At 51.1% G+C, this 71,170-nt stretch overlaps 1 protein-coding gene across 1 annotated transcript; it reads right to left on the reverse strand.

Moving 5' to 3' along the window:
• Positions 1–24,515: 24,515 nt before the first annotated feature.
• FAM83F (family with sequence similarity 83 member F) lies at positions 24,516–56,263 on the reverse strand (the record flags this gene model as incomplete). The annotated part of the gene is made up of 5 exons (XM_080705058.1): positions 24,516–24,565; positions 31,430–32,118; positions 33,329–33,450; positions 33,946–34,113; positions 55,781–56,263. The coding sequence occupies 5 exons, from the start codon at positions 56,261–56,263 to the stop codon at positions 24,516–24,518; spliced, it is 1,512 nt and encodes a 503-aa protein (XP_080561184.1).
• Positions 56,264–71,170: the final 14,907 nt, after the last annotated feature.

Consider the following 71,170-nt stretch of genomic DNA (forward strand, 5'->3'; position numbering starts at 1 on the left):
CAAAGATTTCACATGAAAAAAGAATGAAAGTATCTCAGTAATAATTTTAATGGTTACATATTCAAATAAAATATTTTAGATAAACTGAAGTAAATAAAATGCTATAAAAATTAGTTTTACCCCTTTCCTTTTACTTTTGTAATGTGGCTACTAGAAACTTTAAGTTACATATGTAGTTTACCTTTATGGCTTGCTTAGTACTTTTTTTGGACAAGGCAGTCCAAAGAGCTTTAAATAACGGGCCAAAGAGTTTAAACCCTGCAGGCAATGGAACACTACCGAAGATTTCAAACTTAAGTGTTTGTGGTACATTTGAGGGGGAGCAGGAAATACAAATAAAGCACTGTTTCAGGAAAAGTGGCGTGGGGGCAATCTGTAGGGGTGACACATTAAAGGCAGTTGTCAATGTCAAATGGCTGCAAATATCAAAGGGCAAGCAGGGTGCTCAGCTGGAAAGTATACAGGGTCTCTAGAAGCACCATGCTGGGTGAGGAGAGGAGAAAGAGACCGGGCACAGGTGAGACAGGAAGAATAACAGGTGTAAGTGCTGCCCCCAGCCTGCTTAACCAAGATGTAGTGATCACATGATTTAGCAAGCTCAGTACAGTTTTGGTTAAATCTGGTTTGGCTTAATGGTAAGAATTCCCAGGCAGAGATACAAGTCAGAGGAGAATAGGATTAGCCTCATCTTCAGCAATTACAGACCATTCCCTGTGTGGCACGACCTCCAACAGTGTGATCAAGTCCCAGAGAAGACCAGGGAGGTTGGGAAGGCTACTAATGATAACAATAAATAATAAAAGCAAAACTCCAATTCACTAATATCTGCTGGGGGGGTGCTGTATATGGCAAACAATACAGGGTCCTGAACCACAAGTTGCACTGAGAACTATGAAAAATGATCGATCAGGAACCCTGAGAGCTCTGAGAGGGTGGATGAGGGAAATAGGATGAGGTCATAAAGAAAAGTTTTTTTGAGGAAGGGACTTTTTTTTTTTCCAGCACTAGTCCAAGGGCATATACGACTGAGGTACATTCCAGCCTTTTTATCTTTTAATATCGTCTCCCTAAATTGCCTAGGCTGGCCTTGAATTTGAAATCCTCCTGCCTCAGCCTTCCAAATTGCTGAGATTACAGGTGTGTGCCACTGTGCCTCAAGTTAGGTGAGTGATGACTTAAACTCCTTTTTAAAATGTGGGGTTTTTTTTATCTCTGTAAAATATCAAATGAAGGAAATAAAAATAGAGCATAGATGTACTTTGGTAAAAATGTTCTTTCTAGAAATCATAAATGGACTTGGTTTAACATTACATTCTTAAGTTAGGTATGGACAACCTAGTCACCAGTGGCATTCTCTTTCTACTCCACTACTTTTCAGTGCCCTTTCTGCCCTTCCTCTGGATAATTTAGGAAGGAAAAATGAAACCAGCAGGCTCTGAAACCAGACTTGAGACTAAAACTACACCTTTGACCTTCCTATCTCTGTGGTTCTTGGAGGCCCTTTTTCTCATCCCTAGAACAGTAATGATACCTACTCTACAGGCCTGAGATAGGGATTAGGGAAAATAAAAAAGGAAAAGAAGACATGGTAACCATGAAAGAAATGTTAGCTAATATTATTACTACCATTGAGCAAATGATATTGTTCTGATTTTAAAACATTTTTAGGTGCTTCTATCTACTTTTTGTTGTTGTTGTTCCTGTTTTTGTGACATGCAGAGTGAACCCAGGGGCATTCTACCTCTGAGCTATACCCTCAGCCCTATTTTATTATTTTTGAAACAGAGCCTCACTAAATTGCTGAGGCTGGCCACAAACCTGTGATCCTCTGGTCCCAGCCTCGCAAGTACTGGGATTACAGGCATGTACCACCACTCCCAGCTAAGTGCTTCTATTTAAATGAAGAAAAACATTTTTTTAAAGGCATGACATTGCCGGGCGTGGTGGCGCACGCTTGTAATCCCCGCGCTTGGGAGGCAGAGACAGGAGGATCGCGCAGGTTCGAAGCCAGCCTCGCGCCCTGGCTAAGGAGACCCTGTTTCCAAATAAAAATGTAAAAATAGGTCTGGGAGTGTAGCCCGGAGGTAGAAGGGCTTCCAGGAACCCCAGTACCACCAAAAAAAAAAACCAAAAAACAAAAAAAAAAAATGAATAAAGGCATGACATTTACATTCACCAAGACACACAACACAGAAAGTCCTTCAAGTCCTATCAGAAATAACACTGCTCAAATAATGATGTTTGGCCGAAGAACACTTAAAAACTATCAAGAACAGCCAGGGGTGTTGGTGCACACTCATTACCCCACTTGCTCAAGAGATTAAAGTAGGAAGATAACGAATTCAAGGCCAAACTGAGCGACTGAGAGAGACTCTATGTCACGAGTCTCAGTGGTAGAGCTCCCTTTGGTTCAATCCCCAGTACCATAAATAAAATAATAAAATAAAAAAGCTATCCCGAACTAAGAAAATATACAGGCATCCTTAGTATCACGACAGCATCTCAGGTGAGACGAGCCAGTCTGTCTGTGTTCTGAATACTGGTGAATGCCCCAAAGTATAGGGACATGCAATATTCATATCGCTCCCATTACCTACCCAGAGCAACACTGCACACCTCAGAGGTGCAAGTGCTACGAGCGCTGCTCTTTAGGAGCCATTTATACGGCACTACCAAAGCTCCATGTAGTTTTAAAGCCAAGATCACCAATGCTTCTCCAAATCAATAGAAAACGTGTACTACTGAAATTAATCTCCCCCACGATGAAGAAATAACCTCTTATTAAACTTACACAAACTACTAAGATGTCAGCCGGGCGTGGTGGCGCACGCTTGTAATCCCACCATTTGGGAGGCTGAGACCGGAGGATCGCGGTTCGCGGACAGCCTCAGCTACTTAGTGAGGCCCTCTGCAACTCAGTGAGACCCGGTTTCCAAATAAAGAATAAAAAATAGGGCAGGGGGCGTAGCTCGGAGGTCAAATGCCCCTGGGTTCCATCCCCAGACCCGCAAAAAACAAAACAAAACAAAAAAGATACTAAGATGTCTGATATCTATATAACTTTCTCCTGTTTGCTTTACTCTTAAGAGATCTCTAATGCTTTATTTAACATGAGTCAATAGTAACAGGTCAAAAGATACATCAGAAAGCAAAGCGCTAAAAGTCCCAAAACCGTAATCTGCGCCCAGAGAATGAAGTGCGAGTTGGTCCTCGAGGTTCCTGACAATGGGCTGCTGAATCGGAAATGTGGCCACTTTGGGCTAACAAACTCGTCAGTTTCAATCTAAAAGAAAACGAGACGAAGGAAAGGTGACCGACAGCCGCCCGGGCTGTGACGAGCGCTGTCATCCTCCGGCCCCTCATTTCCTGGTCCAAAGTCAGCCTCGCGCCATGCCACCCACGCGGAGCTCTGCGAGGGATGCGGAGCCGGCCGGGTCCGCCGGGGGCCGGCTCCCCACCCCACCGCGCCGGCCGCTCTCGAGGCGGGACCGCGCGGCCTGCCGCCCCGCGCCGTCCAGGCAGAGGCGCGCCGCTCCGCGCGCCCGGCCGAGCGGGACCCGGGGCCTCCCGGCCGAGGCCCCCAGCGGCGGGGAGCGGCGCGCCGGCAGCCCACCCGGAAGCCCTCCCCCGCTCACACCTGCCGGCGCGTGACGCGGGGCCGCGCGCCCGCCGCCTCAGCGGGCCGCTCGGGGCGCCCGGCCCGCGCGCCGCACGTCGCCGCGCCCCCCGCCCCCGCCGCCGCCGCCCCCGCCGCGCGCACGCCCCCCGCCCGGCGCGCTCCCGCCGCGCGCGCTCCCTCGCGAGGACACGCACACGCCGCGCCTCGGCGGGCCGGCCCGGGCCGCGCGCCCTCGCGGGGACCCTCGCCCACCCAGGCGCCCCGCTCGCAGCGGGCGGTGCGCGGCGCGGGCGGGACCGCGCGACCCGGGGTCCTCACTCACCGCCGAGCAGCGCCGGCTCCGAGTGCGCGGCGTTCCGCCGTGAGGAGAGGCGATGCGCGCGGTCCCGCTTCCCCGCGGGCTGTCGAGACGACGTCGCAGGGGGTCCGGGGGGCGCGGGGGTCACTCCCTCCGCTTCACCTTCTAGAAGCACGGGGACCCCAGAAACTAAAAACAAAATAAACAAACTTTCCCCTCCGCCTCCCTCCCCCAAAACCACAACACAAACACTCGGGGGCCCGCCCAGAGCCCCACTCCATTGGCCTCAGGGAAGATGTTTCCGGCTCTCACTGGCTGGCTTTTGTGCCCGTCAAACTCCGGTTCCGCCCCTTCGATTCCTCGCCGCTGCCGTTGCCCCTCATTGGCTAAGTACTTCCCGTTTGACGAGCTAGGATTGGCTGGGCCGCCTGCGCCAATCATGCGGGGACACACCCCCTCAGCATCCCAGAGGCCGCTTCCTCGGTCGCAGACCCACAGAGGCGAAGGGAAAACTAGAGCATGATGGCGGCCGAGCTCGCTTGGCGCAACCATCGTCTTTTTCCTTTTTCTAGCTCATTAGTGCCTCTCCCTGGCGCTGTTTCTCCTAAACACCTCTCTCCATCCAGCACAGCCTAATAACGGAATCTATACGTGCCGGCTCCTGGATTTATCCCCACCGAAGTGCTTAGTGTGGGCTGGTTGTGCGTCATTGGACTGTCTGGATGTCGCTCCCGAGTCAAATCCTCAAACTATTGGTAGGACAGCAAGAAAGCCCGGCTATCAACAAGGGCTAGTGCCATTGGTTTGACGCCACTGAGTTATTTCCTGGTACCTTATTGGGCACCTAGGTGCGTCCGTCAGATCCGGATTTGCTACGCTGCAGTTAATTGTTCAGCAGGGAATCGAGGCTGGTAGTTGACGATAATGATAACTACTATTTATTGCGCGTCAATTTTGACCAAGTACCATACGGAGTGCTTTACAGAGATTATCTGATTAAACCCGCGAGTTATACACTAATTTCTGCAGATAGAAAACTAAGGCGAGAGAGGTTCGGAAACTGGCCCAAGGTCATCCAGATATAAAGACGTTGGTGGGCTCAGTGCTGTGTCCTAGATCTGACTCCAGAGCCTTCGCGTTCTGCACTATGCTTTAGTGCCTCTGCTTTACCTCCTAGTAACTGTCAACAACCCAACGTCTTAAAAACGGTTCATTCGGATCCCAGTTTCCTCAGTGTCTCTGACAGTGACATCGTTGTAAACTACCCACGGTACGGATGGCATCGCCTCTGCTGCAGTTTGCTCCCAGCACCCATTTTTCTGCACCCTAAATTAAACAGTCATGATATTTTCTGTCGAGAAATGTGTCTACATTCATGTTCATTTTCTCAGCTTTATAAATGGACATTTTTACCACCCTTGTGTGCCAAGCACCCCCATACACACACACACACACACACACACACACACACACACACACACACACACCCTGACCACCCATCGTCAGCTTATTTCTTGGAGAGAATTCTCAAGAGCTGAAAATAAGAAAGTTGAGAGAGAAAAAGAAATAAATTGCCTTAAGAATAAATAATTGATTGCATGCAAATGGAGCAGCCCTTCAGCTCCTGGAAAACTTCCAGGGTAGCCGGATGCCGAGCAAGCAGTGTGCTCCTGGCTCGCAGCCACTGGGTTCTTTCTCTGTGGCAGCTTTCATCGAAGTGAACCCACATTTCAACCATGGGAGGGCAGGATGCTTAGGACCCATTGCCAGAGGGCCAGCTCCAAGCCTCTAGGACCGAAATGATCTCCAGGAGCACAGGGCTGGACTCTAGCCCACATTCCGTCTCGGGTAATTAACATTTTACCATCCCAAATCCCTATCCCCTGTAGCTTCAGTGGGATCATGGCCCTTGTTTCGCTTCCTGATTCAAGCTGTTGTGTAATCTTCTTGGCTCTGCTTAAATAATAAAACAACCACTGCAACACAATAATAAAGCTCAACACTTACAAACTTTCAGAAGAGGAAGGCAAGGTATTTCACAAATACCAATTAAGAGTAAATGGCTAGCCGGGCGTGGTGGCCCGCGCTTGTAATCCCAGCATTTGGGAGGCTGAGACGGGAGGATTGCAAGGATCATGGTTTGCAGCCAGTCTCAGCTACTTAGTGAGGCTATTTGCAACTCAGTGAGACCCTGCTTCAAAATAAGGAATAATAATTTTTAAAAAATGGGACGGGGGGGTGGAGCTTGGAGGTAGAAAGTCCCTGGTTTCAATCCCCAGTACTGGGGTGGGGGGGAGAGTAAATGGCAGGCATTCCTGGGCAACTACAAGGACAGACGAAGAACATGTGTCTTTTTTTTTTTTTTTTTTTTTTTTTTTTTTTTTTTTTTTTGCGGGTATGGGGATGGAACCCAGGGGCATTCGACCTCCAAGCTACACCTCCTGCCCTAGTTTTTATTTTTTATTTTGAAACAGGGTCTCACTGAGTTGCGGAGGGCCTCACTAAGTAGCTGAGGCTCTCTGGGAACCACGATCCTCCGGTCTCAGCCTCCCAAATGCTGGGATTACAAGCCTGCGCCACCACGCCTGCTGCATGTGTCAAATTTTAACAAAGGTCCTAAGGACCTGAATCCTTGCAATGCCACGCACATAGCCTGTGCTGGCCTTTCAATATGGAAATTCTGAACAACAAAAAACACAATGGCTGAGAAATGTTCAGAGTCCAGAGTCTTCCTAAACTTCAAAGTTGACTCTCAGTAATCCTAATTTATTTATTTATTTATTTATTTATTTATTTATTTAATTTTGCGGATGTGGGGATGGGACCCAGGAGCATTTGACCTCTGAGCTACACCCCGGCCCTATTTTATATTCTTTATTTTGAAACAGAGTCTCACTGAGTTGCATAGGGCCTCACTAAGTAGCTGAGGCTGGCTGCGAACTGGGATCCTCCTGTCTCAGTCTCCCGAATGCTGGGATTACAAGTGTGTGCCACCATGCCCGGTTTAGTAATCCTATTTTAATGCTCAAGATAGTGCTTGGTTTTTGTATATAATTGTTGGATACATCACACTTGTATCTGTTCTTGAAGTAGTTTCTTTCTTTCTTTCTTTCTTTCTTTCTTTCTTTCTTTCTTTGTAGTACTAGTGATTGAACAAACCCATGGGTACTCTGTCTTTGGGCTGTACCCCCCCAACCCTACTGAACCCAGGGAGCCACTCTACCTCTGAGTTACACCCCCAGCTCTATTTTATGTTATTTTAAATTTTTATTTTGTGGTGCTGGGATGGAATTCAGAGCCATTCTACCTCCTAACTATACCCCCAGCCCTATTTTTTATTCTGTATTTTGAAACAGGGTCTCACTAAGTTGTGGAGTGCCTAAGTAGCTGAGGCTGGCTGCGAACCCCAATCCTCCTGTCTCAGCCTCCCAAATGCTGGGGTTACAAGCATGAGCCACCATGCCTGGCTTGATATTTTTAAAAGTTGAAGCAAGATCTCCCTAAATTGCTGAGGGCCTTGCTAAATTGCTGAGGCTAGCTTCAGACTTGTGATTTGGGAGGCCTGTCTCAGCCTCCCAAGTACTGGGGTTATGAGTTTGTGCCCCAAGCCTGGGTGCAAGTTCCTTTTTCATCTTGTGTCTCTTACATTGACTTTATCATAAAAGATCCCCAAATAAAGAGCTACTCAGTGAATATTTAGTGAGCATGCAAAGCACTTTTCTTAGGTACAAGGATTACACAGATGAACAAAATGCCTTCTGTGTCTTCAAGGACCTTCTTGGGGGCAGGTAAACAGATAATCACAGTGTAGTGCTGTGGTGAGGTGCCCCGGAAGCTCAAGGGAGGCACAGGGGACTCAGTCTTTGTAGGACAGCGATGGTGTCTCCAGAGAAGTGACATCTATAAGGAGAACTAAAGGACAACAGTGATGAGCCAGGCAAGAGTCTAGGGATTGGTGATGACTTGCAGGGTCTGCTCTCTGGGGTGGGGAAAGGGAAAGGAATATCCAGGAGTGCTGGAGTCTGTTCTTCCAAGAATTGGTGTCGTACTCTACTTTGGCGTGATCCTGGGGATTGAACCCAAAGGCATTCTACCTCTGAGATATACCCCTAACCTATTTTATTTCTTATTTTGAAACAGGGTCTTACTATGTTGCTGAAAGCCTTGCTAAATTACTGAGGCTGACAATCCTCCTGTCTCAGCCTCCCAAGTACTAGGATTATAGGAGTGCGCCACCATACCCAGCTTTCATCTTTGTCTTTGAAGGCCTTCAGCTATTTGTCCATTTCATCATGCTTTCCCTCCTTGGGAGAAAGCAGGAAGCCTGAAACCCTACAGAGCTCTCCAACTTGAGAAGAGAAAAATAATTCCCAAATATGACTGCAATTTTTCTGATCATAGAAATAACATTGAAGCCAGGCATGGTAGCTCACCCTTGTAATCCCAGCATTTGGGAGGCTAAAACAGGAGGATTGCAGTTGGCAGACAGCCTCAGCTACTTAGTGAGGCACTTTGCAATTCTGAGATCCTGTTTCAAAATAAAGAATAAAAAAAAAAATAGGGCTGGGGGTGTAGCTCGAAGGTAAAATGCCCCTGGGTTCCATCCCCAGTACTACACACACAAAAAAAGAAATAATATTGAAAAAATATATATAAAACATTTACTCAACTCAAATAACATTGTATTTCAAACATTATAACATTATATTTCAAACATTATAACATTGTATTTCGCACATTATAACATATTTCAAATGACGTAGAAAAGTAAAAGTTTTCCATAACCCCATACCTACAGCTACCCACCCATTAAAGGAGATGTTTCCCAGATGCTTTCAGAATAGATCCACACACAAATTCTTCCAAATGCAGGGGTTTAATGTGTGTGTATGTTGGGGAGCACTGGAGATTGAATCTAGGGACATTATACCTCCAAAATACACCCCCAGTCTTTATTTTTGTATTGTTTAGGTTTTTTTTTTTTTTTTTTTTTTTTTTTTGCAGGTCTGGAACCCAGGGGCATTCAACCTCTGAGCTACACCTCCTGTCCTATTTTTTATTCTTTATTTTGAAACCGGGTCTCACTGAGTTACAGAGGGCCGCACTAAGTAGCTGAGGCTGTCCGCGAACCGTGATCCTCTGGTCTCAGCCTCCCAAATGCTGGGATTACAAGCGTGCGCCACCATGCCCGGCGTATTTTTGTTTTGAAACAAGATCTCACTAAATTTCTGAGTCTGCCCTCCACCTGCAATCCTCTCGTCTCAGCTTCCCAAGTACTGGGATTACAGGTATGCACCACCACGCCCAGGGGGTGCCGGGTCATCTCTGGGCCCCGAGAGCTCCCATTGCTCCACCCTGCAGCATTGGGTGGAACATGACCTCACTTTCTATGTGGATAAGAAGGAAGCCAATCAATCAATCAAATATTTATCTCAGAGGATGAGGGTTTCACATTTCTGCACCGTGAGTGCCAGGCCTTTGGGCTTGCTCAGCCTGCCATGAATGTGGAGTTAAAGAATAGGGCAGAGTGCTGGCTCAGCTCACCCTCGCCGCCCTGGGGCTTTCAGGCATGCCTTGGTGGCTAGGGACTGACTCTATGTCCCGAAAGCAGCCCAGATCAGAGAGTGGCATGCTAGAGTATTCTCCTATGCTCTAGTTCTCATTTTCTCTCCCCACGTCCCTTGGGAAAAACATTCTTTGTTTGTTCCAACCCACCCATATTGGAGTGCAAAAAGATTCCGTAAGCCCTGCAAGCTTGTATGCAGGCCACACGCACTATGTTCTTGGAGCGCTTTACTATTCTTAGATTGCTATACGTGGCGTTCTATTCGCTTGGCTTTTTGCTGGAGGGGAATGCAGATTTAATGAGCGATGGCTGCCTTGGATGGCTACCAAAAGTGCTCCAGGCCATCCCCAGCAACAGTCTCCCTTTTTGTCCCTTGAGAGATGGTGTTGTGATCTCTGCCCTTGGCCTGGACAAGATCCAAGGCAATGGGAGTTTTTGCAAAGAATTCTGCAATGACCCAAGCTTGGGGCGACACAGCCAGCTGGATCTGTGCCAGGTCTGATTTTTGTGGCACAGGAGAATGGCCTCCACAGTGTGCACTGGTCTCTCACTGTCAGTGTTCATAAAGCATTCTGCAGTTCTCAAAGCCTGACAACAGGAGGATCCTTGTAAAGAAACTTAATCCAAAAGACAAGGGGGACAGCTGACACCTGATACTGCTTGCTTGATCATGAGTGTGGCTGTAGCCAAGGACCAGAATCGCCGGGGATGGGTAACACGTAGGGTGCCGATTACAGAGGACGTGTTCATTTATTACATGTTTGGTAGCATTTACTGTGCAACAAAGCCTCTGAGACAGATGCTATGTCACTTCCAAGTCACCTCCCATTTTTTATGACCACACGTACCAAAAAGCTACTCAGTCAAGCAGCAAACACTGGACCCATCTGGTGTGCTGGCCAATGCTAGACACGGGGAGGGGAGGGGGAGCAAGAGATGTGGTTGTTAATAACTATCCTGTCCTGCACATGTGTGGCGTGCCAGACACTGGACTCAGGGCTTTGTGTGGACCATGCCAGTTAGTCTTCACAACAACCACGGCGATCTCCATTTTCCCGATAGGAAAAAGGAGAACCTGAAGAGCTAATAACTTGCTCCAAGTTATCATAGGTCAGCCCCCTTATTAGCTCAGCTCCACCCTCTTCTTATAGACTCAGAGAAAGGGATACCCCTCTTTCTGGCTTTTATGTTCCTTCTTCTGCATTACAATTGGGTCCAGTTTTCCTCCTGTCATCTTCAGAAGAGCCTCTTTCCTTCTTTCCTCTTTTTCTCTATTTACTTATCTAAGTCTCCTTCTCCTCCTCTTTTTTTTTTATTTTCAGCACTGGGGATGGAACCCAGGAACATTCTACCTCCGAGCTATACCCCCAGCTCTAAGTTTTATTCTTTATTTGAAACAGGGTCTCCGTTGCAGAGGGCCTCATTAAGTAGCTGAGGCTGGTTTCAAATCTGTGATCCATCCACAAGCATGTGCCACCATGCCTGGCAGTGAACATCTTAATTTTAAAACAAGGAGCCAAGTGTGGTGGTGCACGCTTGTAATCCCAGTACTTGGGAGGTTAATACAGGAGGATCACGGTTCGCAGACAGCCTCAGCTTCTTAGTGAGGCCCGCTGCAACTTAGAGAGACCCTGTTTTAAAATGAAGAAAAAAAATAGGGCTGGGGGTATAGCTCAGAGGTTGAATGCCCCTGGGTTCCATCTGCAGTAACACACACACACACACACACACACAAAATGTTAGTTTGAGACAGGTATGGTGGTTCATACTAGTAATCCCAGTACTTGGGAAGCTGAGGCAGGAAGATCACAGGTTTGAGGCTAACATCAGCAATTTAGCAAGACCCTCAGCAACTTGGTAAGACTCTGTTTCAAAATAAAAAATAAAGAAAGGGCTGGGGGCGTAGCTCAGAGGTAGAAAGCCCCTGGGTTCAATACTCTGGGCGCAATACTCAAAACAAACAGAATCCAACAAAGTTAGATTGTATTATTATCTTAGAGTCGAGAATGCCAAATCTGATTCAATGTATTCATTTTGGAAACTAGGCAACTGAAGCTGGATAGTTTAGGCAACTTGCACAAAGTCGCTCAGAGTGTGAGCTGCTAAGTGAAGGCTGGAGATCACAATCTTAGAGGTGAATGCAGGACAATGTCCAGCTTCTCCCAGCCTGTGCCCTCAGAGGACCACAGAAGGCAGGAAGGGCAGGCAGGTCCTTTGAAGGAGCCTGGAGAAAGAGATGCCACGGGAAAGAGCGGGGCAGTTGTGGAGCGGGGAGGAGAGCTGGTTATTTGGGGAAGCAAAGGAAAGATACTCAGAGTACAAAGCAGTTGCAAAGCCATGAGACAAGGGCTGGGAAAGAAAAGGTACAAATGCGCTTAGGGGACTGAGTCAGAGCACTGTTAGGACTAGGGCGCGCCCATGGCAGGGACAGGGCCGTGGCTCATTATTTAAGAAGCTTGGAAGTTGGGTGCGCTGGCACATGCCTGTGATCCCAGGTACACAGGAAGCGGAGGCAAGAGGATCACAAGTTTTGAGATCAGCCTGGGCAACTTAGTGAGTCCCTGTTTCAAATAAAAAGGGCTGCCGGGCGTGGTGGCGCACGGTTGTAATCCCAGCATTTGGGAGGCTGAGACGGGAGGATCACGATTCGCAGACAGCCTTAGCTACTTAGTGAGGCCCTCTGCAACTCAGCGAGACCCTGTTTCAAAATAAAGAATAAAAATAGGACTGAGGGTGTAGCTTGAAGGTAGAATGCCCCTGGGTTTCACCCCCAGTACCACAAATAAATAAATAAATAAGGGCTGAGGGTATAACTAGGTAGAGCATCTCTGGGTTCAGTGCTTAGTACACAGAAGAAAAGGAGGAGGAGTGGTGGTGCATGCTTATAATCCCAGTACTTGGGAGGCTGAGACAGGAGGATCATTTCTCATTTCTTGCCACTGGTTCAATTCCCAGCACCGCAAAAAAGTTTATATATATATATATATATATATATATATATATATATATATACACACACACACACATACATACATATACATACACATACATATATATGTATGTATATATTATATATATATAAATATATATAATTAGGATTTTCAACATGGCAACAGCAGAGCATTAAACCAAATGTGAGCCCCTTATGTACTGGTGTGCAATCTGGTGCAAATGTGCAGATCCTAGTGCCAGGCACAATTCTAATCCTTTTATATGTAGTAATTTATTGAATACTCATAGCAACCTTATGAGGGAGACAGAGATAAGGAAAGTAAGGCAGAGAGAGAGAGAGACTGGTCATACTTTTTCAAATTGGTGGAGCTAAAAACAGAAACACAACACCTGCCTTTGTTGGTTGTTGTAAGAGTCACAGGAGCGCGTGCCTGGGAAGGATGGCTCCCTCCTGGGCCCCTCAGCCCATCTCTCCACCGCTGAGTCTGTACCGTTTCTGGTGTCTATTGTGCCCCTTCCTCCTTTTCCTGTAGTTTACAGTTTCTCCAAGACCCCCCTCCCCTTCTAAGGGCTTCTGGGCGGAGGATCCAGACCTACCTCCTCCCCTGCAGATTCTCTAGTTGTCCATTTGTGGGGAAGCCCACCCAGCCTGGCCATGATGTCAGGACTGCTTAAGCCAGTGCCTGCTTTCCGGAGGCTCAGTAACCACCACTCCCACAAGGCTAGAAAGGAAAGTATTTTTTTTTTGGGGGGGGGGGGTTTACTGAGAATTGAATCCAGGGGATTTCTTTCTTCCTCTGAGGTACACTCTGACCTTTTTTATTTTTATTTTAGCCAGGGGTCTCAGGCCAGAGGTCAGCAGGGAAGTGTTCATGACCTCACTTCAGGGTCTAAGTAAGTAGCTGAGGTCCTCACTAAATTGCTGAGGCTAGCCAGGAGTGGTGGTGCACACTTGTAATCCCAGTGCATGGGAGGGAGGCTGAGACAGGAGGATCACAGGTTCATGGCCAGCCTCAGCCACTTAGTGAGGCCCTCTGCACCTTAGTGAGACACTATTTCAAAATAAAAAATAAAAAAATAGGACTGGTGTGTAGCTCAGAGGTGAATGCCCCTGGGTTCAATCCCCAGTACTGCAAAATATAAATAAGTAAATAAATTGCTGAGGCTGACCTTGAACCTGTGATCCTCCTGTCTCAGCCTCCCAAGCACTGGGATTACAGGTTTATGAAGACATTTCCTTAAATCTCCCTCTGTAGTGGTGGCAGCATGTGCCTGTAATCCCAGTACTTGGTGGGAGGGGGGCTGAGTCAGGAGGATCACAGGTTTGAGGCTAGATATGGCAATTTAGCAAGGCCCTCAGCAACTTAGCAAGACACTGTTTCAAAATGAATAAAAAGGGCTGGGGGTGTAGCTCAGAGGTAGAACTCTCCTAGGTTTAGTCCCCAATACCACATACACACAAACAAGTAAATAAATAAAAATATAAAAAGAGCTGTGAGTGTAGTACAGAGGTAGAACACTCCTGGTTTCAATCCCCAATATCTCTCTCTCTCTCTCTCTCTCTCTCTCTCTCTCTCTCTCTCTCTCTCTCTCACACACACACACACACACACACACACACACACACACCAGAAACACAGAAACAACAATAACAACAGCAACAACACCTCCCTCTGCAAATGTAAGGTGCTGGCCTGTCCCCCAGTCCTCCCTCTGAGCTGCTCTGTGTGTTTGATCTCTTGGTTCTGGATGCCCATAGTCCTAAGAGCTGTGTGCAGGCTCTGCGCCGCCCCGGGGTTGCCTCACCTCCTTCCCCCTTTGCACGCAGCACTCCTCAGGGGCTGCTCAGGGATCCCTTCATCGCCCTCCTCCTCTGGGAGCCTGCCCTGCCCTCCACCCCCAGGTTAAGTGCCTCCCTGGGCTCTCCTCCCCTCGTGCGTGGCCATCTCCATGCCGTTCCTCTCCCCAGTCAGGCGATGGACATCTTGGGGACAGACGCCAGTTCTGTTTTATCACAATGCCGGGGACACAGCGAGTTCTCAATGAGTTTATTTGAACAAATGAAGGAGTGAATGGTTAAAAGAACATATTAAGTAAATGCGAGTTAAAACTCTGGGTTCGCATGTGCACAGAGCTGGGCACCTAACAGGCACTTCTATAAAATGGGTGAAAACGTGTGAAACGTGTGGAAAACAGTGAAAGCTCCCAAACTTCTGTTGGGGGAGGGGCACTTGTAGCTTCCTGTTGACAGAACATGGACAAAGATGCCTGGCGTGATGGCCAACCGTGTTGGGAACAGAGGCATGGACGACAGGTGTCCCAGGACAGAGGACAGCAAGGACGCACGCGTTCATGATCTCACTCCACGCCGCCATCTGTTTTGGCACAGCTTTTTAATAAGAATTTTTTGGAGGACAGAGTTTTGCTATGTTGGCCAGGCTGTTTTTGAACTTGTGGTTCAAGGGGTCCTCCCACCTCAGCCTTCCCAGTAGCTGGGACCACAGGCATGCAGTACACTACCATGCCAGACCTTAAGAATGTTTTTATTTTAATGGAACCTAGGGGCATCTACCTCTGAGCTACACCCTCAGCCCAATTGCTGGGATTACAAGCATGCATCACCACACCTGACTAAGAATGGGTTTTACATTTTTATTTGTTTATTTTTTAATGCCAGACATGGGACCCAGGGCCTTGCTCATGCTAGGCAAGTGTTCTACTACTGAGCTACACCCCCAGCCCTTGTTTTTAATTTTTTTTTCCAGTACTGTGTGTGGCTGGAACCCAGGGTCATTCTATCTGTGAGCTACACCCCCAGCCCTATTTTTTGTTCTTTCCTTTGAAATAGGGTCTGGCTGAGTTGCCAAGGGCCTCACTAAGTGGCTGAGACTGTCCGCGAACCGCGATCCTCCTGTCTCAGCCTCCGAAGTAATGGGATTGCAAGGGTGTACCACCATGCATGGCTGGTCTTTAAATTTTTAAGTGATTAGAAAAATTAAAAGAATAACACTTTATGATATGTGAACATTATATGAGACTTAAATTTCAGTGTCCATGAAGTCTCGCGGACATCTGCTGCACCTGCTTGTCTGCAGGTGTGGCTGCCTTAGCTGCTGCGGTAGTTAGTTGTAAGGAAGTCTCATGTCTGCAAAGCCTGGAGAAAGTACTCTGTGGCCCTTGACAGAGTGTGCCCACGCCTGGCCCTGCCAGCTCACCCAGAGAGAAAGGGCATCTGCTGCCACTGGCCACAAGGTGTCAGCCTTTCCCCACAGGCCAGCCGCCTGGGCTTCTCTGAGGAGCTGCCAGACCAGAAGCTATTCAGGGCCATCAGTGTGGCACTGGGCTCCTCCCAGCTCAGCCAGGGAGGTCAGGCAGGCGGGATGACTTGTGGAAGAGGCTACAGGAAAATGGGGTACTGGGACTGGCTCCGGAAGCCTAGTGGCTTGGTACAGGATTGTCCAGAGGTAGGTGACCTGTAAATAACTTCTCTGGAAAAACTGTTTCTTTGATTTAGGAGTTATTTATTTATTTATTGTGATGCTGGGGTCATACTAGGCAAAGCCTCTATCACTGAGCTACATCCCTCAGGCCTGATTTAAGTTTTATTTGTATTTTATATTTACAGGATTCTCAAACTAAAATTGTGTATTTCACCCAAAACCATCAATCAAGAAAAGCTGTGGAGCTATTGTGCAATCAGCTAATGCTGCAGCTCGCCCCCCCCCCTCACTTATTTATTTGGTATAGAGGGTTGAACCTAGTACCTAGGGACATTCTATTTTGGACCTATACCCCTAACTCTTTTTATTTTTACTTTTAGTACTGACATTCTGCTTCCAAGCTATACCTCTAGCCTTTTTTTTCCCCTTGCAGTACTGGGATGGAATCCAAGGGCATTCTACCTCCAAGCTACACCCCCTGCCCTATTTTTTTATTCTTTATTTTGAAACAGGGTCTCACTAAGTTGCAAAGGGCTTTAGTAAGTAGCTAAAGCTGTTCGCAAACTGCAATCCTCCTGTCTCAGACTCCCAAATGCTGGGATTACAAGCATGTGCCTCCACACCCGATTTTATTTTTTATTCTGAAACAGGGCCTCTCTCACTAAGTTGTTGAGGCTGGCCTTGAACCTGCCATCCTCCTGTCTCAGCCTCCCAAGTCCTGGGATTAAAAGTAGGAGCCATTACCCCTGGTGCGGGAGGGCAGTGCGGGTCCCCGCTGAACAGAGAAGCTCACAAATGACAGCCCTGGCCGGTTTTCTCCACCTTTCAAAACCTGGGCCTTGAAACTTCCTCCAGCTAAACAGGTGATTAGCTCTGTGTGCTAACTGTAGGAGGAGCAAGCAAGGGAGAGAGTCCAGGAGAGAATGGCCCAGGAGCCGGGTGCCATGAAGCGGGGCCTGCGTCCTCCTGTGAGCTGGTACATGCATGGGCACTTCACACGAGCAATCCCCCAGCTCAGTGGAAGAGACTGCAGACTGTCCCTGTCTGACAGGAGGAAACCCAAGTTTGGGACTGCCAGGTCATTAGCCATTCAGTGACTGGGGCAGCATTTCAACACCCCTGCTGTTCAGTCACATGAGCCACACCACCTGAAAACTGGTGCCCTCCACACTCACATGTACCCCAGGCCTCGAACCAATAAATACCCACTGAATGAGCCAAGTGTGGTGGGGCACACCTGTAATCCCAGTCCTTGGGAGGCTGAGACTGGAGGATCACAGGTTTGAGGCCAGCCTCAGCAACTTAGCAGCCCCTCAGCAACTTAGCGAGACCCTGCTTCAAAATAAAAAAGAAAGCCGGGCGTGGTGGTGCACGCTTGTAATCCCCGCGCTTGGGTGGTGGAGACAGGAGGATCGCGCAGGTTTGAAGTCAGCCATGCTGGCTTAAGAGACCCTGTTTCCAGATAAAAATATAAAATAGGTCTGGGAGTATAGCCCGGAAGTAGAAGGGCTTCCAGGAACCCCAGTACCACCAAATAATAATAATAATAATAATAATAATAATAATAATAATAATAAAAGAAAATAAAAAAGAAAAAGGGCTGAGGTGTGCCTCAGACATAGGACACCCCTGGACATCTACCGAGTGGACAAGTTAACACAGCCTTACCACCACTGCTGACACCTGCCTTTCCCCATCTGGTCACCTCGTCTCCAAGACACTTTCGGGCAGGGGCAAGCCAGGAAGTCAAAGATGTAGGTAGGATTGAGAATCGGGAGGCGCCGCCGGCACGCGGTGGGCTGTCTCCCCTCAGGGCTGCGGGCTCTGCGGGCACCAGCCGCTCGTGCCTTCCGCCCCTTTCTTCTTCCAGGTCCCCGCGCACTTGCAAGCTCCCGCAGCAGGTCCTAGTCGGTGTCTTTCTATGGCATGGACATCTGTCCCTGAAGCTGCTTGGGTGGCTGCAGATACTACCCTAACTTCTAACAGCTTTTCCGGATGAAAGCTTGTTTCCAGCTGGGCACTTGGAGAGAGGCCGCTGGTGCAGGGAAAGTGCTTTAGGATGTCCAACTGGCTGATTCCCAACCCTGCCCATGACTTGCTGGGTGGCTCTGGATATGCCCCTTCTCCTGGAGGCTCCTGTCCTCCTGTTTCTGTAAGGACACACACAGAAAGGGCCATCCCTGAGCTGAATCCCTCCAGCTCCGCTCAATCTGGAGGGTGTGGAAGATGAAGACTGTCTCCTGAGGATGCGCAGTGAAAGGAGAAAGCTTCCTAGAGGGAAGGAGTGGCATGGAGGGACGCTGGCTGAGTCCAGTCCTTAAGAAACCATCACAGACCACAGAGACCCACTCGGCTCCAGGTACAGTGCTAGGAACCAGGAACAAGCCAGGCATGGTGGCGCACGCTTTTAATCTCAGTGTTTAGGAGGCTGAGACAGGAAGATCACAGGGTTGAGACCAGCCGGACAACTTAGAGGCTCTCAGTAACTTAGGCCCTGTTTCAAAATTAAAATAAAATAAGGCTGGGGGTGTAGCTTGGAGGTAAAATGCTCCTGAATTTTGAAACAGGTTCTTACTAAGTTGCTAAGACTTGCTGCAAACCCCCCCAAATACTGGAATTACAGGCATGTGCTACCATGTCTGGCTCCTTTTATAAATTTTTTTTTTTTTTGGTGTGTGTGTGTGTGTGTGTGTGTGTGTGTGTGTGTGTGGTACTGAGGATGAAACCCAGGGGCATTCTATTTCCAAGTTACACCCCCCAGCCCTATTTTTTATTCTTTATTTTGAAACAGGGTCTGAGTTGCAAAAGGCCCACTAAATAGTTGAGGCTTTCTGCAAACCCGGATCCTCCTGTCTCAGACTCCCAAATGCTGGAATTACAAGCGTGCGCCACCACACCCGGCTTTTTTAAAATTTGAGACAGGGTCTTGCTAAGTTGCCCAGGCTGGCCTTGAACTTTTGATCCTCCTGCCTCAGCCTCCTAAGTAGCTGGGATTAGAGGCATGTGACACTGTGTGGTGACACCTCCTCAGTTTATTTGGCTGGTGTAGTTTTTTGCATTGAGTGACCACCAAGTCTTCAGTCTTTTAATAGGTATTAAGCAAATCCTGTGGCCACAATAGTGAGCCACACAGATGAGGTCCTGAGCTCACAGAGCTTGGCCTCCCAGCTCAGGAAGGGCGGGTGCCTATCATGCCAGGCTATGGCACATGGTATCTTCCTTGCCCACAGTTGGGAGGGAGAAGCCCAGAATGGAAGGGGTGAAAGGTCCAGGTCTAACCATACGAGGCCTTTGAGCTGAACTTGAACTTCCTCAGCCTCAGAACAGTGTCGCCCGTCAGCCTGCACCTTCCTGCTGCCTTCCCAAGGTATGCATCCCCCACCTTGGCCAGGCTCAGCTCACCGAGTCCAGGGGTCTGTCCTGAAAACAAACTTCCCGCACCCGGAACAGCAGAGCCAACAGCCACTGGGTCTTTGGGGCAGGAAGGCACAAGTGCGGCATCGTGGAGTGGCGCCAGATGATAAGCCACGTTCACAGCACATGGCAGGGCTAATTAGCTGCTGGGGCTTCGGTGGTGTTTACCCAGAGTGCAGTTGTGACTGTCAGGTAGCAGTGCACACGGGGCCCCACTTGAGCTCCGAGGCTCCCTCGCTGTCAGCCCTGGCTGTTTTTGGAAGGGGCTGCTGCTGGGCACACACAGGTACCTCTCACGGTACTCTCCATGTGGGAGGTAGGCGAGACTGAAGGAAGAAGACCAGACTGGGAGGAAACCTGATGGAGCTAAGCGCAGGGAGGCAGATGTGTGCACATAAACACACCCGCGCTAGGGAATGAGGTGAAGGCTAAGCCAGGTGACTAGGATGAGGCAGAAGATGCCATCTCATGGGGCTTTTAATTTAATTTTTGTTACTGGGGATCAAACCTAGGGGCATTCTATCTTGGAGCCACACACCCCAGCCCTATTTTAAGTTCCCGATGGTAGTTGCTGAGGCTGGCCTCAAACCTGTGATCTTCCGCCGGGCGTGGTGGTGCACGCTTGTAATCCCCGCGCCTGGGAGGCTGAGACAGGAGGATCGCACAGGTTCGAAGCCAGCCTCAGCTACTTAGTAAGGCTCTCAGCAACTTAGTGAGACCCTGTTTCCAAATAAAATATTAAAAAGGTCTAGAAGTATAGCCCGGAGGTAGAAAGCCTCTGGGTTCCAACCCCAGTACCACCAAACAACAACAACAACAACAACAACAACAACAACAACAACAACAACAAACCCTGTGATCTTCCAGTCTCTGGGAAACTATCACAGTTCTCTTAAGTGCTTCCATGTACTGGGAGCACAGGCGTGTGCCACCACGCTGGGCTGTGGCATCTTGTTTTAAGTCCCTGAGGACGTACTTCTACATGGGTTTCTTTCTTTCTTCCCTCCTTCCTTCCTTTCTTTTCTTTTTCTTTCTTCTTTCTTTCTTCCTTCCTTTCTTTCTCTCTTTCTTTCTTTCTTCTATTTTGCTATACCGGGGATGGAATTCACGAGCATTCTACCTCTGAGTGACACCCCCAGCCCTATTTTCTCTCTCTCTCTCTTTCTTTCTTTCATTTTTTCTTTTCTTTTCTTTCTTTCTTTTTTGTGATACTGGGGATGGAACTCAGGGGCTTTCTATCTCCAGGCTACACTCCTAGACCTATTTTTTTTTAATATTTTATTTGGAAACAGGGTCTCACTAAGTTGCTGAGAGCCTCACTAAGTAGCTGAGGCTGGCTTCGAATCCATGTGATCCTCCTGTCTCAGCCTCCCAAGTGCTGGGATTACAAGCGTGCGCCACCACACCGGGCCTTATTATTTTGAAATAGGGTCTCACCGAGTTGCAAGAATATAAAAGTGAAAGAGAATATTTCACTAGGCAGCTGAGGCTGACCATGAACCCCAACCCTCCTTAGTCTTCCAGATGCTGGGGTTACAAGCGCATGCCACCACTCCCGGCTTCCTTGTTTCTTTATTGTATCTGTTATTTTTCTCATGAAGGAGGGACTCTGCCTTGTTTTTGCTGTATCTCACACTGAGAATAGGGCTCAGCATATAGCAGCACAGTGAATATTTGTTGAATGAACAACTGAATGCTGGTTAGGACTTTCCCTCCCTTCCTTCCTTCTTCCCTCCTTTTTTCCTTCCTGTACTGGGGAGTGAACCCAGGGGCATTCTACCTCTAAGCTAAACCCCCAGCCCTTTTTAAAATTTTTACTTTGACACAGGGTTTCACTGAGTTGCTGGGAGCCTCCCTAAGTTGCTGAAGCTGGCCTGGAACCTATGATTCTCCTGCGATTACAGTTACACCACTGTGCCTGGCTGCCGTTACATGGGTCTTTTCCAGAAGTGAAAACCCCAGGTGTGTCAGGCAAGCTCTGGGAAAAGGCTTTCTGCCCAAGATGGGCAGGGCAGACAGCCCTTGGAAAGCCTACTGGAAGCCACCTGTGGGGCTGAAAGCGGGGAAGTGGGGCCCTAAGCTGGGGCGCTTTACACCCCCACCCCAGAATACTCAGAAGTGTCTGGAGACACTGGAGGGAGCTTCTGGCACTTAGCAGCTGGCCCTCAGGGAGGCAGCTGACACCCACAAGGCCTAGCACAGCCCCTCCCCCAACCGGAGGTTTTGCAGCTCCGAGGGTGTGGCGGGTGCTGAAAGCTTGGGGTGTGGGCTCCCAGCTGCATGTTATGTGATGTGGGATTTGGGGGGAGTTGTGTGGTCCCTCTGGAAATGGGCCTAGCTCACCACACAACCTTATGAGGTTCATGCCCCAAATACACAGGAAACCCAGCAACTCATCAAATGGCACTTTCCTGAGCTAATCTTAGTTTGAAACCTACATGTCACTAAAGTATCTAACACTGTGGTATATAGTATGTGCTTAATAAAGGAGAGAAAAGCAGCAGGGTAAGAGGGAAGAAAGGAGCCCACTCCCCGTTTCTTGCCAGCATCCTTCCTTTCTCTCTCTCTCTCTCTCTCTCTCTCTCTCTCTCTCTCTCTCTCTCTCTCTTTATAAAATTCTATAGCCATTCTATAAAATCCTGCATAGGCATAGGCTGTCGGTGTTAGCAGACACTACCTTGGAGACTATCTTAGTCCCATTAGGGTCCAGGGGCTCATACTAACCGTAAGAGCTGACACCGGTGCCTGGGAAGTTTTGCCAACTCTCAGGGCACAGCCTCCCAGTCCTGTCAGCAACACCAGTGGCCTCAGCTCACAGGGAGGCCTGCCTAACCCCAGCTGCACCCGATGTTAATGCTGAACCCGCAGAAGCTGGGCGGGGAAGGGGAGGCAACAGCCCGGTGGGGTGGGGGCTGTGAATCCAGAGCCAGACCAAGCCCCCCTTTATCTTGCCCTCCGCACCCTTCAGTGCTGCCAGCTTGCTGATGCTGCGGCGCAGGGACCAAGGGCATCATCATCCCTGAACCTGCCCCCAGCTGGGAGGGCCAGATGTCCCTTGAGATGTGATGAGCGAGAGGATATTTCACAAAGTATGTGCAAGTGCTGGAACAGAGGGCAGGCGTGCTACAAACCGAGAAGCCAAGAGGCAGAACAGAGTGGGCCGGAGCTCAGGCACACAAGCAAACACTAAGAGCTGCATTTTAGGACTTCAAGATCCCTGGCGAGGATGACTACGCTGTGGTGTCCTTCCCAAGCGTTTCAGAGCTGAAGGGGCTCAGGCTGACTTACCCACCCATGTGTGAAGAGGAACCAAGAGGGACCAGCTGCAGGGTGGGTGCGGCCCAGGGAGCCCTGCCTTGGGCTGGCTCTCCGCTCTGAGGGGCTTCCCTTTCAAGTTTTCTCCTTCATTCCTATAGAAAGCACACGGAGAAAGCGAGGCAGGAGAGGGCCTGGCTGCGGGCTGCAGTGACTGGGGACCTGCACGGGGCCCTCCTGGATGTCTGGGCAGGGGAGAGCCGGGGCCTGCGGGGGTCAGGGACAAGGGGCAAAGCGGGCCTGCTTTCCTCCCCAGGAGGCCCAGGGAGGCCCTGGAGGAATCGCTCCCTGGGCCCAGGTGTCACTCGCATACCAGGGCGCCGCCTTCCCCTCAGTGCAGCTGAGGTGCCTCTTGTCCCAGGCCTCACGGTAACCACCTCTCAAGACGTGTCCCAGGCCTCGCGGTGACCACCTCTGAAGATGCCGGCCTCCTGCCCTTCCCCCCAGAACAAGCACATGGCGCCGACAGGCCTGGGTGCATGAGAGGCACTTTCCGGAGAGTTTATTCCTCACAGAGGTTCAGGGAAGTGGGCGGGGGTCCCTTCCCCACACACCCAGAAGCTAACCTCAGGACTGACAGAGAAGACCCCGTAAGGGGTCAGGCTCGTTGTTCCCTCCCCCTCCCCACTGCCGGAGAGGCCAGATACACAGGCCTCCACCTGTGGCCTCCAACTCCCTGCAGGCCAGTGAGCCCCTCTGGGCCTCTTAAGAGCTCCCTGGTATACATCTGTTGTCCTCCTTAAGCACTGATGGTGTCTGGAGCTTTTCAGAAGGAGAGAAAAGGGACAAGGGCGTGGTTCAGAGGTCAGAGGCTGAGAACGGCTGCCCTATGGCCTCTTCACGGGTGCTCGGGCCTTTGACCTTAGCAAGCTGCCCCCCAGGCAGGGCCAGCTCAGTCAGCAGTTGGGCAGTTTCTCCCGTGTCCATTCATGCTTTCAGCCCACCAGTTGCCCAGGTGGGGAGGGGACAGTGGGGTTTGCTGGTTGCCCTGGCCCAGCACCATGGCAACGAGGCCCCCTGCGTTGGGCAGCACGAGGCTCCTGTGTGTGGCCTGACTTTCCACGGGAGGCTGAGGCTAGTCTGGTTGAAATGTAACTGGGGTCATCCTGGAGGGCAGAGGGCACCAAGGGCCATCTGGGGGGAAAGGGGAAAATGCTCTTCTCCTCTGGGTCTAACTTCTCCATCTCCTGGGACCCCCTAGTGGGTTACAAAGCAAGGCAAATTGGGGGGATGCCCAGGTAAGACCCTCTGAGACCCACAGAGGGTTGCAGCAGGCACCAGCCAGGGAGGCCCGGAGCACTGAGGCCCAGCCTGCCAGGAGGGCGGGGAGGTCGAAGTGTCTTTCCATTCCATTTAGTCTAGTGCAGGACCCGTAGGCACCGGGCCAGGACGGCCACCTGCCAGTGCCCAGCTGTCCCAGCCGCACCTTCCACCCTGAGTTCCAAGACTGGAACTTGGCACCCCTGCATTAGAGACCTTCTTTCAGCCAATCTCTCAGGATCAGAAAGCACCCGGAAGTCCAGGGAAGAAGAAGCAGATGGCTGGGGCTGCCCTGGAGACCCATCCACTAAGGCATAAAGACCTGGCCCTCGGACCCTGGGGACATGCAGGGGGCTAGCCCAGTGGAGACAGGAGTTGCCAACAAGGAGAATGGGCGCTAGCAGAGCTCCTACTTCATGTAAACAAGGTGGCATGGCCCTGCTGACCCCGCTGTCTGGTAGAGGCACATGATGGCCTTGAGTCTTTAGATCCTCCCGTCTAGGATTCAGCCCTCGAGGCCAGGACGGAGGCTGCAAGGCCAGAGGCCACGCGGGTCCATGTGCAAACTTGTGCGGGTTGTGGCTTGTGTCTCCACAGCACAGGAGAAGACAGGTGGACATCCACAGATCCTGCCCAGCCCTGTCCTGTGGCTCAGGAAATCACACAGTTGCTGGTTTTGGCAGGGCTGGGACTTGTTTTACCTGTGGAGACAAGGGACACAGGGCAGGGGAGGGTGTAAGTGAGACACTCAGAGCATTAGCTTCCAGCCCCCATCCTGTGCACTGTTCACACCTCAAATTTGGGCCAAGGGTTACCATCTCCCTTCCCAGCTGCCAACATGGAAACCAGGTCAACAATGTTCCCAAGAAAGCAAAAGCAAAGATTATTTCTGCCCGTGGTGGAATCCCCATGGGTTGAGACATCAAGGAGTCTGGCAGCTCCTGACCAAAGTGGGGAGGGGTGAGCAAGGGACTCAATGACTGCACCCAAAGGCTAGATAGAAGTCTTACTGAATGCTTCACCGGTAGCTAACATCAGAGGCAGTCTCAAGCTCTGCTCTCAAAGAGCTATCACAGGCGGCTGTCCCCTTGGGCAATCCTAGGCAGGGCCTCAGTCGCCCAGTGCTGCAGCCAGCAGAGAGCCTGCTCCCAGAGCCCCTCTGCTGCAGAGCGGTGCCTGTCCAGGCACCCTGGCCTCAGCTCCTTCTGTCACCCAGGCCACTGGGTCAGAAGAGAGAGAGCTGTGCCTTGCGGCAGGGTCGGCAGGGTGGCCCACACTGCAGATCGGAGGGTAGATGGGGAGGGGCAGCCCTCCTCCAGGCCCCACAGCCCAGCGCAGCCCAGCACAGCCCGTTTCTCCTCTTCCCCAGGTCTCTGTCTCCACCTCCATTCCCTTCACATCCTGAGACTGTGTGTGGCCAATCCCTGCTCCCTGACCTGCGGAGGCAAGGAAGGAGGGAGGCAGCGAAGTGGACCTGACACCTCTGGCCCTGGAGGCAGCGGGCTGTTGGAGCCAGAGCCCACATCTTCCTGCAGTTCCTGCAGATTCCTCTACACACAAGGCTGGTGGTCTCCCTGGTACTCACACCACTCCCCGTACCACTTCATCTGTAAATGTGACAAAGGGGGCGTCTGCCTCCTCCCCTAGACTGTTAGCCACACAGATACTGAACAGAGCCAGACTCAGAGCCTGGGGGCCACAGTCCTCCTCTCTGTCCCCCAGGCCCCTGCCAGGCCCTGCTCGGGCCCAGGGTCTGCGCTCAGGCTGTCACTCTCCTGTCTGGGGCCGACCGAACTTGCTCTCGTGACCCACTGAAAATCCAGCGGAGCCTCTCCTTGGTGTCACCCAGTCACCTCCTGAGTAGTGCTGAGGGCTCTGACACGGCTCTGATAGTCATTCATTCTGCCGCCCAAGCCCCTCACGGCTGGGACAGACATGTCGCCGCTGCTTCTCCTCAGTGGCTTGTTTTGTTTGTTCGGTCTATTAAGCAGAAGCCTGATTCCTCCTCAGGGAATAAGTGTTTTGGGGGCAGGTATGCAAAATCAGTCTCCAGATCCAGCAGGGGCTGGATGCAGCTCAGGCTGGGGGGACCCTGGGGCTGCAGCTGGGCTCCCCCAGCTCCTCCTGAAGGAGGCTGCTGTCAGCAGCACCCCCTGATCTGCAAGGCCGGAGAAGTCCCCAATCCTCAGCATCCATTCCCATGCCTCTGACAGGGGAACCGGTTCCAGGGAAATTCTTTGTGTTCTGTCTCCCCATCATTTATTGAAAGCCTACCTCGGACCCGCTCCGATTAATGGGGAAGAATGCATGAACCACCGCAAAACATTCCTTACCAAGTATGTGCGGCATGGGTATGGGTGGCCCAAAGAAAGCTCATGAGACATAGTCAGGCTTCACAGAGGAGGTGGCACTGAAATGCACCTGAAAATAGGGGTGCAGAGGGGGAGGAACCAGCTACTGAATGCAGAGGAGTGGTGTGCTGGGAGGGCCAGGGCGGCACAGGCCGGGCATTTGTAATTAGAGCTGGCAGCAAGGTGGGGCAGGATTCGGGGAGCAGGGATGTGGACGGCCACAGCAAGGGCAACGCATCACATCTTCCTGTAGTTTTCAGGGCTCAGCCACCCTTTATCTGGAATGTTCTTTCCCTGAGTCCATATGGCTCTCCCTCCATTCTCTAGGCTACACCCTCAGCCCTATTTTATTTTTTACTTTGAAATAAATTTGCTGAGAGCCTTGCTAAGTTGCTGAGGCTGGCCGTGAACCTGCAATCCTCCTGTCTCCGCCTCCCAAGTCCTGGATTACAGGTGTGCAGTACCATACCCAGCGTCCTGACCACCCTTTATAAAAGGGCCCTTCTCTCCCCTTCCCTCAACTCTACCCAGCATGGCGTGCCTCATGAGAGAAGGACCTGGTTCATCCTGTGGCTGCAGGGGAAGGCGGAGCAGTGCTTGGCCCCAGAGCAGACATGGCACAGGCACGTGTTTACTGAACAAAATGAGCGGAGCAGCAACGGCACAGCGCCGGGGTCTACACAGAGCTGACACCCGCAGGGGCGAGGAGAGCTGCGCTGGGTGGCGGCTGCCTCCCCCTGGACCTCAGCTCCCACACACCAGCTGGGCCTGGCCGGCTCCTCAGGGGCAACACTGAGTTGGGGGCCCCCTCCCTGACGAGCAGCAGTTGGGTAGACGTACCCTGGTACTGGGTCCTCAGGTCCTTGTGAAGCTGAGCCCAGGAAGCATTGCCCTGGCAGCCCATTCCTGAGAGGGACCTGGATTTCCAGGAGCGAGATCCGAAACCTCCAGCCTCCCCTCTGCCCGAGACACAGAGAACCTGAAGATCCCAAACCGGGAGCCCAGAGGTCACAGCGCTACGGAGCCAGACCGTGCTGCCTACAGGGTGGCCGCCCACACACGAGTGGGAGGACCCAGGAGACTTCTGGAAAGGTGTGGCCACTGCGATCTCAGAGTCTTTGAGGAGAAAAGTTCCCCTTCCTCTCAGCTGGTCAGACACCAGCAGGAAGGGTCCAGCCTACACTCAGGCTTCTGCTCTTCCGGAATGGTCTTGGGGATTGAACCCAGGAGCATTTTGCGTCCAAGCTATATCCCCAGATATTTTTATTTTTATTTATTGTTGTTTTTTCAGGTCTGGGGGTGGAACCCAGGGCATTTGACCTCCGCGCTACACCCCTGCCCTATTTTTTATTCTTTATTTGGAAACAGGGTCTCACTGAGTTGCAGAGGGCCTCACTAAGTAGCTAAGGCTGTTCGTGAACCTCGATCCTCTGGTCTCAGCCCCCCGAATGCTGGGATTACAACTGTGTGCCACCACGCTCAGCATTTTTTTTTTTTTTTTTTTTTTGGTGGTACTAGAACCCAGGGGCTTTCCACTTCCGGGCTATACTCCCAGACCTATTTTATATTTTATTTGGAAACAGGGTTTCACTAAGTTGCTGAGAGCCTCACTGATGAGCTGAGGCTGGCTTCGAACCTGTGCGATCCTCCTGTCTCAGCCTCTCAAGCAAGTGCTGGTATTACAAGCATGTGCCACCATGCCCGGCTCTTTATTTTTATTTTGAAACAGAGTCTTGCTAAGTTTTTGAGGGTCTTGCTAAGTTGCTGAGGCTGGCTTTGAATCTGTGACCCTCCTGTCTCACCCTGCCAAGTACTGGGATTATAGGTGTGCACCACCATGCTAAGCATAAGTTTAAGAAGTTGGCTATTTCCCTGCCAACCTGGCAGGGCTGGTTTCAGGTGTAGCAGCAGGGCCTCCTCTTCCAACCTGGCAGTTCCCACAGGGAAGAACATCACCTGAGTCTCTTATCCTCTGTAAAACTAAGTTGTGTGCTGGTCTGAGAACTCTAGATTGGAGAACTACCTGGAAAAAGCAGCACGATTGATTAAAATGTAGGTTCCTGAGCCCAGCCTAGCAGGACAGATTCTATTCACGGCATTTACTTACTCGTTTTGAGGCTCTCCCTTGGCTGCTGTTCCCTGAAGCTGGGGAATCTCTGCCCCTGACAGCCTGTCCTGAGCTCCTGGGTGGGCTCAGGCGCCGGCTGGAGGGAGGCCACCAGCTCACCTGAGCTCAGGAGTGGAGGTCTGGCTGGGCGAAAAGGTGAAAAGGAAAATATTCCAGGCTTCCACCACTAGAGGGAGCTGTGAGCCTTCAAACCACTAGGCTGCCCTTCTCTCCCCAGCCCCAGAGGAAGCAATTTCCCTGAGGTTCTCCCAAGGGCCACACCTGGGTTTGCAAAAATTTGCATGCTGTTTGACAACTATATACTTCTTATCAAGCAATTTCACAGGCTGTCAGCTCTTTGCTTTTTCTATCTTTCTCTCTTTCACCCACCCTGTCACCAACCCGCATTCTCCCTTGACAAGAGGCTGCAGAGACAGGACAGAGTCAAGATCAACACAAATGGAACTCAGGACCCCTCCCCGCTTCCCCCTGCTCTTCTAGAAGAGGACTCAGCCTCAGGGAGGGAGGCTCCCTGAGGAGTCCAGGACTTGGTGTGTGTGTGGTGGGGGGTTAGTGTGTCGTGAGCTGAGAGCCATGCTGTGGTGGTTCTGATATGGCTTCCAGTATTCCCTTGCGGGAAGGGGACTCCTTTTGGATAGGGCCCTAGGAAGAAGCTACAGTGATTTCCTCTCCAACCATAGCTCTAGGGTCCTGGGGCTACCAGTTCCCACCTTGGACCATGCTGCTGGGATCTGCTCCCTAACACGGGTGCTGCAGGCTGCCACATGGCAGCTGCCTAAGGAGGGGCACTGACAGACCAGCGTTTGGGAGGCAGAGGCTGCTGGGGAGGCCCAGCAGGAGGAGCCCCTGCTTCTCACCTCTGCCTTTGAGGAAGAAAGACCCAGGTGGGAGGTCGGAATCGGCAGCAACTGTGCTGGATGCAGCCTCTGCGTATCTTCCCAAGGATGGGGGAGAAAGTCTCAGGGCATTCCTGGACCTTCCTCACTTCTCCTGTCCTCTCTGCTCTCCCTGCCTGGGTGTCAGGCAGGAGAGATGTTGGGAGAGGGGCCTCCCAAGGGTGCAGTCACGGACCGGGGTCTGCTGGACCGGCATTCTGTGCTAATGCTCAGAGACAGCAGCCATGGCAGAGTCCGCCCAAGTCACCCAAGCAGGGGAACCCAGGCTGAGCATCACTGGAGGTGGTGGGGAAGGGACAAGACAATGGGCCTTGTGTTTCTATGGAAACAGCATCTCAGGGTGAGGGGCCAGGGGAAGAGAAAGCTTCCACCGCACTTCCAGTCAGAACTTGGGAAACAGTCCCTTTGTGGCTGTGCGTGTCCCCTCCCCTTTCCTGCCAGGTGTTCACCATGGCAACCCGCCTTCCAACAAGAGGTGCAGAGCTGCGGTAGCATCTGGTGTTGGGGAGTCAGGGAGCCCAGGGGGAACGGGCTGCCTCTCTCCTGACAGGATGTGGGGCTGAGTCCCGGGCTGAGGCCACTTCCTGTGCCCAGGGAACACTTACTGCGCCTCTCCCAGCCTCCACCTGCCTCCTCCAGGTTTGGGACACTGTCTTAGGGGTGAAGTGAGAGAGTACCTCCGCTGGGCCTGCTATGGCCTGGATCTAGAATGTTTCCCCCGGAAAATCTTGCATATCAGCAATGCAAAAATGTTCAGAGGAGAAATAATCGAATCAGGGCTCTAATGTCATCAGTGGATAAGTCCACTGCTGGATTAATACTCTGAATGGACTTCCTGGGTGCTGACTGTAGGCAGGCAGTGTGTGGCTAGGGGAGGTGGGTCACTGTGGTTGTGGCCTCGGGGGCTCTATCTGTCCCTGGTTCCTTTCTCTGGCTCCCTCTGCTTCCTGGACACCATGAGGCGAGAGTGGTTTTTCCCCTGCCAAGCCCCGCTGCCAATCTATTTCTGTCTTGAAGCCAGCCAGTCGTGGACTGACCTATGAAACCACAAACCCCAAATAAACCTTTTTTTTTTTAAATCTAAGATGTTAGGTATTTTATTCACACTGATGAAAAAGCTGACTACTAGGGGCCTGTCTGTGGAGCTGCTTGGGACACGCTTCCAGGCAACAGGGCAGCGGGAAGGCCCTCGCGTTCCCACAGAACCCAGGCCACAGAGAGGCCCAGGCCTGCTCTAACTCTAAGAAGCAAATCAACTGAGGAGCCCAGCGGGCTGTCAGGCTTGACCACAGGTGCTGGGAAGCAGCAGAGGGGAAGTGGCGGTGTCCCTACCTCCCAGTCACTCGGTCAGGTTAAAGCTGAGGCTGTGGGGGTGCCTGAGTCCTGGGGGTCCTTGGGCTACTCAGGACAAGGCCTCAGCCTTTCTTTACATACGTGGCCAGCCCAAGAGCTGCAGAGCCCTACAGCTGTGGAGGGAGAAAAATCCAACACAGAAATCCTGACTCAAGGATGCCTGGCTGTCCCCAGAAGCCTCCTAAAAGGTCACAAGAGAGACCGCCCCAGAGAAAGACAGAAGGGCCAGGGCCTCAAGGGGCTACCAGAGAGATGGCTGGAAAGATGCCACAGCACGTCCCCAAGCTCTCCCAGAAGGCAGAGGGCAAACCCGCTCTGCAAACAGACCTGGGAAAAACAAGTCAAACTACTTGCAGTAGAAGCAGGATGCTGGGCGAGGCACTGACGGGCGTAGGGGAGGGTGGGTGTATCTGACCAATGGGTGTACCTGACCTGCCCGCTAGCTGGGCCACATCCCTGTTTCTTTACTTAGAGAAGAGAGACTTGCTATGCTTCCTCTGATTGCCTGACTGGCGGCAAGTCATCTGAATGCCATCTAGCTGGCGTGCCAACAACGCTCAGGCTGCTCCATGTCCACCCTGAGCTGAGCACCGGGCGGGACACGCACCACTCTCCCCTCTCCAAGAGGAAGCCGAAACTCAGGACTGCAGCGACGTGCCTGGGGACACCAGGCAGGGAAGGCCGGAGGGGATGGGAGTGAGGACCTCCTGACCTGATGAGTTTTTGTTCACTCCTGCCGGCAGGCTCCCCCCTGGCAGACAGAAGCCATGGTCTTCCTAGGGGCCAGAGGTGGCACCATGGGCAGGGAGGCCCCGGGCCCCAGGGGAGAGGGCTCACCTGGGGTGTTGGCGCTGGAATCCTCGTTGGGCCTCTTCCCCAGCACTTCAGTGAAGGTCTCGGTGGAGATGGAGTGGCCCATGCCGTTGGGTGCTGCAGGCCTCTTGGCCCGTCGACTGAAGAGCCTGCTGCCGCCAAAGCGCCTGCCCTCCTTGGCCGGGGCGGCCCCCCCATTGGCAGTCTCTCCCTTGCCATTCTGGGTAACTGCCTCTCGGGAATTGGGCCTCAGGTCTATGTGCACATGAGAGACCATCCTGCCATCCTTCCGGCTCTGCTCTCCCAAGGGAATGGGCTCCACGGGGGGCAGCACCTGCTGTATCGTGACCAGGTCATTCAGGAAGCTCTCCAGGCGCCGGGCCGACTCGCCACCACCGCTGCCCTCCTCCTGCCCGTCTGGGTGGCCGCCAGCCTCCCGCTGTTGCCGGGCGGCCCAGCGCATCATCTCGCCGGGTGGGTGGCGGCTGCCCGTCACCAAGGCGTACTTGGGGTTGATCAGCTTGCGAGCCACTGTGGAGGAGGAGTTGGGGCCAAATCTGCCTGCGCCTCCTGCCAGGCCCAGCAGCTGGAACAAGTTCACTTCCTCGGAGATGGCGTACAGCTCCCGGAACTCCACGTCGAATGGCTCCACGTTCTGCCCCGTCAGGAGGAGGAGAAGGTTCCTGTCCACGTAGGAAGAGCTCCAGGTGAATCTGGGGACAGAGGAGCAGACAAATGTGCCTGGGCCTCTCCCGTGCTCTGACAGCAGCCACCTCAGTTCCCTGTGACTCTGCCTCAATCTGCCCCACCTCTGTGGCCAGACAAGACACATCGGCCTCACCCTGGACCTCTCTACCCCTACCTGCCCCAATTCTCCTCTCCCCAGGTGCTGGCTCAAGTGCAGAAGGTGGGAAGAAGACACAGGCAATGGATGTGAGAAGTCAGGTCTGAACTCAAAGCTGGCTTCTACCCGTGAGTTCCCTGGACAGAAGGACCTAAGACAGAATGTCATAGGGCGACTTTACTCAGAGAGTGGTTGTCAGGCTCAGACACAATAACTTTTATTTTATTTTATTTTTGTAGGTCTGGGGATGGAACCCAGGGGCATTCAACCTCCGAGCTACACCCCCTGCCCTATTTTTTATTCTTTATTTTGAAACTGAGTCTTACTGAGTTACCGAGGGCCTCACTAAGTAGTTGAGGCTGTCCGCAAACCGCGATCCTCCAGGTCTCAGCCTCCCGAATGCTGGGATTACAAGCGTGCGCCACCATGCCCAGCTATGCAATAACTTTTCTATAAAACATTTAGCTCAGTACCTGGTACAAACACATGTTTAATGTATAATACCTGAGCTGCCACTATGGTTAACATTGTTCCATTCCTTATTGGTTCTTTGAGTTTTCAGAGTACTTAGTGTCTGTAAAGAAACCCATACTCTAACCTCAAAAGAGGACTGAGACATTTATTAGTAGTTTCGTGTGCTCAGGTCTCTTCTCACCTAGCTTTGACGTGAGGCAGAGGACAGAGGCTGCACACGTGAGGTCTCTGTCGTTGCTGGCAAGTTCCTTTTAAAGTAAAGTTCTGGAGGCACCCTTCCATGCCGCACCCTCATGTTGCTTTCCTAGATCCTGTCCATTCTGCTTTTCACTTGTCTCACCTAATGACTAGTTTTCAAGCACAACTGGTTGCTGCGGACCATGAAAACCAGGCAGTGCTTAATGCCCACTAAGAATTGACCTTTTTTCTGGAATATTCTATCAACCAGAAAGTTTGAGGGAAGACACTGGGCAGAAGGCTGTTTGCCATGGAGCTGATGATTCCTCTTAAAACCCGTGACCGTGGAAGTTCCAGTCTAGCACCTTCCAGAACAGTTACCTGGAACAAAAGCCTCCTGGGCTCTCCTCTGACCTGGCTTAACTCACCTGTAGGACCCAGTGGCTACTTTGTCGCCGTCCACCATCAGGAACCTTGATGACAGAGTCCCCTTGATCTTCCCCATGGGCATGTAGAAGCCGACGCCTGTCACACAGCGGACTCGGATGTTCTGTAGAGAAGAGGGGAAGGCACTGTCACCCTGTGTGGGGAGGGCTACAGGCTCTGCTCAGGTACAGGTGGAGCCCCCCTGGCCATGCCCCCAGCCCTGGCTCCCGTCTTCACCCGATTCTCTGCTTTACATACAGAATCCCATTCGGAGAGCAGGAAGAAGTCACCCAATCTCGCTTTGGGCATGGACAGGCCCAAGGGGTTACCTGACGGTTCCCAAAGTTCCCTGGAAGAGACCCACAACCCCAGTACTGAGCTAGACAGCAAAGCCAGTGATTCTGCAAGCTGATCCACCCCAGAGCGGGCCAGAACTGCCTTGGGGTAAAACGAGCTAGGCATGTAATTTAGCGGTTATCAATTCATGAGGCAAGGCTTTAGATAGTCAGAAAAGGGCTGAGATCTTGAACTTCACCCGCGCCCCTGAACAGGGATAGAGGCGGAGGGACGAGCCAGGGGAAGGCGCTCACCTCCTGCCCACCCTTGTGATGCAACTTACCCGGATTCGGAAGTCAGCAAGCTCCAGGCCCTGACACATCTCCAGGAAAGCCTTCACTCCTGCCTCGTCCAGGATGATGTACACTGGGACCCGGCGCTTAGAGGCAGCATCCACGATGTCTTGGAAAATGTCACCATCGGTGAAGAGGTCCATGACCACAGCGATGACCTGGACAGGGAGGGGCGAGGCCTGCAGTGACTGCACGCCTGTGGAGGCGCACCACGCAGAGGACCAGATGCACGGGGGCAACTAGAGGCTTAGAGTCAAAAAGCCACCTGCACCAGCTCCTGGATTCTCCAGGCCCCCACTCATCTCTGACCACATCTGGGCCCAGGAGAGGGACCCAAGGGTGCAAGCCCTGCTGCTCCTACTTCATCCTGGACACGTCTCCCCAACTGGGGATTTCAAGCAGATCTTCAGAAGCCGCATCAGGGTAGAGCCCGGAGGCTGAGAGCAGTTGCTTCTGCTGCCCCAAGGAAATGAGGCTCAAGGAGGCACATCACCGAGGTGCAAGGGATGGGCTGGCTTCCATCAGCCTCAGATCTGCTGGAACATCACTTTCTCAGCAGGCCTGGGCGCCCTGATCTCCTCGCAGCTGTGCAAAGCCCTGTGCTTCCCCCAGCGCGATCCGGGCAGAGCTCCAGTTGGTTCAGATGTCCCTGGCATCTGGTGTCCAGCCCTTCCCACCCATCCTCAGAGCAAGGTCACTGCGCAGGACCCTTTCCTTGCAAAAGTCAGTCCCGAGAGGCCTTTTGCAGCCTTCCTAACCTCAGCTGCTTCCATTTGCCTGCACAAACTACTCTCAGCTGCAAGGGTTTTCTAGTTTGACCCCGAATACTGTGCACATGATGAGAGGAAAGGGCCAGACCTGGGGTCAGAGAGAGCTGGTGTCCGACTTGGACCGACCACTTTCTGCTTATGTAACCTTAGGTAAGACGCTTGACCTCAGCCAGCCTCTGTTTCTTCGTCCGCAAGGTGGGGGCACCCTGTACTTTACACATGTGCTGTGAGGATGAGGCACAACTGCAAAGCATCAAACAGGATGTCTGCTATGTAGTAAGCCTTGGGTAAACAGTTTGTGGTACAGTCGAGGAAGTCCATTTGCCGCCGTAAGGAAAGCGCAGCCTTTGCAGACAGGCCTGGCTCCTCACTGCCCCAGCCTCCTTGGCAGGAAAATGGAGCCAATAATAGCACCTAATTCGAAGGGTTGTTGAAAGAACTTAGTGAGATAAACTGTGAACTTAGTGAGATAAACGGTGCCTGGCACGCGGCATGCTCAGTAAGGCCTCGTCACTGGCACTAGTGCTGTCAGCGTTGCCATCACCTCCACACACAGGCCTGCGACTCCCCCTGCCTCTGCAGCTCCACCCTCCTTCAGACAGCAGCACTTGCTTTCTGTAGCCCTTGTTTGCCAGTCAACCATTAACACAAGTGGAATGATCACTGAGCCCTGCAGGCAGAGCAAGGATCTAAGGGCAGCCACAATCGCCGGCTTCCGGGCCCAGTCTGGAGGATGCTAGGACAGTTGTCCAACAGAACTATGGCAAAAGGTAAGTAGGACGAACGCCTTGAGAGCTGCACCTGTGACATGTGGTGAGGGATGGAAGGAGGAGAGAGAACAAGAACAGCCTCACAAGGAGGAATGGGCTGCCTTTGGGCGCTGTGAGAAGGGGCGGGGAGACAACTGAGAGGGAGGCTGGCTGGGCCGCTGTGAGCGGCCATGGGGCTGTGCCTGTCGGAGGAAGGGACCCCTCTCTCCGATCTGCACACAGATGCCACGTAGACTCGCAGGGACCTTTGAGGTGGGCATTTCAGGTACCCGGCACAGCATCCACAGGACACTGTGATGGCTCATTTATTTATTTTATTTATTTATTTATTTGTGTGTGTGGTGCTGGGGATTGAACCGAGGGTAATTCCACCTCTGAACTACACCCACAGCTTGCTTGCTTGCTTGCTTTCTTTCTTTCTTTCTTTCTTTCTGGCACTGGAGATTGAACCCAGGAGCATTCTACCTCAGAACTACACCCCCAGCCATATTTCTTTTTAAGTGTTTATTTTGAAACAGGGTCTTGATAAGTTGTGGAGGGCCTAAGTAGCTGAGGCTGGCTGCAGACCTGTGATCCTCCTGTCTCAGCCTCCCAAGTACTGGGATTACAAGTGTGCACCACCACACTGGGCTACTTTTTATCTTGAAACAGGGTCTCACTAATTACTGAGGGCCTCACTAAGTTGCTGAGGCTGGTCTTGAACCAGTGATCCTCCTGTCTTAGCCTCCCAAATACATACCACCGTGCCCAGCTAGTGATGGATAATTTTATATGTTAACTTGGCTGGGCCACAGTCTCCTGACATTTGGCAAAATGTTATTTTGGATGTTTCTATGAAAGTGTGATTTAGATGAGATTAACACTAAGACAGTAGGTTCAAATAAAGCAGATTCCTTGCCATTGTGTGGGTGGGCCTCTTCCAATCAGTTGAAGGCTTTCTAAGAACAAATACCAACCTGAGCAGACAGCCTCAGCCTTTGGGCTCCAACTGTAAGTCTTCCCTGGGCCTCCAGCCTGCAGCCTGCCCTGGGATGCTGGGTCTGCATCTCCACAAGTCTATGAGCCAGTTCCTTAAAAGCTCACTCTCGCATCCTTCCTCCCCATATCTATCTCTATCTCTCTCTCTCTCTCTCTCTCTCTCTCTCTCTCTCTCTCTTTCTCTCTCTCTCTCTCTCTCTCTACACACACACACACACACACACACACACACACACACACACACACTTGGGTTCTGTTTCTCTGGAGAAGCCTGAGTAATACAGGCACGAGGATGGGAATTAACGTGTACTAAACACTTTCAGTGCACCTTACAGTAAAGTACTTAAGAGTTCCTAAGTGCTCCTGCGTTTTAAGTACACTTTCTAATTTGATTCTCCAGCTACTCTACAAGGAATGATTGTTATTCCCATTTTTTACAACTGAGGAGGTAGACACAGAGGGACGGCCCTGTGCCCAAGGTTGTCCAGCGAGCAGCGCGTGGCAGAGCAAGAAGCTCAGCTCCTCTGGCCCCACAGCCTGCGTTGCACTGCTTCACAGAGGTGGGACTGCTGCAGGGCATTTTAGAACAGCTCAAAAACTTGTTTTGAAGCTGAGCATGGTGGCGCAGGCCTGTAATCCTATCACTTGAGAGGCCAAAACAGGAAGATTACAGGTTTAAGACCAGCATGTAGTAACTTACGTGAAACCCTGTTTCAAAATAAAAAATAAGCTGGGCGTTGTGGCACATGCCTGTAATCCCAGTACTTGGGAGGCTGAGATAGGAGGATTGCAGTTTCGAGATCAGCCTCAGCAAATTAGTGAAACTCACAGCAACCTAGGGAGAGCCTGTTTCAAAGCAAAAAATAAAAAGGGCTGGGGTATAACTAAGAGGTAGAACATTCCTGGGTTCTATCCTCAGTAACACACACACACACACACACACACACACACACACACACACACACACTTCAAACTAAAAAAATAAGCCAGGCATGGTGGTGTATGCCTGTCATACCAGAACTTGGGAGGCTGAGAGGCTGAGACAGGAGGACTGCAGGTTCAAGATCAGCCTCAGCAACTCAGTGAGGCCCTCTGCAACTTTATGTAGAATGGGGTAGACTCATGACTTGATGGGGAAAGGATGCTATTTAATAGAGGTCATTGGGAAAACTGGCTTACTTTACAAAGAAAACTAAAGGTGGACCTATTCCTCACATCATATATAAAGGCGAATTTCAGTTAGCCTAAATACCTAAGTGTAAAAGATAAAACTAAAAAGAAAATTCATAAAATGTAGGAAAGTATCTTCCTAATACAGGATAAGAAAGAATTTAAGGTTACAAAAGCACAAACCATAAGGCAAATAAGGTAAAATTAAATAGATGTATTTGAAAAATTAGGGATTTTCTGTACAAATAAAGATGCACTAGACAGAGGTAACTGATGAATGGTGGGGGTGCACTGTATACAACCAAAAGGAATTAGTAATATACATACAATTTCATAAGCCAGCAAGAAAGACAAGAAACTAATTAGAAAAATGGGCAAAGGATATGAATAGGTGATTTCCCAGGAAGAGATACCTGAGTGGCTGATAAGTATATAAAGAGCAGATCTTAGGCTGAGCGTGGTGGCGCACGCTTGTAATCCCCGCTCTTGGGAGGCTGAGACAGGAGTATTGCACAGGTTTTAAGCCAGCCTCAGCTACTGAGTGAGGCTCTCAGCAACTTAGTGAGACCCTGTTTCCAAATAAAGTATATATACATTAAAAAAAAAAAGGTCTGGGAGTATAGCCCAGAGGTAGAAAAGCCCCTGGGTTTCACCCCCAGTACCACACACACACACACAAAAAAGCAGATCTTGCTAGTAATCAGAAAACCCAAAACTCATTACTGAGAGGAAGGGAGACTGCTTTACAACAATGAGATTAACTAAAAAATCAGAAAGTCAGGTAATCCTAAATGTTGGCTGTGGAGCAGGGGGAACTGTCACTCACTGCTGGTGGAAGAGGGCCCTTGTTACCTAGAGTAACAAGCAGAACATACTGGATTTAAATTTGTGCATAGCTATAAGCCAGGAAAGCGCCCTTGGCCATGCATCCCAGAGAACCTCCTGGATCTTGGCACAGGTGTGTGAGGGGCGGGAGCCAAGACGCTCACTACCACTCTCTTTGGGACGGCAAGGAGTAGACAACAATTTAGACGGTCTCCTTGAGAAGATGGGGAAGGAAAATGTGAGGTGTGTAATAAGGTGTTTTATGGCAGAGAGAAGACATGAACTAGCTCCATTGCAGTAACTCAGATAGTTGTTTGTTTTGTTTTAGTTTTTTTGGGTGTTTTTTTTTTTTTTTTTTGGTGGTACTGGGGTTCCTGGAAACCCTTCTACTTTCGGGCTAAACTCTCAGACCTATTTTATACTTTTAAAATTTAGAAACAGGGTCTCTTAAGCCAGCGGGACTGGCTTCGAACCTGCGCAATCCTCCTGTCTCCGCCTCCCAAGCACGGGGATTACAAACCTGTGCCACCATGCCCGGCCATTTTTTTTTTTTTTTTTAATGGATAGTTCAATTGAAAATGTTAGAGAATGCCGGGCGTGGTAGCGCACCCTTGTAATCCCAGCTCTTGGGAGGCTGAGACAAGAGGATCGTGCAGAGAACCAGTTTCCAAATAAAATATAAAATAGGTCTGGGAGTGTAGCCCGGAGGTGGAAGGCCCCTGGGTTCCATCCCCAGTACCACACACACACACACACACACACACACACACACACACACAAAGTTAGACAATGAGATCTCTGGCCTAATACTATTTATGTAAAACAGGTTTTCACCACTAGAATAATACTGCATCCTTTTCAAGGATACAAACACACCCAAGGACATTTACTAAATACCCCAGGGTTGCTGCCTACAGAGGAAAGGGATGAAAGTACCAAGGGAAAACAAGAGAGGTCCTTCCATGGACTCTGATGGCAGCGGATCAGCACACACCATCAGCTCTTTGCACTTGGGGCCCCTAAAAGCCCACCAATCAATCAAACCCCACGTAAAAGGCCTCCAGGTGGGCTGGCACAGTTCAAGGCAGGTCTGGGCTGGGGCCCAGAGGGTTGGGCTGGATCATGGATTTCGCCTGGTGCTGCAGCATTCCCTTTCATTAGAAAGCTGCTTCCCAGAGCACCGACACTGGCCACATACTCTCTTATCTCCCAGGCGCTGTCTGAGGCCAGCGTTGACAGTCCTCTCAGGTCCAAACCCTCCTGAATGTCCAGCTCAGAGCTGACTCATGTCGCCAAGGACTGCCTGACTTGCTCACAGATAAGCTTCTTGGATTGCAACCCTAACTTTTGTTTTGCTATTGAAAAAGTAAGCAGGAAAGCCAGTTTCCCGGGCCCAGCCCAAGGATGTGAGAGGTGGCAGCCCCAGGGCCGGCTTGCAGGAGGCTTGGTCTGAGCACTCTGGTGAGAGCCAGCCATCTGTGTCACTGCCAATTAAACAATGAAATATCTGTAGTAGAGGGGAAAAATCAATTGCTCATGACTCCCGCAATCTAGTTGTAGAGAAGTGATAATTACCCTCTGCTTTGGTCTCTGAGGGTCCCGGCTGACATTTAGCTCCTGAGCATCAGGCCCAGAAAAACCTGCTCCCTCTTCCCCCCGCCCCGCGTTGAACGTGCTCACGTGACTCCACAGCAAGACTGACTTCAAGGCTCCTGGCGTAGATGGAAAATTGGGTTTTTAAAAAAGGAAGTTAGGGACTCAGAACTTGGGAAAGCAGGCTTCATTGGGAGGGAATATCATCCCCTGCCTGGCTCCTCACCCCAGCCTCCATGCCTGGTTACCGACTGATGTGTGGTGCTGCGAGAGAGGTTAATTCGAGCTGGCAGTCGTTTTTAGAAGCTGTCGCAGGCACGCTGGCAAGGAGGCTCTGATGCTGTAGGACTTCTCACGGGGTGTTTCGTTAGCTCGGCTCTTTTGATATCCTGCCTGGGCAGCGGGGGCGGGGGAGTGGGAAGGGGGCGGGTAGGGAGCCCCAGAATGCCCCTCTGCTGCCATTCAACTTTAATTACACTGCCAGCTTTTCACATTCTCTTCGGGACTCCTTAATTGCCATTAGAAAACAAGGATGACAGAGGGCCCCACCTTGCCTTGCAGCCCGTGTGTTAGGATGACCTGGACTCTGGAAGGCCATCGGCTGTCCACACCCGCAGAGCAGACAGCTGCTGGAAAGCGGCCCACAGCCTGCCCCGCAGGCACTTCCAAAACCAACACCCCCCATGCAGGAAGGCTTCCTCCTTCTCCCTACTGACCGAATCCCATTGGCCACCCAGCCCAGCAGGCCCTCCCCTTGGTGACTTTCTCTGGGCCCACTCCTCCTGGTTCCCATCATGCTGCAGCCCTCACTCAGGAGCTCCTCATTTCTGGCTAAACTTCTGGAATAGTTTCCTGGCTGGTCTCTCTTACTCCACCTCTGCCCTCTGATTCATTCTCCACAGCAGTGATCCCCTAAAGCAAGACTAATGAACCCCCCAGGGTCTCTGAAGGAGATGTGGGCCTCCTGATTGGCCCTTTCCTCCTCTCCAGTTTTACCTTGGGCCACATCGCAACTCTGCTCCTTGCTTCTCTCAGAATGACCTGCAGTAACACGGGGCTTTTTTTTTTTTTTTTTTGCTGCAGCTCTACTGACCTTTCGGGGCTAATTCTTTGTTGTGAGAGGTTGTTCTGTACACAGTAGTATTTTTTTTTTTTTTTTTTTTTTTTTTGGTGGTACTGGGGAAGAAACCCAGGGGCATTCTACTTCCAAGCAACATCTCCAGCCCTATTTTTTTATTCCTTACTTTGAAACAGGGTCCACTGATTTGCAAAGGGTATAAGAAGCTGAGGCTGTCTGTGAACCGTGATCCTGTCTCAGCCACAGTAGGCTCTTTAGCAGCACCCATAGCCTTTTCCCATGAGACACCATCAATGTCACACCCCTGTCCAGGCAGGACAACCCCAAATGTCTCTAGACATGAATAAATGTGTTCTGGAGAGGCAAAACTGTGTCCCCTACAACCTTGTACACACAATTTTTATTTATTTATTTATTTATTTATTTATTTATTTTTGCGGTACTGGGGATGGAACCCAGGGGCATTCTACCTCCAAGCTACACCCCAGCCCGATTTTTTTATTCTTTATTCTGAAACAGGGTCTAAGTTATGGAGGGCCTCACTATGTAGCTGAGGCTGGTTGTGAACCCGGATCCTCCTGTCTCAGCCTCCCAAATGCTGGGATTATAAGTGTGCACCACCATGCCTGGCTCATACAAGTCATATCAAATCCTTCTTTTCTGTACCCTGATGAATCATCTAGGCAGCTTTCAAGACTCAGCCAAGAATTTTCCTGAACCTTTTCCCCCAATAACATTAACCAGTATCTGCTTCTTGCGTATTGAAAGAAGTGTCCTAGGAACGAAAGAGCCCTGGACACGTGTGTTGTAATGTGTGGCCAACGTCTCTGTCCTGTACCAGGCTGTGGGCTCCTGCACAGCAGGAATCTCCCCCTCAGCACAGAGCCCGACAGGGTCACTTCTCCATGTCTATGGAATGAACAGCTGAATGGAGGGGTTTCGTGTCTATTGTTTATTTGTGGGGTGTGGGTACAGCTCCACAGTTTTCTGCTTTATTTCATGAATGACAGGCATTGGGCTGAAGGGGAGAAGAAAGGTGCTGGCAAGACTCTGGCTAGGTTGTTTTTGTTTTTCTGTTAGTTCTTTTTAAGGGCCCCGAGAATGGGACTGTTGCCTTAGCAACACCTCAAAGGTCTGGTGGCTCTGCCTCGACTGTCCACTTACGATCTTAAAGGAGCAGCCATCCCCAACTGAGAACAGTGCTTAACTAAGGGGGAGAAGTCCCATGCAGAGGAAACCAGGCCAGGAAGCTGGGCCCTCACCAGTATGTACATCAAGTGCCTTTGTACAAACTACCAACAGTACCCTCCTCCCAGTAGCAGTGCAAGGCTGGGCATAGAGCATGGCTTTATGTCAACACACAAAGCCACCCGGCTGTGCACGCACGCAGGCCACCATGGTGCTTCACCCCTATAGGCAAAGACATACTAGATTCAAAGAACCTCAGGGTAGAAAGAAACTTAGAAGTGATTAGCTCAATCATAATGTTAGGGTTCCCCTGCTGGGCCTCGGGAGAGCTGGGACTAAAGCCTGGGTGGACTTCTGATTCCATTCTGGGCTTTTCCATACTACCAAGCCATCAGCCCCAGATTCTGTGGGCATAATAAGCTCCAGGGACAGATATACTCTGGCTAGGACCCCAGGCCACCTCTGGGTGCACAAAACCAGGATGCAAATATGGACAGGTGGGTACCAGGCAATCTCCTCCCCTCTACCATTCTCTGGCTCTGCTGATGTGGAGCTCAAGGCTCTGGGGCAGCAGTGGCAGCTCCATAGGGTGAAAAGCAATAGGCCACGAGCCAAGCCATGGTCAGGGCCTGCTAACCTCAGGGGCACGTGGGTGACCATCACTTCCAGGGGAAGAAAGGAAAGGAGCTGGGGGGCACGGGAGGCAGAAAGCCCAACTTTCTGCCTCCCATGACTGCACTCCCTGCCTCCAAGGCTGTTGGGAGTTTTGGATAAGATCATGTTCATGAAATCCCAGGAAAAGGCTACAGTTATGAGGGGTCATTAAACTTGCTACCAGGCTAACTCCCCACACCCCAAGCCCTAAGTTCCCTGAGGGTAGAAAGCCAGCAGCTGAGCAAACAGGTTGGACAAGCTGCTGCCTCCAGGGCCTGTGATGTTGCCCAGGAAACTTAGTTTGCCCAGGACCAGAGGACAGCCCTTCCCTTCCTGCTTTGGAGGGTCTAGCTTGGGCTTAAATGTCTCTGTGGGATCTCCTTCTCCAACATTCCCCAAGAGAGGGTGAAGGTCTGCAGGGTTGTGGTTGTGTCTTCAGACTTCAGTGCGTAAAAAATCACTTGAAGCCAGACATAGAGGCACACACTTGTAATCCCAGAACTTGGGAGGCTGAGACAGGAGGATCGCAGATTCACTGCCAGACTCAGCAACTTGTAAGGCCATCTCTGCAACTTAGTGAGACTGTTTCAAAATAAAGAATAAAATAGGGCTGGGGGTATAGCTTAGAGGTAGACTGCCTCTGGGTTCAATCCCCAGTACCACAAAACAATAACAATAACAACAAACACAACAACAACAACAACAACAATAATAATGATGATGATAATAATAATAATAATAATAATAATCACTTGGGAGCCAGGTGTGGTGTACACACCTGTGATCCTAGTACTTGGGAGGCTGAAACAGGAGGATCACAAGTTCAAGGCCAGTCTCAGAAACTCAGCAAGGCCCTCAGCAACATAGTGAGAGTCTGTTTCAAAATAAAAACTACAAAGGGGGCCGGGCGCAGTGGCGCACGCTTGTCATCCCAGCACTGGGGAGGCTGAGACAGGAGGATTGCGGTTCCTGGAGAGCCTCAGCTACTGAGTGAGGCCCTCTGCAAGTCAGTAAGAGCCTGTTTCAAAATATAAAGAATAAAAAAATGTAGCTGGGGTGGAGCTCGGAAGTAGAATGCCCCTGGGGTCCATCCCCAGCACCGCAAAAAGAAAACCCCAAAACAAAACAAAAACTACCATGGGCTGGAAGGGCAGCTTTGAAGTAGAATGCCCCTGAATTCAATCCGTGTGTGTGTGTGTGTGTGTGTGTGTGCGCGCGCACACACACACATATATATCACCTGAGAGCCAGGTGAGAGGAAGTGGGGGCAAGTTTACTAAAGTGCAGATCACAGGGCCTTATCTTCTGACTCAGCAGGCCCGGGAGAACGCATCTGAGCAACTCCCATCCTCCAGCCCCTGCCAGGTGATGTGAACACAGGCAGTGCCTGTGGCGCCCTTGAGTGAAGGCTGGCGTTTGGAAAAGAATATGCAGCTGGGTCTTCCCTGCCATGTGGCTTCAGGTGAGTCATTTACCTTGTTCCTTGTTTTGCAAGGAGGAGGGGCTTCCCAGGGCTGCTCTGGGTTTTAAATGAGATAATACAACACCCCCACCTGGATATTGGCTCAGGGCCAGGCAGCAGGCGCCCCAGAGCTCGCAGCCCCGCACTGCCCCTCCTCCCCTCCCGCCAGCTCCCTCCTGGGCAGCGAGGACATCTTTTTAAATGAAATAATACAGGTGGGGCACATATGCGATGGGTAAATGGGGCTGCCCGCTTCTCTTCTTGGGGGTGGAATCCAGAGCAAAGGTGCCCTCACTGCCCAGGAGGGAGCTGGCGGGAGGGAGGAGGGGCAGTGCGGGGCTGTGAGCTCTGGGGCGCCTGCTGCCTGGCCCTGGGCCAACATCCAGGTGGGGATGTTGTTTCTTTGCTCAATACATGCCCAGCAGGCCCAGCTCAGAGTAGTGATTAAAGCCCAGGCAACACTGTACTTCCCAAAAGGTCAAAATGTGGACTAATGAAGGGGAAGGGCTGCTCAATTAAGGAAGACTGCAGAAGGCACTGTCTGTCGAGCAACACTCGCTGGTCGTCTACACTGCACGCCATGGTGCTGTTAAGCAAGCTGCTGCCAAGGTGCAAACGATGTGCCTGGGAGAGGAGGCACCAGCACCTTGACCTCTGTCATCAAGACAAGGCCCTTCCAAATCGTCAGCGCAGTTTACACCAGCTTTACCTTAAGAGTCCCATTCCTCCACCCTGGGGCAAAAGAGGAGGGGAGAGCCCAGGAGAGGAGGCCCATGGCTGCCCTCCAGGACCCCACAGAACTCCAGATTCCTTAGCCTCCTTCTACCCAGGGCTCTAGATTCTCCAAATTCTCTCGGTCCAAGAAAATATGGCAGCCGGGAAGGAACACGCTATGGAATCAGTTTCTACACTGGCTGTAAGACTTGGGTGAGTTATACCCTCTCTGAACTCCATCTGTAAAATGAGGCTGCCTCGTGGTTCTCCTGAGGATGAGAAGAAATGCCAAGATGCCTACGGAGTTTGTGCAGCGCCCGCCCCCGGTGGCCGAGCCCTGCCCTTTCTCCCTGGTGTTGCCTGACATATAGTAGGGCTCAGCCCCACGAGGGTCTCAGCGTGGGTTTGATGGACACCAGCTAATGCTGAACTGATTGCTCTTCTCCGGAGCAGATGGATCCCATTATACATCCTGCAGCGTGCCTCTTCCCTGCCCAAAGCCTGCGGCGCCCAGCTGCCCATCGAAGCAGCTGAAGGCTCAGCCTGGCTAAGGACCGTCCATGTGCTTCTGGCCCAGAGGCATGTTCCTCCACTCTCTTCTGGACTGAGATTATGCCAAACACTGTCACTGCCCTGTCCCTGTGGTGACTGGAGTGCTCTATCTCCAGGAGGTCCTTGTTTTTACTCTTCCCAAGGCGGTCCCAGGTGCAGTGTGCACCCTCGCCAGGATTCCCATCTGTTGAGCACATGGGGTGTCTCTCCATCTGCCCTGTGGGTGACAGACACCTCCTGCCTCTGTCCTGCACAGAGCCAGGCTGCTCGCAGTAGATGTGTAAGCAGGTACCCCCGCGGTGAGGCTTCCCCCAGGGAGCTGGGGGCTCAGTTCAGGTATGAGCTCCAGCCCAATAAGAAGGCAGAAGCAACACCAGGGTCCCAACAGGGTCCTGATCACCGACCCACCAGCAGGATATGTGCTTTGTGGGCCGAGGCATCTCAGCTGTCTAAAGCCATGTTCTATTGTTTCAGGCTCACTAATTAGGCATCATTGCACACCAGGCTCCCTGGCTACACAGACAGCAGCTCCAGCCCAATTCTGCCCAGCCGGGAAGCTTCTTCAACAGAAACCCATGGCCTCAGTGTGGAGCTCTGCTCCCATCTCCGCAGGGCATGTCTCCCTGTTGCACCCTTGGCAATCACCTCCTACTGACCTGACCCCCGAGGCCCTCGATCTCCACACCTGTGCCCTGACCCAAGGCTGTATGGAGAGAGACATACAGAGGAGACCCAGGCTGGCTCTCCAGAGAAAGCGGACAGATGAACCACGCGGGCAAGGTCACCTAATTCAGGCACGAAGAACCATACGTGACCCGCCAGGGAGTAAGCACAGCAATTCTTTTTAAGATCCTGGGCCAGCTTTTCCCTGCCCCATGGCGTGCTTCTGGGATGACTTCCCCTACACTAAGTTGGTGTTAATTAGTGAAAATTATCTAATGCAAGCTCATTTCAACATTAGCTTAAAGCCAAACATAATTAGGAAGATAAATCAGCTGCTAAAAAAAATCTAACAAAGATACACAAATGAGTTGTAGGATCATCGGCTGGTTTGGGTTGCGGCCTCGAGCTCCGGGCTGCCGCACAGCATGCGGCAGAGCTGGGCGGCCTCCATCAGCACTTGCCGGGATGTTTCCTAGTGGATCCATCAGGGCGGGACAGCTGCAGCTTGCCCGGGAGGTTCTGGGAAGTACCGAGGGCAACCTGTAGCCATTGCCAGGTAAGGTTACCTGGGAGGGCTTTCCAGAGACCTAGGGTGAAAGTGCAGGGAGGGACCTGTCGGTGCAGTGTGGAGGCTTTGGGGGATGGGGCTAGCTAGCGAGTCCCAGTGCCCCAGGCCTCGCCTTGCCCCACCCTTACTCAACTCGCTGACTCAGCCGTGGATTCCCAGGAAGCCTCTGCCCACCTGGAGCTCAGCACATGTGTACAAGCCTGGGCATCAGCCTCGGTTCCCATCCAGCTCCACGGCCTACCAGACATGTGACCTTCCCTTCAATGACCCTCACTTTCCTTGTTTGTAAAATAAAAAGTTGCTAGAGTGTCATTAAAATTCAATAAGAAAGTATATACTAAAAGGACTGGGGTGTATTATTCAGTGATAGAGTGCTTGCACAGCATGCACAAAACCTTGGGTAGGATCCCCAACACCATAAATAAATAAGTAAATAAATAAACAAATGGGTCGGCATCCATCTGGCACTTAAATGTTCAACACTTAATAGCTATCAACATTCTGCCACCAGGACCATTACTGCACCAAAATCTATTTTCTCACTCACTAAACTTGCAGCAAGCTCTACATTTTATTCATTTGTAAATTTCTGGTACCCAGGCACATAGTGAGTTCTCAGTAAAATAAGTCTAGTGAGTGTGCAAATGTAGGAAATCACCAGGAAGTTCAGGAGCCCTCTTGGGAGGAAGAGTTAAGGACAGTCGCAGTTTGTTCTCAAAGAGCCACCGAAAGGAAGAATTCTGGTCTCTGCCTCTGCCCCACCATCTCCTGACTCACTGCTTAAAACACACACACACACACACACACACACACACACACACACACACACACACAGCCTCCCACATGCCCAGCCAGTACTCTGAGGGGTGCCATCGAATGATGACCTGTGTACAAGCTGTGCCTGGGACGAGCTTGCAGATCATCAGAAACTTGGGCCAGAGAGACTAATCATTAGGAAGCCATAGGCTCTCTTCCAGGGCTAAGATTCTGGGGACATTAGCAAATCCACAGACTCCAGGAATTTCAGAGAAGGAAAATGAAAACTGGAGAAAGCAGCAGCTCAAGCTCTTGAGGCACGTGGGGGGTTAGAAGAGTCAGGGATGGCGACGGTGACTCAGACAATGGCAGGGGCAGCCAGGACCCAACCCTGGGCACATTTACTCTCTGCCCTGCTTGCCCCCCTCCCAGCTCCAACTGGAAGCTGGCCTCAGAACAGAGTCTGCTTTGTGCACCCTAAGAACAGGGAGGCGGAGCTGGCCAGTGGCCCAGGGGAGGCTGCATCCTTGGGGTGAGACATGGAAGGGGTACAGGCTGGGAATCCCTTCGAGGTCACAGCCTGTCACCAAGGTGCACAAGTCTCAGGGGGCCAGAGAGTGGCCACGAAGAGAACAGAGGTCTCCAGAATCTACCTACACCCAGTGTCCCTGTGTCACCCACGCCAGCACTGCCAGACAGAGTGAATCCTTCTCTCTCATTAAGAGCAGAGCAGAGCAGCTAACAGCCACAAGCTTGTCTGTCTCCAGAACCAGTCTGTGAGCTTCCCAGGGCCTGCCTAGTGATGAATAGACTTTAAGTGTTTCTGGAAGTTTTCGAGGGAAGGGAGGGCTCCAGAGGGTAATTCCCAGAAGTAACCTGCATTCAAAGTAGGACACAGCTTTGAACTCAGAGCTGAGTGGAATTAACCTTGTGCTTGCTCGGAGCCTCAGGGAAATACTACTTCCCTTGCCAGATGCCGAGGACTGGATTAATTAAAGCAAGGAACATGCATGGCACCTATCTCATCTCTCAAGTGTTACTCCTGCTTTAGAGGAACCCCTTTGTCCGCATACATTACTCACCTTTTTCAAAGTGCTTCCTCATGTATCACATTAGCGTCTCAGCACAATTTTGTGAACATAAACAAGGCAGCAAAAATGACCTCCACTTTACAGATACAGAAATGAGGCCCCGCAAAGTCAAATGATTTGCTTAAAGTCACCCGGTGAGCAAGGAAAAGTTAACCAGAGAAAGCACAAGGACTCCCAGGGTCCTGGCTCTCAGCCCTGGACTCCTTCCCCTGGCAGTGGCCTGGCCTTCTGAGACCTCTGCCCAACAGACCTGGCTTTGCTACCATGCAGCTAAGCAAAGGCACTGCAGAAGTTTACCGAGGCCCCACCTCCTGGGTTCCAACTTTCTGGGAAATACTCATCCTCAGAGTTTCATGGGACCAAAGTCTAAGATTTCAGAGGAGCCAGGATTTCCTTCCTCTTCTCCAAAGAGGGAAACACAGCCTAAGGCCACAGGTTAGGGCCTCCTCTCCCAAAGAAGCTAAGTCTTTCCAGACTGCCCAGGGACTCTTTGGCCAAGCCATGCAGCCAGTCAGGGCCTTCTGGGGAGCACCAATTTAAGAGGGGAGCCTTGGCTCCATCCTGTCTTCTTTGCCCATGGCAGACCCAGAGAAGATGCTCAACTGAGAATTTGGATGCCACCAGCTTCTGCGGGCAGCTTGAAGGGAGGTAGATAGCTGTCCTCACCAATTGCCACCAAATCAAGGCCATGGAGAGGAGAGGGGAGGTAGATCCTGCTTTAAGAAGGAAACAGGAAAGACAAATGCCATCAGCTTGAACTCTCCCAACTCTATCCTCCTGGGTGGGGCAACCCAGCCTCCTAGGAGCAGAGTCAGCCATGCTGTCATCCTCCTCCCCCACCCCAAGAAAGCAGCAGTTATTTTTCCAGGACACTTAACATTTATAGGATGCTTTATAGGATAGTTTTAGAAAGGGAGAGATGGTATCCTCAATTTTCACACACAGCCTTTCCCTTGCTAAAGTCATTCAGAAACCTAGACATTGTCTTCTCCTTCCTATGGGTCAGAAGACTTAGAGGGGGAAGTGATTTCCCCAAAAAGAACACATCTATGAAGTGGCCAGATTAGGCCAAAATCCAAGACCTTTCAATTTCAGGGCCTTCTCTCTCTCCTTGACATGAAGTTGGGTCTCCATGGCTCAGGAATTCCAGCTCCTGGGATCAGTGGGTCAGCATAAAAGAGAGAGAGAGGCAGAACCCTATAGGCAAAGCGCCTAGGGATAACCATGGATGCCTGGACAGGTGGGGGTAAGATCCTAGAAAGACTGCAGGTGCTTACTCGCTGGAGCTGGCCTTAATGGGACAAGGAGTTTGGAATTGCCTGGTGCCTCTAAAATAAGCCTGTGTGAAATGGTCACTTGTGGAAGGACAGAAGAGTTAGGAGAGAGGACAGCATGTGGGCCTGCAGTCCCTGCACTGCCCCAAGAGACTCCCTTTTGCTCTGTGTATTTAAATCAGCTTCTAAGAGGCAGCTCAGAAGCTCCTAAAGTCAGCCGCCCCTCCATGATGGGAGATGGAGTGGGGAAAGGAGGGAGGGATTAGGCGAGAATTGGGACCAGCTCTCAAACAGGGGGGTGAGGTGAGCATCTTAGCTGACCTGCTATCACAAAGCAACATGATTTTTAAAATTTATATATGTAAATTTCCCTTTTGGGGGACATCTGCTTCATCTCTGCATGTCAATGCCCAGCACACTACCTGGCCTAGAGAAGCAATTGAATGAGGGACGTGTCAGTTGAGGCTCGGGGGTGACAGTGGGCTCTCGCTACTCAGGGCAAAGGCTGCCATCTGCGAAGGGTCTCTGGGTGACATGAACTGGTGCCTCCAAGACTTTCCCACAACCCCCGGGCACCTGTGTCCCAGCTGTTGAACACTCGCTCCCATCAGCAGCCCTGACCTCCATCCACACTGCCTGCTCTGGAGCCTTTCTCCAAACCCGATGGCTCCCCTGGCTCCCCCCAGTTTGGAGCATCCTTTCCTCTGCTGCCAGGCAGCTTGTTGCAATGGGAACTAAAGGAGCACCCTGGGGAATGGGCAGTTCAGCAGGGACCGCTCCAGGCACCTGCTTCCCTAGAGGGACTGGTGGCCGAGAGGAGATGGTTTCTATTCTGTCTGTTTATTTTATTTTATTTTATTTTGAAACAGGGCTGGCTACGTCGTCCCGGCTGGCCTTGAACTTGCTTCTGCTTCAGCCTCCCTTAGCCCCCTGCCTTAGCGGGGATGGCAGGTATGTGTCACCACACCCAGCTCAGTTTTAATTTTTTAAATGGGTCACTGACCACCAGTGACATCATAGCCCTGCCAAGGTGACCAAGAGGAAGAAGAAAGCGTTTCAGCTCTAAGCTCCGTACCCAGCAGGATAAAATGGGCTCTCCCAGCTGGGCGTGGTGGCGCACGCTTGTAATCCCCGCGCTTGGGAGGCGGAGACAGGAGGATCGCGCAGGTTCGAAGCCAGCCGTGCTGGCGTAAGAGACCCTGTTTCAAAAATATAAAATAGGTCTGGGAGTGTAGCCCGGAGGAAGAAGGGCTTCCAGGAACCCCAGTACCACCAAAAAAAAAAAAAAAAAAAAAAAAAAAAGGGCTCTCCCAAAGCAAGCTGTGTGGAACGTCTAGATCCAAAATGTGATAAAATGCTGAGGAAGAGGTGCCTATCAGCCAAGCCAAAAGGCGAAAGGACAAGCCTGTCAGTAGGCAGGGGTGGGTCAGTCTGGCCACCCCCCACCCCTTTCCCATCAACCAGGCAGGCCTGTTCCACCACCTGCAGCAAGAATAAAACGCAGCAGCTCCCAGCCCAGCTGTTAAATTACCCACCCAGGCAGCCTCTCTCCCTTGGGTTGTGCTTATGCTTACAATTTTTTTTTTTTAATTCAGGGGCATTCTACCTCTGAACTGTACCCCCAGCCCTTGTTGTATTTTCTTAGCTAAACAGGGTCTTGCTAAGTTGCTGAGGGCTTCACTAAGTTGCCTGGGCTAGCCCTGAACCTGCGATCGTCCTGTCTCAGCCTCCTAAGCTCTTCAAGTGTGTGCCACCATGCCCTGTTGTTTATAATCTTCATAGGGGCCACCAGTTATCCTGACCAAGGATCTGGGGAGGCTGTGTAATCTCCTTGTCTCTGGCCTGCAGAGATCACTTTGTCCTCTGCACCTCAGAGGGTTCCTCTGTGGAGTAAAGACAACACGCGCCTTGCACAGTGAACCTTACAGAGTGAATGAGGCTCTGAGAGAATTAAGCAGCGTGTGGCAAACTCAGCTGGTGCTTTGGAAGTGGGACCCAGGAGTGCAGGGGTCAAGGAACAATCTTTGAGGTGAGGGCTGGTAAGCTTTTCACTGTTCCTGGAGCTCAGGGCAATTTTCTCTAAACCCACCCAGCAGTCTCAACAGTGGACATGGCTGGTCATATGTGAACCTAGGCACAGGGTTGGGCTGGACGCTCTGGCTCCATCTCATCCTTCCTGCTGTGTTCAGACATGCTGGTAAACAGGCCCTGGGCGTCCAAGGCCTTCCCTCACCTGGTTTTGGGCTGGGCTACTGCTGCTCTTGCCACACCCTCTCACCAGCATTTGTTATAAAGTGTAATGATGGATTTGCAGGCTATTAGGCTACTTAAGGGCAGAGGTGTGTTTTATATGCCTTTTTATTTTTCTGCTAATGTATGCTTAGCACGAAATAAACTTCCAAATCTTTGCCCAAAGACCAAGTAAAGGCACCATCCTTCCAAGCTGCCAGTCCCGCTGAGTTACAATTTGTTGTCCCTCTTTCTCGGGTTTTGTAAATAAGAACCAAGAGTTTCCCAGTCTGCACCTGGTAGTGCTGTGAAGTGCTCCAGGCAGTCACTAGGCCCTGAGCCACTCAAACACCAGCAACTTGCCCTGGCCTCCTTTGTAGGCCAGGGGCTCACTTCTGGGTCATAAGGGGCCCTTTCTGCCTGTAGTTTAAACAGACAAAGGACATCATTCAGTGACAGGGAAATAAGTAGACCCCTCGAGGGGAGAAAAGAAACAACAACAACAACAAAAACCCACCCCACAAGTATCTTTGAATGCTGTTACCCAGCTCAGCTCAGGAAGGGCTCAGAGAACAGCTCTAAGGCTAGACCAGGCTCTCTCCTCCCTGTCCACCACCCCCTGACCCTCCACTACAATCCCCAGTCACATTTTCAAGGTGTCCCTAATTAGGCTCCTTCCTCTACATCCCCGAGGACCAGGCAGGGAGGCTGGTCTGCGACTGTGGGCAAGTCGGGGCAACTCCCTTGGAGCTCAGCTTCCTGTTTGTCATTTGGGAGCAAAATGATAGCACCTTATAAGGTTAATGTGAGGATTAAATGAAATCAAAGCAAATCTCTCTGGCACACAGTTGGACATGTACGGGTCCATCTGTCTCCCTGCCAGGGCTACTTGCATCTCTATGCAGAAGCCACCTCATAGTCGGCCCCACCTGACCTCAGGCCTCACAGCTGCCTGGCTCTCAACTCTCCTGGAAACAAAGGAAACTCCCTCCCTCGGGTGAACTGGGAGGAGAAGGATCTAATTTAATGGTCCTGGAAGGTTGCTTGCCATTTGGACAGGCAGTGGTTAGGAGGTGTGGCTTTTAGAGCTCAGATTAGGGATGTGGGCTTTCTTTTTCTGTGGTACTGATGATTGAACCCAGAGGCATTCTACCTCTGAGCCACAACCCCAGCCCTATTTTGTTTTCTGTTTTAAAATAGGGTCTTGCTGGGTTGCTAGGTTGCCTTGCTAAATTGCTGAGGCTGGCCTGGAACCTGCCATCCTCATGCCTCAGCATCCCAAATTCTGAGATTACACGTGTGTACCACCATGCCCGGCTGGGATCTGGGTCTTTCTATAACCAAACATAATGAGGAGGCAATCCTTTGCCGTGCCTCAGTTTCCTTACGCAGAAAACAGGGGGCTATAGAGACATGAGGGACAGTGCTTAATAGCGGGGGCCCGGAGGGCCTGGGAGTTGAAGGCACACACAGGGTCAGAAGCTGCTGTTTCCAGGGGACGGTCGCACGTGTGGGACCCCACAGTCCTCAGCCCACCACAGCTCTCTTCTCCTGCCGATCAAGCCTGCTTGCTTCTTTGGATCAAAAAGTCTTATTGTTCCTGCTCTGGAGCATTAAACTAAGAGGCTGCCCCTCCCAACTCCAACTCACCATCCTTAGGAGCCTTCCCAGAATGCACATCCAGCCTTGAAACCCCTTTTCCTGCCAGCAGAGGGCCAGCAATTGAGCAAACTCTTGGAGGGCAAAGGTCACAGCTTGGATCTTCTTTATGGAGGCACTGGGGAGTAACTGCTAGTTATATCTGGACATATTGGATTGGCTCACAACTGTTAATGTTTCTGTAGGTAAATATTTAGAGTTAAGAAAACCCCCCTATGGCCAAGAGTTCCAACATCCTGCAAGGACTGCTAGCCTCAGTGGCCTAGGCCTTGTCTCTCCCTTCTTGCAACAGGGATATACAAACTGTGCCCCAGGCCTGGCCAGTCTAGCTCCAGGCAAACTCCACACTTCACCCCACAACATCGCTACTTTGGACAGTGAGGCAGGGTGGCACAGAGGTTAGGAGAAGGGGCTTTGGTGTTTGGAACCAAACTGCTATGAATCCTGATTTCTCTTTCTCTAAAAATAAGGGAACTACCTGTTTCACCCAGCAGTTGCAAAAAGCAAGGGGAAAATGTTGGTAAGTCATTATTAGCACAGTGTGAAATGAATTGGGGGAGGAGACCTGACCGCTGCCACCAGCTGCAGCCTGCAGCCCAGCACAGCCACCCACTTCCCTTCCCTCCTAGGTGTCAATATCGCCTTTTTCCTAAGAATTCAATACACAAAGAAAGCTCAGCAGAAAGGAACAATTACGTCGAGGGCGGAGGGCAGAAAGGGGACAGTGAAAAGTTAACACTTGCAGCCCGTCTAGCCAACTACTGGCTCACCGTCCCAGGAAGAGGGGCCCTGCCTCTGGTCTTCCTAGCCTCCCGTTCCCTCCTCAGGCCTCCTGCCTTTCAGGGGAAACTGGACTCCAATCACACGGAGTTGAAACAGAATGGTGAACCAGAGCTCTACTGTCAGATATTCTGAACTGGGCACCAAAGGCTGCCAATATTTCTCAACAAATCTCAGAGAAATGGAACTAGATTTAGCAAGAAATAATACAGGATGCCCCATTAAATTTGGATTTCACATTAAGAACAAATAACTTTTTGTTATTGGCGGGTAGCACATACTATCTGTGATAAACTGATACTATTAAAAGTTGTAACTTATTTGGTTTCAAATTAAATGGAAGAGTCTACATTTCACCTGGAAACTCTACCCAGGTACTCCTCTCCAAGGGCACAAAGGAAAGATTAAACCTTCCCTTGTTCACAACCTACTGGCCCACCAGTGTCCTAACTAGCCGCCCTTGGGACCTCCTTCCAACACCCAAGCACAGCAGATGACCTAAGCAGGAGCTTTCCCACAGCTTGCCTTGTCAGCCGCCTAGCACATGCCAGGCCAGAGCAGGTGACCCACAGCGCCCCCCATTCCAGGCTGCGAGAGCTCCGGTGCTGGGCCAGGAAGTGTGAACCTCAGGGTGCTCAGTCAGCTTTGTCTGGGTGGGGGACCTCCCAAGAGCAGAATAGCTGGGATGGCAGGCATCACCACCCACATCAGGGGGCTGTTTTGAGGATCAAATGAAAATGGCCAGGGCTGAATTTTGCAAATCCCTGGGTAGCACAGAGATCACGATTAAGACCTCCGGGCCTCCCATTTTGCAAAGGGCTCACAGCCCCACTCACATAGAAGCAGCACCCTGGACACTGCCTACCATGTTATGATTTGACAAACATGCCCATCGGCGCTCTCTCACAGCGCCAGGAGGGGAGAAAGTGGATGGGGGGCCATTTTGCAGAGAGTGGCCTGGCCTGTCTGCCTCAGGGTCCTGATCCGAGGTGAGGCCTGGTGCAAGAGGCTAGGGTGGGGTCCCGCCTGCGTGGGGTCGGGTTGGGCCTACCTTCTGGGCCTGTTGGATCATCTCCCTGACCACCTGCTTGAGGTGAGGCGCCTTCTCCTCCTTGGGAGGGTGGGTGAAGAGGGTGATGCGGCTCACGCCGCGGTAGAAGCCCTTGTCCGTCCAGCCCAGGTCCAGCGGAGGCACCTCGGTGTCCGAGCGGTCTGGCCAGTAGGCCAGGGACTCGGCGGCCTCGGCCGGGGCCTGCAGCAGGTCCTTGGCCTTGGCCTTGCTCTTGCCCCGGACGGCGGCGGCTGCGTCCTCGTAGGGGCTCCAGGCGCTGCGGAGGGCCTGGCGCTCCTGGCTGGAGAGGAAGTCCCGCAGCCGCTCCTTCTTGACCCGCTCGCGGTAGGCCTGCTCGCCGCCGCCCAGCAGCGCCTCCAGCGCGGCCCGCCGCCGCTCGCAGTAGTAGAAGGCGGCCTGCGCCTCGGTCACCCTTTCGTTCACGTGCGCCTCGTCCAGGCAGCTCAGCTGGGACTCGGCCATGGCGCCGCGGCCGCCCGCCCCGGCCCCAGACAGGCCCCTGCCCGGCGCTGAGGCCCCACCGCCGCACCTGGAGCCGCCGAGGGGCGGGGCGCCTCACCTGGCCGCGAGGTCGGCCTCGGCCCGCCCCCGGCCGCGAGCCGGCCAATCCCCGCGGGCCCCGGCGTGGGCGCGGCCGTCGGGGGCGTGGCCGCCGCGCCCACCGCCTCTGCGGGGCCCTGGGCCCTGGGGGCTTCCCTGCGGACGCCGCGGGGCCGAGGCCTGCGGGGCCCAGCCCCAGGCGGGGGTCCGGCGCCGGCCCGGGCTCCCAGAGTGGAAAGAAACGTGGGGGCGCAGCGGTAGTTAGAGCCACGGCCCCCACCGGGCGCCACCGTGGGGAAGGCCGTTCGCCCGGCCCCGCCTGCAGCCGGCCCTCGCCTGAAGCCTGGCAGGTGCGCGTTCGCTTCCCGCGCAGGCGGGCCCAGAGCACGTGCTCTGGCCGGGAAGCCTCTGGGGTCGGATCTGACCCCTCTGGCACTGAGGGTCAGGGGGTGGGGGTCCCGAGGTGGAGGATTTTAGAATTATTTCGCATAACCTCAGTCCTTGCTTATCTGCTTGGAAAGCATTCAAACAGCACAAAGGGGGAATCCGGAGGTTTATTTAGAATTGTATGTGAAGTCGCCAGATGAGAAACGCCAAGGGGAGGGGTGACATCCCGGAGGAAAGCCTTGGAACTGGGCGTTGTCTGGGGTAGAAAACAGCGGGTCTGGGCAAGGTGTTATGTTTCAGAGATGGGGTCTGGAGTGTTCTGCTTCCTGGGCATGATAAAGCTGTGTGCCCGCCCCCCGGCACGTGTCGGGTTTTATATGCTCTTAGACACCTTTTTTTTTTTTTTTTTTTTTTTTTTTTTTTGGTGGTACTGGGGTTTCTGGAAGCCCTTCTACCTCCGGGCTACACCCCAGACCCATTTTTTATATTTTTATTTGGAAACAGGGTCTCTTAAGCCAGCGCGGCTGGCTTCGAACCTGCGAGATCATCCTGTCTCGCCTCCCAAGCGCAGAGATTACAAGCCTGCGCCACCACGCCCGGCCCTTAGACACCTTCTTTATACGTATTACATTTAGGGCGGTCCACTGCTCCTTGTCCTCGCACCTTAGTGACCCTCTGCTGTTTCCCCACCCCTTCCACAGGGAGGGGTGTGAGCGAGTGAGTCTCTGAGGGTAAACTTCCGGTCCATCCCAGCCAACCCCATCTGCTAAGGTCTCGCTAGCTGCCCAACACCCGGCCCTGTGGCTGGCCGGATTGTGAGGGCTTTGGAGGGAGCCCTTGGTGTGGGAAAGGAGAGTGCTAATGACATCCCTAGCTCCCGCCCACGTGTCCCAGTTCTGGGATCAGAGGCCTCCAGGGGCTGTCAGTCCAACACCTTCACTACAAAAATTTCTTAAAAAAATTTTTTTTTTTTATTTAAAGCCAACCAAACAGAAAAGATGTAAGCGGCAAAAGAGGAATCTCTTTTCCCCCAAAATCCATTTTAATTTGAAGTGGTGCCGGCATGTGTTTCTTGTGTGTGTTTGGGCAAGATAGGCTGCCAGAAGCCTGATTACTATATTAGTGATTCAAAATATATGTTTGAGCTCAAGGAAGAAAGCCGTGCATGTGTGTGTGTGTGTGTGTGTGTGTGTGTGTGACACACACACTCTCTCTCTCTCTCTCTCTCTCTCTCTCTCTCTCATACACACACACCAGTGCAGCAGCAGCTCTGCTGTTTTCTACTGGATTAAATACAAGTTTCTTAGTCATTAACATATTATTTTGTTCATGTGCTGCTGTACAACTTGATTCTCCACATTCAAAATATTTTCAGATCATAGCAACCAAAGGTTCACATTTCTCTCATTTTACAGCACAGCATCTTAGAGCTGGAAGGAGCTTTAGAAACTAGTCCAACCCCTTTATTTTACAAACGAGGAAATTGAGGCTTAGAAGCAAGTGCCCAGGTTTCCTGTAAAAGGAGAAGCAGAAGGCGGGGGCTGCTCTGGCTCTCAGCATCTGGGAGGCTTTTCTCACGCGGTGGCTGCCTCTGCCCTTTCTCCTTGTCTTGTGAAATCATAGAAGGTGGTACTAATCCTTGGGGGATCTTAAAAGTTGATTAGCGTTTCTAGATCTTCCTTTGGTGGTTTTGGAAAATGAGGGTTAGATTTTTAAAACAGCTGCAGATTTTATGACAGTTGTCAGTTCTGATCAGCATCCTGGGTCAGCCCAAAGGTCAGGGATGGTGGACAGCACTAGGTGCCTGTCCCTCACCTGTCCTTTGCCGCTCTTGGGAACTGGAAGGCTTTAGTCCTCATAATACTTTTAAGTACCATAGTCAAATTTTATCTTTAGATGGGAACACATTTAGTTTGTTTTCTAATGGCTCGAGGCTCAACAAGATGCAGACCTTGTGCTCTGGGGACATAGAGGTGCTCCGGCCAGTGGGACAGTCAGGATAACACAAGCAAAGGAGAATAGTTTGAGTGTGATGAAAGTTCTTTTAATAAAACCATTCAACCACTTGGGGTGTGTGGGACTGAGAGAGACATTGGAGCCAAATTGTGGGGACCTTGACTTTACATCTTGCTAGATGGAAGAGAGCCACTGAAGGTTCAGAGACTGATGGAATCATAGAAAAATAGAGTGGCAATTGCTATGGGCCAAGTACTATGCTAAGTATTTTATGTAGACTTTAGATGAGTTATATAACCCTACTAGAGAAATTGTTATCCTTATTTTACAGGTGAGAAAACAGAAACACAGAGGTTCAGTAGCTCCAGGCCACCTAGCTAGTAGGTAGGAGAGCTACAATTCAAACCCAGGCCATCCAGTCTCAGAGCCTGACTACCTACTCACCTTGCCCTGTCGCCTTAGCTGAGAATGTTAGAAAGGAACAATGGAGAGAGAAAGTATTCATCTTGTTAATAATTTATTCATTCAACAAGCATTTGCCAAGTGCCTAGCAATGTAATGGTTAGAAGCCATTCATCCACTTACCAGATCCTTACAGAGCCCAAGCTCAACAGACCATTCTAGGTCTGTTCTAGGTCTGTTCTAGGTCTGTTCTAGATCCTAGGGATGCGACTCTGAACAAAACCCAGTCCACCTGGAGCTCCCATTGAGCCTGAGTGATGTAAACATGGTTTTTGCTCCCCAGGGGCACAAATGTTATGTGGCATGGGTTGGGATTGGCTAGGTTAGAAGAAGAGTAGAATATTTGAGGAACAGATCCTATTGGAAAAGATCTTTCCTAGATCTAACTGATATAAGCGCACTGTGGGTTGTTTTTCTTTTTCTTAATGATATTCACCTTATTGGCCAATGACTTACTTCCTTGGCCCACTTTTCTGAGAAGTTAATGTGGTCTAGCTAACGCGTTTGCCTTGGAGAATAAACAAGACGCAACAGCTTGCTGCTCTGGTGGCTCCCTTAGTGTGGCTGGAAGTCAGTGCTTCCAGCACAGGGCTGGGAGTTGGCTCAGGGGTAGAGTTGCCTAGCACACATGAAGCACTGGGTTCCAGCCTATGAAATAAAACAACTATCTTCACTGCCAGTTGGAAATGCTGGCGTGTATATTCATACAGTCTGACCCGGGACCCTCGCCACAGGGCTCGACGTTGCATTATTTTTGAGATTTTTAAGAAGCCTTGCCAGTGAGGAGATTGGTTTCTTTTTTTTTTTTTTTTTAATTTTATTTTATTGGTGCACTGTATTCATACATCATAGTGGGATACAAACTTTTGTAGACATACATGCACACATCGCCCAGTCAGCCCCCACCCGATCCCCACCCCATTCTCTCCCCATCCCTCCTTCCCATGCTTGGCTTAGTAGTTGACATCTAGTATTATAGCAATTTATCCAGAATTAAAAATGATAATCTCACATAACAGTTTCATTTGTCTGATACCAAGCGTTTGATGATTTAAAGATAGCATTTCAATATTTCTTTTTGCTTTCTTTCTTACTAGAGCATATTTTTTTCTGTTTTTTTAGGTGAAACTATCATATATTTATATATTTTTCAGAAAAAAATCTATCCTAATATGGAATATGAATTCTAGATACCCAAAACGATCTTGAAAAAGAACAAAGCTAGCAGATATATATTTTCTGATTTCAAACCATATAAAGCTACAATAATTGAAACAGTGTAGTACTGTTCTAAAGGCAGATATATAGACCATTGGAGTTAAATACAAGCCTAGAGCTAAATTCTTCCCTATATTGTCAAGTTATTTTTGACAAGGTTTCCACGAACATTTGGTGGTGGAAATAATAATCTTTTAACTAAATATTGTTGAAAAATAATAATTACATGGAAAAGAATAAAATTGGACCTTTACCTAATCCCATATACAAGTATTAACTCAAAATAGATAAAAGACCTAAATATAAATCTTAAGACTATAAACTTTTAGGAGAAAATCTGGGTCATAAAACCTCACAACATTGAAATTGGCAGTGATTTCTTGGATATGATTTCAATGGCACAGGCAACAGAAGAATATACAAACTCCCTAAAAAATAAAAGAAAATATTGTATATCCAAAGACAATGTAAACAGAGTTAAAAGTTACTAATAGAATTGGATAAAATATTTCCAAATGCTATATCTGAAGGTATATTAATATTCCAACTAGAAATCCTAAAAATTAACAACAATAAAGGCAAACAATACAACTTAGAGATAGGTAAAAGACTAACATAAATAATGAATCTCCACAGATAACCAATCTTAGTTGTCTGTTGGATGGAAACTCTTGTTTCTCTGGTTCTGGTGAGTGTTACCTATTTCTTCTTTGTAGTTAATCTCTTTGAGTATTTTCTCTAGCGCTGGTTTTGAAGACATAAATTCCTTCAGTTTCTGTTTGTCATGGAAGCTTCTTATTTCTCCATCTAATTTGATAGAAAGTTTTGCTGGATAGGAAATTTTTGGCTGGAAGTTGTTTTCTTTCAGAGTTTGGAATATGTTACTCCAAGCCCTTCTGGCTCTCATGACTTGGTTTGGGAAGTCTGGAGTGATTCTAATTGGTTTGCCTCTGAATGTCAGTTGGCCCTTTGTTTTTGTTGCCTTTAAGATTCTCTGCTTGGCTTCCACATTGATCATTTTGACAATTATATGACGTGGGGATCCTCTTCTCCGATCCTGTCTAAAGGGAGTTCTATAAGTTTCCTGGATCTGTGTATCAACCTCTTGCTCTATATTTGGAAAATTTTCTGCTATTACTTCCTTGAAGAGATTGTTGATCCCTTTGGTATCACTTTCTTTTCCCTCCTCTATTCCAATTATTCTTAGGTTAGCTCTCTTAAGATGGGCCCATATTTCTTCAATGTCAGATTCCTGCTGTTGGATATTTTTTTCTAGATTAGAAACTATGCATTCATTTTTGGATTGCTCATCTTCTAAGAGCGAGATTCTGTTCTCCATGTGGTCTAATCGGTTGTTTGTGCTTTGAATTGAGGCCTTTACTTCATTAATTGCATCCTTTATCTCTTTTTGGCTCTCTCTGAGTTCTTTTCGAAGCACCTCTATTATTTCTACAGTTATTTTCCTGATTTGATCTTCTAGAAATCTCTGATTTTCTGTTTTATCAGGTTCTGATGTTGTGGGGTTGTGCACATTCATTACTCCAGTGTTATTCCTCTTTCCCATGATTTCGGATGTTTGTGCCTTCTCTGGGTTCTTCCCTTGGGTCACTATGGCTTCACTTAAGGTGCTCTGGATCTCGAGTCTGTATTATCTCAGACCCCACTACTCCTTTACTGGGTTGTATCACAGAGTCTCCGACCCAGGGAGTCGATAGAGGCTGCTTTAAACTATGGGGGGTGCCAGGTTGCACGTTCTCCTATGGTGTGATATCTCTGCCACCACCACTCCCTCACTGGGTCAAGTCCCAGGAGGCCCAATACTGCGATTTCTCCTCTGTGGCCCGCAATTTGACTCACTGTTCTTGAGTACGCAGATGTAGCTGTACTGGACTCGGTGAATTCACTGCTGCTGCCGCCGCCGGTGGCAATATGGCGCCTCTGCCACGCCCTCGGCCATGAGGCTGGCGTATTTTTTCTTCTCTGGTTTTGATTTCCACTCTGAATCCCTGCAGCGTGTGCTGAGCTCAGCCACTGGGAGCTTTAAATGCTGTCTGCGCCGAAAGATCCCGCCTGGCTGTTCCGCAGCGGCTCACCTGGCTTGCTGTAGCCGTCCGTTGAGTTCGCCGCTGCCGCCGGCAGTATGGCGCTGCTGCCGCGTCCTCGGGCGCGTGTGTCTCCTCTGTGGCCCTGAGCTCTGTTCTCAGTCCGCTTTCTCTCTGGAGCCTGGTGGTTTTTTTTGTTTTTCTGGTGATGGTGTTTTCTGGCTATGAAAGGCGCTCTTTTTGTGGTAATGGAGATTGGTTGTTAGCGGGACTCTTAAGCCCCGCTTTTCTCGGTCGCCATCTTCCCGGAAGTCCTTTTTTTTTTTTTTTTTTTTTTCCGAGATTGGTTTCTTTTAAGCACAGGTTCTATAGATTATATTTAGTAATTTAGCTAAATCTGGGTCCAGGGACACCCTGAGGTGGTGATGCCCTCAGAAAGTCCTTGATCCTATGATGGTCCCCGTGGTTCTGGGTCTGGTGTTTCCCAGTTGGGTGGTTACATTTCCAACTTGGGAGTCCACCTTGCTCAAGGTGATGGTCCCTTCAGAGAACCCAAGCCTCCCTCCCCCGGCAAGTCGCCTCCTGACTCCTCTCTCCCCCTCCCTTCCTCCGGAGCAGCCATGTGGGTACTTGGCTCTAATTCACCTTCCTCTTGCCCTCCACCGCACACACTGCAGGCTGAGCAAAGCTGTTCGCACAGCCGTGACACCTTGTAGTTAACATTAATTGTAGCCATGTTCATCCCTGCACACGTCTATTTTCCTAGGCCCTCCTGTGTAATTTAAATCCCAAAATAGCCCACCTCATAATATATTCTTAGATAAGTCTCCCAGGGGTGACTTTTTCCCCTCTCTAGCAATTTGTGTCACGAGCGCCTGCTATAAAACTTTGGGGACTCTCTCATACCTCTACAAAATTTTTCCTAGCTCCTATTCCCAGAGAGGGTGACAGAATAAGGGAGCGAGGTCCCACGGTGCCAGGAGAGACTCGGATCCCAGGACCAGGCGAGTGGAGTCGCATTCTCTGACCCACTCTGCTGCACTAAAAGGCAAGTTCACCCACATCTCTCAGCTGCCTGTTAGGGACTTGTCTGAGGCTCCCCCCTTTATCTGATGAGTCTTTATTGACCATCAGTTATGAATTAGGCAAGTTCCTGTCCCCACAAACCTTCCAGACTTGGGGCTCTGTTCATTTAATGCCTCACAGGGCTACACGCTGCCCTCCATCTCTGGCATGGCTATTCCCTGGGTTTCTTCACCGCCTGTCACCCTGTCTCTTTCGTATAGGTGGTTCCCGGGGCTCAGCTCGGCCTTCCTGCCGCCTCGACCTCTCTGCTCCATGGGGGTAATCTCGCCTTCCTGTGCTTGGATGACTGGTACGCTTCCACCTCAACTCCAGAAGGTCCCCTTAGCTCCACGCTGGTATACAGGCTGCCAGCTGCTCACCTCTCCCTGCGCGTTCTGCCGGCACCTTCAGAGCAGCAGGTCCCAAAAGGGAAGCCATCAGCCCTTCTCCCATTCCTTCTAGCTTTCCCTATGAAAAGACATAGCCATCTCCCCTCCGCCATCTTGCCTGAGTGGGAGACTCAGCCGGCACCTTTCCCTTCATGGCTCTGAGCCAGAAACAGTGTCCTCTGCTGACCAGTTGCCTTCTCTGTCCCTGCTGTCACTCGACAACCCCAGCTTCCCCACCATCTCTACCCTAAATTGTTCCAAGAGCCTCCTGATGTTCTGTCTTTTACTCTCCGATCTCTTCTAAAAGGTATATAGATTTAAGTTGTTCCTCTGCATAAAACTCTCCCAAGGTTCCTCCTTATCTAAGGTGAGAGCCAAGTCCCTGGAGGCCATGGGACCCCACTGTGCTATGTTTCCCCGGCTTGTCTCCCTCCCTCCCTCTGCTCATCTTCACCGTGGCTGGGGAAGCGCTTTTCTCTGCCACCCACCGGCAACTCCTCAGACTCCTCAGGCTGCCCCTGCAGTAGCTTCCTCCAGTCTTTTTTGGGCACCTACATGTGGGTAAGGTGCCCTTGCTTCTAGCTTACCGTGGGCTCTAGACGTGATGCTCCGATCTCCCCAACAGGTTTTTTGTGGTGCTGGGGATCAAACCTAGGGGTGTTCTACCTCTGAGCTACACCCCAAGCCAATTTAAATTTTTGTTTTGAAAGGGTCTCACAAGGTTACTGGAAGTCTTGCTGCATTGTTAAGGATGTCCTTGAACCTGTCGTCCTCCTGTTTTAGACTCCCAGGTACTGGGATTACAGGCATGCACCACAACTACTGGCCATAATGCACATTTTTGATCATCTTTAAAGCTGAATAGGATTTCAGCACCCCAGGCTTCCTAGGAGGCACAGACCATAGCTGGCCCTTTTTCCAGCGGAAGGGGAAGGGCACAGATTTCATGGAAGGTGTCCCTAGAAGAAGCATGCCTAGAAGTGTCCAGCACTTTTCTGCCTGGAGACCCCTCCCCTGGCTCTTCCCTGGGGGTCTGAGTTTGAGGCACCCATCACATGCTCTGGAGGTGTGCTGGACCTGAACAAGGGCTGGTCATGGGACAGGGGACTGGCTTTAACTTGAGCTCCACCTCTGTCTTTAGTGTTTTGTTTGGAGACTTCTGCTGATCTAGTGTAGAGATGATTCCTGACGGTGTAGATGGACGAGACAACCTCAGGGGTTTTAGTCTCTCTCAAGTCCCACTGTGCCCATCTGACCTCATTCTTTTCCTAAGAGGGGTCTGAGGATCAGTTTTCACTTAGTGTGTGCCATCTGTGTGTATCAGATATTACAGGAGCTGTGGGGAGCGGGGAGCATGCACTCGTGAGGCACAGGGATTGAACCTAGGGTCACTCCACCACTCAGCTCTACCCCCAGGTCTTTTTTTTGTTTTTAAGCAAGGTCTAGCCAAGGTTGGCCTCAAACCTGAAATCCTCCTTTCTCAGTTTCCCCAAAAATGGGACCGTTTGCACCACTGAACCTGGCTATTTATGTTAAAATTAAGTAACAGTAAAAATTCAGTCCCCCGGCCTCACTGGCCACATTTGAAGTGCTTAATGGTCAAAGCATGGCTGGCGGGCACTCTTGAACAGTGTCGGCCTAGAATACGTGCACACACCAGTCTAGGGCAGCAGAACTCCAGGGGAGGTTCTGCAAAGGGATGGTCTAGGCTGAGGGTAGACTCAAAGACAAGTGGCCTAAAGGCTAGTGAGGATGTGGACTCAGGTAAGTAGAAACAAAGGGGAGGTTCTGGGTTGAGGTTAGTCTAGATGACCTGTCTCCACCCGGCCCCAGCCCCAGCCCCAGGAGGCGTCCAAGCCCCGCGTGGGTGGGGGTGACACGGGAAGGCTTTTCAGTAAAAGAAAGCAATGGAGCTGGGCGTGGACACACCTGTAATCTCTGTACTTTCGAGGCTGAGACAGGAGGATCATGGGTTTGAGGACAGCCTCAGCAATGTAGTGAGACTCTCAGTAACCTAGAGAGACCCTGTTTCAAAATAAAAAGGGCTGGGGGTGTAGCTAAGAGGTAGAATGCTCCTGGGTTCACTAACACACACACACACACACACACACACACACACACACACAGTAGGCAGCTGATCTGGGTGGGGTAATAGAGAGCCCTGGAGGAAGCAGGCTAGCGTCCCACGGTGGCCCGGGGTGCTGCCCAGCCTGGCATTCTCCCTTCAAGGATGAATCTTTTATTTGACCAACATCTATTAAAGAAAAATTACTCAACGACACTCCATAAACACAGCAAGACGTTGAGGATGTTATTTGGGCCATTGAGGCAGGCACAGGGATAACTGCAGCGGGGGTCCTGCAATTGGGGGGGAGAGAGCTTGTACCCAGCTCCAAGTACAGCGGGGGCCAGTGGGAAGCAGTGGGGTGTCGGCCAGTGGAGATCACCAACGGGGAGCACGAAGGGCAGGGGATCCTGGCTAAACTAACCCAACAGGATTCTTGCTGAAGACAGGCCAGTGGTCAGGGCTCACCTGGGTGTCGGTGGAGGGTGAGGAACGGGTCAGGCATGGAGGATGATCAGATGTCGGGGCAGGGGGATGGCTACACTCACCTAGCAGGGTTCTTTGCTAAATCTAGTTTTCACACTGGAGTGCACAGATGGGCCCAGAAGAAGATCCGGAAGCTGGACTCAAATTTGGCCAAGCAAAGAGTCCTTGTCACACCCCAGCATGCTGTCCCTGCAGGGCACTGTTACAGGACAGGTACCTCTCGGTGAGGGTGGGTGAGGAGAGGGAGGGAGTCTCCCACAGTTGATTTCCTGTATCAGCGAGGTAATAGCTTGATGGGTGTGGAGAGAATACCCCAGGAGGGCAGAATGCAGGACAGGCAAGTTTCAGAGGGGGAGAGGCCTTTGCAGCGACATGCCCTTATGGGGTTTGGGGACTGTTTCTGCCAAAATGGAAGGGAGCTGTGTGTGCCAGCGTGTATATATGTGTGTGTGCACACATATGTGAGTATGTGACTGGTCAGGGCAGGAGGGACCCATGAGAAGGCCAGGGAGGTCAAACAGCAGCAGGAAGGTCAGAGGAGGACTGAGTTCCTTCCCTTCAATGCCCTGGATCATAGAAGTAAAAAGAATGAAGAAAGCACATAGTCACCTCCTGCCACCCTGTGCTAAGCCCCTTGCCAGGCCCTCTTGTCCTATCACCTACCCAGTTCTCTGGGTCAGCCCAGACAGGCCAAGCAACCTGTGCAGGCTCACAGAGGAGCAGCAGCCTGCACTGGGACCCAGGTCAGTCTGACACATAGCTTGTGCCTTCTACCACTTTCCCAGGTCACCTGGGAGAGAAGAGTGGATGGTTAGAAAGGAGAGGAAGGGCTGGGCACATAGCTCAAGGATGGGGCTTTCTCTGTGTGGCTGGAAGGTTCTGAAATGCACCAGGATACAGCTGGCGTCTGAGAGGAAGATGCTAATGGAGCAGCCACCGTGGCAGCCCAGTGGTTCTTGCTCCTGTGGACCAGATATGAATTCCTGCTCCTGCCCCACCCTCAGGGAAACGTCCTCCCTGTGGAGACAGGTGGAGACTATTCCCTGATGAGGTGACTAGCACCCTCAACCATGACTGCCATGTTTGTGTGGTGGTAGAGAGGGGTCAGGAGTGGCCAAGACCCGCGGACAGTGGCGGCAGACCAGCTGCTGAAGGGAGGATGGGGCTGGCTTTTCTTGGGGTCACAGGAACCTGTGTGGCTGGCAGGATCAGGGGCTCCAGCACAAGGTCATCAGAGTGTTGGGATGACGCACACAGTGGGGAGGGGCACAGCAGACACCCCTGATCCCAGGAAGGAGTCTGGTAAGAGCAAGGCAGGGGGAGGACCCGGCATCTGGGCCTGAGCAGAGAGCTCACTCCAGAAATAAGGGAAGAAGATGAGCCGACCCTCCTGACCCAGGAGGCTCATGCAGAGGCCCACACAGTAGGAGTCAGTCATCCCCACTGGCCTAGGGAAGGCTCCGCCCCGCCTCCAGCAGGGGCAGAAGGGCCCTCGGCCCACAAGAACTGGTAGACTCCACTGGGTGGGATATCACACTATTGTTAGCCTGGCGTTCTTAAGGACCACACTATGATTTATTCCTTAGGAAGTCTAGTTTAGAAAAGAACCTAGGGGGCCCCCGGAACTCGTGAATAACAATTCCAAAAAGAGAAGGAGTCTATAACTTTTATTTGTCCTTAAGGAGACACAGGCTGGTGAATTTCTCTTTTCTTTAAAACAACAACAAAAAAAATCCATTTTCTTTCGGTGCCCATCCTGAGTCATTCCTTGCTGAAAGAGGTCTCCAGATCAGCGTTCGTTAGTGATGCCAGCTGCATACAGCAGGGATTTAGAGCGAGAAGAGACCCAGCCCTTCTTCACTTTACTCATGAGGAAACTGAGGTGGGGCGGGAGCGGGTGTTAAGACACTTTCCCGAGGTCCAGTAGCTCGGAGAGACTGAGGACAGAGTCTGGGCTGCTGCACCCTCCACCCCCGCTCTGTGCTCCCTTTCCTCTGCACCCCCCACTCAGCTGGGCTTGCCATGGTAACTAAGCCTCCTCTAGCGTGGGAAGCAGTTACCTAGCAACTCCCCATAACCAGGTCAGAGCCGGGGGAGCAGACACCATGCGCTGTCTACCCTGGGGAATTCAGACGTAGAAATGCGATTGCCATAAACCACGTGGCACAGAGCCCAGCCTACGAGGACCTGGCGTGGGGTGGGGGTTGCCTCATGCCAGGACCAGCAAGTTGCTGGGCTATGGTATAAGCCCCCGGGGCTAGCTGGGACCTACATCCCCATAGCAGACACTGGGACTTCCTATATAGTGCTGTTTCTGTTTGTTTTGTTTGGAAAAACATGAAACCTGTTTCTGTTGACTTACTGGCCTGGTGTAGATTTGGGAATCCATAGAATAAGGCTGCTGGAAGGGGAAGCCTGTGTGTGTGTGTGTGTGTGTGTGTGTGTGCGCGCGCACAGGTATTTCTATTTGGGGTGGGGGGGCTGGGAGTAGTGCTCCCTCAAGCTGTCTTCTTATTCCCTATCTCAAGACACGTTTATGGAATAATCTAATATTAAAATATGTGGCTCTGGCTCTAGCTGGGCGTGGTTGCGCACGTTTGTAATCCCAGCATTTGGGAGGCTGAGACAGGAGGATCATGGTTCGCAGACAGCCTCAGCTACTTAGTAAGGCTCTTTGCAACTCAGTGAGACCCTGTTTCAAAATAAAGAATAAAAAAAAATAGGGCAGGGGGTGTAGCTTGGAGGTCAAATGCCCCTGGGTTCCATCCCCAGACCCGCAAAAAATAAAAAAATAAAATAAATAAATAAATAAATAATATAAATAAATAAAATGTGTGGCTCTTACTCTAATAGTCCCTCTGCATTGGGTGCTGACAGCCTTCTCCACCCCCACCCACCTGGTGGCTCCTTCCTGTGGGCAGAGCCCGGCCTGGCTCCCAGGTCCCGCCCCCTGCAGGGTCCTGCCCCCTTGATCTGAGCCAATTTTGGTGCCCTCCTCCTTCAGAGGTGGCTGGTTTAGGAATGGCATGTGATCCAGGTGCTGGGGGGATTTGAGGGCATGGGTGCGGAAGGGCATCTGGGGAAGGCTTTTCTCACTACTGAAAATGTAGAGCAAACAGGATGCTTCTTCTTCACTGTACACTGACACGTCGGCTGGCTTGTGATGTGGAGCTGCGGCGGCCACTGAGAAGCTGCCCCAGGTGCTCTGAGGATGGTGAGGCGGAGCCCGGTGAAGCCAGCCAGGAGGGCGTCCTGTTACAGGAGAGCAGAAGCCCTGCTTGTTTGAGGCACTTTGGGTCAGGCCTCCATTCGCTCACCCCAGGCTCACTCAGTTTCCCCTGCATCCAGTGGGCTGCTCAGTAGATGTCTAGACAAGTCTTGGTATTAAAGGAAAGGACTCAGAGATGTGACTCCTGATCCTTTATCCCCGGGTTGGAACTGAAATCCACCTGCAGCTGCACACCCACCCAGCTTCTTGCAAGTCTGGATGGCCTTCTCCCTCCAGCCGCGAGGGCTTCCCTGCACCCCCCCCCGGGGGGGGCAGGAGGCGTCTTCCCACAGTGGTGGTGGGCCAGGCAGGTTCCCTCCCTCACAGGTCAGCTGTGCCTGTCTCTCTCCAACTTCAGGTTTGGTGATGTTTTGTTAGTAGTTTGAAGTCAGCCAGGGTGAGAGTTGTTCTTTTTAAGAAGACTTTGTTTTTTTAGAGCAGTTTTAAGTTCCCAGCAGAATGAAGCCGAAGGCATGGATATTTTCCATGTTCCCCCAGCCCGCAGAGGCGTACCCCTCCCCCAGCTGTCAACATCTGGCAAGAGAGTGGCATATTTCTTACAAGTGATGCACCTCCACTGACACAGCAGGCTCGCCCAAAGTTCATGGTTCACATGGGGCCACTCTTGGTGTTGAACATCCCATGAGTTTTGAAAAACGCACGGCAGGTGCTCAGCATTATACACCATACAGAGTAGTTTCGCTGTCATAGAAATCCTAGAGCTCTGCCTATTCGTTCCGCCCTCTCCCAAACCCTTTGCAACTTCTGGTCCTTTTACTCTCTTCATAGGCTTCCCCTTTCCAGAACCATGTAGTTGGAATCCTTCGGTACACAGCCCTCGCAGGCTGGCTTCACTCACTAGTGATATGTGTTGAAGGTTCCTCCATGTCTTTTCATGGCTTGATAGCTCATTTTATTAAAATTCATTTTTTTTGTACTATGGATTGAATCCAGGGGTATTCTACCTCCAAGCTACATTTCTAGCCTTTTTTTTTTTTTTTTTGGAAACAGGGTCCTGCTAAATTGCTGAGGGTCCCATTAAATTGCTGAGGCTAGCCTTGAACCTTCAATCCTCCTGTCTCAGCCTTCTAAGTACACTTGTGCCAGTTAAGGCTGAATGACCATGCCCAGCTCAAAGACACACACACACACACGCAGGGCATTCTAACTCTGAGCTACACCCTCAGCCCTATTTTTAATTTTTATTTTGAAACTGGATCTTGCAAAGTTCCTGAGGGCTCCACTAAGTAGCCGAGGCTGGCTGTGAACCTGCAGTCCTCCTGTGTCAGCCTCCCAAGCACCCGGATTACAGGCCTGTGTCACCACACCAGGCTAGTTTGCTCATTTGCTTATTGTTGACCTTTATGAGCTCTTTGCCTATTCTGGGTCATCATCCTTTATCAGATTTGTCTTGTGCAAACGTTTTCCCCAGTCTGTAGCTTGTCTTCTCATTCTCTTGACACACAGTAGGAGTATTTGCACCTTGGGACT

The sequence above is a fragment of the Muscardinus avellanarius genome (genome assembly GCF_963383645.1).
Source record: "Muscardinus avellanarius genome assembly, chromosome: 11".
Taxonomy (NCBI): Eukaryota; Metazoa; Chordata; class Mammalia; order Rodentia; family Gliridae; genus Muscardinus; species Muscardinus avellanarius.